At 37.4% G+C, this 63,634-nt stretch overlaps 1 protein-coding gene across 1 annotated transcript; it reads right to left on the bottom strand.

The window, feature by feature from the left end:
- Nucleotides 1-3,466: 3,466 nt before the first annotated feature.
- On the bottom strand, nucleotides 3,467-56,331 carry LOC100258402 (glutathione S-transferase DHAR3, chloroplastic). The gene is made up of 6 exons (XM_002266070.5): nucleotides 55,915-56,331; nucleotides 45,067-45,157; nucleotides 44,819-44,962; nucleotides 38,429-38,546; nucleotides 35,950-36,090; nucleotides 3,467-3,768 (listed from the first exon to the last, which is right to left on the bottom strand). The coding sequence occupies exons 1-6, from the start codon at nucleotides 56,123-56,125 to the stop codon at nucleotides 3,682-3,684; spliced, it is 792 nt and encodes a 263-aa protein (XP_002266106.1). The 5' UTR covers nucleotides 56,126-56,331; the 3' UTR covers nucleotides 3,467-3,681.
- Nucleotides 56,332-63,634: the final 7,303 nt, after the last annotated feature.

Below are 63,634 nucleotides of genomic sequence, written 5' to 3' on the forward strand. Positions count from 1 at the left end.
TTGTATGTCATAGCGACTTCTAAAGAGGCTTGGTTAGTGGAGTTGTGGGACTCATCGAGAGAGGAAGGGGTTTGGAGCCCTAGGTTCTCTAGGCCTTTCAATGATTGTGAGGTGGAGGAGTGGAGGAGGTGGAGAGGTTACTTGTGACAATACAAGGAAGGAGGCTTAATCCTAATTTGGAAGATAAGGTGCTGTGGAAAGAGACTAAGAACGAGATTTTTTCTGTCAAATCTCTTTATAGTGCTCTAGATTCAAGAAGTGGCATTTAGTTTCCAAAGAGCATCATTTGGAGCCCTTGTGTTCCTACTAAAGTGGATTTTTTTTGCTTGGGAAGCCTCTTGGGGTAAGGTGTTAACTTTGGATCAACTTAAAAAGAGGGGGTGGACTTTAGCTAATAGATGCTTCCTTTTTTGTGCGGAAGAAGAGTCTATTGATCATGTTCTAATTCATTACACCAAGGTAAGAGTTTTATGGGAGTTATTGTTTGCTCTTTTTGGCATAATGTGGTTCATTCCTTATTCGGTTAGAGATACCCTTGTTGGTTGGCGTGGTATCAACATGGGCAAGAAGTGTAGTAAGGTGTAGATGACAACCCTTTTATGTCTTTTTTGGGCTGTTTGGAAGGAAAGAAATAGAATTGCTTTTGAAAACGAGGAGTTTTTCATTCATAGGATAAAAAATTCTTATGTATGTAATTTTTGGTTTTGGACTAAGTTGATTGTAGATGAAGGACCTCTTTCTTTAATAAGCTTTTTTGTTTGGTTGGGTTTTAGATGAGGGCTAGTGATTTTTTGTATCCCCTTTTCTTTTTGTTCTTTCTTTTTAGCGTCTCTTGTATACCTTTGTATGCTGTGGGTCAATCTTAAGGCGCCTTTTATTTTAATATATTTTTTCTATGCATTTACTTATATATATATATAGCCCCTAAAGAGGTACAATTTGAACATATAGCCCTTGAAGAGGTAAATATTAAACAAATGAGTCTAAAAATGTATTAAGAAATTTGAACTTCATTATGGATGATTATTTTTAGATTTAGTGTGTTGGATTGCATATCAATTCAAGTATTTCATATTTAGAATAGTTTGTTTAAACCATTTTTCTCGACATTTTGAGCTAAAAAAATGAAGTTCTTCATAAAATCTTTTAAAAAATGAATTGATAAAGGTCTGAAGGAATATGTCAACTATTGCGGAACAAATGGTGAAACTACAAAAGCACATGTTAAATTAAAAAATAAAATAGTTTTCTCGTGGTTCAAAACATATTTAATATATACATATTCTTAAACTAACCAAATAGGATAAAATCATATTTCTCAATATTCTTTTCTTTTTTTAAAACTTTTGAAACCAAACATAGCCCAACATTATTTCTTCACTAGATTGTGTATTATTTGTTTGAAGCATAAAAATCTATTCAATTGAACTTAAACCTATTTTAAAAATTTTAAAACCATATGAAATATATTTTTAAATAAAAGTCGCTCTTAAATGTTGAAGCCTCGCATCACCGGGGCCACTGCAGTTGCCAGATGGACGCGCCTTTTCAACTGAAGATGATACCCACTTCAATCAACCTGCAAAAGACGTCTGGACAGGGGGTCCGGACACACCCTCCGATGGTTTTGTTAGCCTCCTCTTTGATATTTAGTCTATCCTCTTTATGAGTAAGAGAGCTTACCTTCTTTCATTGTATGAGGGCCTTTTATAGTGTCAAAAGTTCTGTCCCCTTTAATGGTGGGAAGACTTTTTGACTCATCATGATGGTGCTGAGGCGGTGGCAGAGCCATCATTGTCCTACAGGCGGCTGTCAGAAATTGTGGGAGGGATGACTCGCCGTCATCCTTGTCTTTTCGCTTTGCAGGCGGCGGGGTGTAGGCTGTGACAGGTTGCTTGAAGTGACTCAGGAGAGTTCCGTCGAGCATGCTTCTGGTAGCGTAGACAATGATGGCCTACGTTTCGCGGCCAAGGTTTTTGGTTAAGACGCTAGCACTGGGTCCGGACAAGACGTCCGGACAAGAGAGTGGACTTGTCCGGGTGATGAGTTTAGGGATGCCGTATGCCCCCCTGAGGTAGTCCGAATTGAGAGTTGTTGTGCCACGTGTCCCATGGAGGAATGCTCTGCGGTGTCGCCACGTGCGTGTTTGGGGGTGGTCCCTACATTAAAGACAATTCATGTTTGAAAGAGTTTGTTTAACTGATTGTTCCTAATAATTTTTAAGCTACAAAAATGAAGTTCTTCACAAGATCTTTAAAAATCGGATAAATAGATTGACTTCTAATTGAATCGATTGATGAATAGGTCATTTATCAAAGAATAGGTCATGAAACTACAAAAATATATGTTAGATTAAAAAAGTAGAGTTTTTTTGGTTCAACAAATCTTTTGTGAATATGAGTTTTTAAACAAAAATACCTCTTTCTAAAAAGACCAAAATACCTTTAAAATTCAATTCACATGTAGACCCTAAAATTTGTTCCATGGTCTTTTTATCTAAAGTGTCAGACTTAATTTCATTCATAGTTTTAAGTTCATTTGATTAGAAATTTTTGACCCTCTTACTAATTTTTAATTCTATTTATTTTATTGGCTGGGTAAAATTGGATTTTTCAAGGGATAAATCAGAATTTTTTTAAAAGAGAAAATCAGAAATTTTTTGAGGGGAAAATTAGGATTTTTTTTTAATGGAAAATTGGAATTTTTTTTGGAACACTAAATTAGAATCTTGAAGGCAAGAATCAGATTTTCTTTTTTTTTTTTAGAGGAAACAAGAATTTCCAAGGAAGGAGAAAAGAATATTGTTTTGTAAAAACAAAAGAGATCTTTTAAAAAGAGGTCTCTCTCTTTTCTTTCTTCTCCGTCCATATCCCACCTGAATCTCTACTGTCAACCCGCACCAGCATCAAATACGTCCTTATTTTAAGAGAAAAGGGATGTAGGTGAGTGAAAACCACTAATAAAAAGGACAAGAAAAATATTTGATAAAATTTCAATTCAATAGGGACTAGGCATATTTAACCAAAACCTCAACCAAGGAGAATAAAATTAACTCATAAAATATCCACAAACAAAGCCTAAGACCCAAAGCCCATAAAAAGCCCAAGTCGCATGAATTCAAATCCATTAGTAAATTGGGCCAAGGCCTTAGAATCCAAGTAGACCCATCAAGTAATTGAAATAGGAATAAGCCCATTGAATTAAAAAACCCAGGCCCAGACCTAAATCAATATACAAACCCAAAACTAAGCTTGAAATCGAAAGCCCAAAGTCCATTATTAAACCCAAAACAATGAAATTAACTTAAAAGGTCAAACCCAAATTAAAATCTAATTTATGTAGAAGTCCAAACCTCTACTTTCAAAAGATCAGTGACTGAATTTTATCATGAACTTCCTACATTTGAAGCAATCCCACTGTTCAATTTTTTATGTCCATTTCATACTTCTTCACATGGGGAGCATGGTTTCTTATTTTATCATGAAGAAAACAGATGGAATTGAGATATCAAGAACCATTGGAATCATCACACGCCCCGACACAAAGGCCTTGTGACCAGCAAAGCCATATTGGGAGACATTTGAGTTTAGATATGATCTGTAGGACTATCCTATTATGAAATCCATTTTTTGAAATAGTGAACAGAAGGGTAAGCAAGGAAAATGATAGCTCCAAACTGCTTTAACTCATCACCTTTGGACGCCATCCAGCAATAACATCCTCTGGAAGACCTCGGGTCTTGACAAAAGACTCCATGGAGAAGATATTCTGAATTAAAAAATGCAGCCGTATGAGACAAATACCAGTTGATACAAATGAAACCAGCTTTAGCTATTCATATAATTGAGAAATATTGGCCATAACGCCTCATATATATATATTGAAAGAATAATCAGGAGAGAGTCTCTAAGAAGAGATACATCAAGCTTCAAAACGCCAGTAGGTTTTGGTTATATAACTAGCAAAAGAAAGGTTCATAACATAACAAAGCAATGAAAATTTTCATATAACCACTACATAGTAGGATTAACTTATGACAAATGTTCCCAGGGATATAATTCTGTTAGAATTGCAATAGAATTCACTGACATCAGAGATGGAATGTAAGGTACAGAGACTACATCTGAGCTTTGATTATAGAAAAATTTAAGACAAAAGAGGAAAATGTTTAATTAGATGCAGATGAGACAAATATTGCTAAATCAAACTCATGAAATCAAAGTGGAAATTATGAGAAATCAAGGCAAGAAACTAGAAACTAGAACTTACTGAATCAAATTTATTTATGCCAGAGAAATATACTACTAAAGATCATCATCTGAAAGAAGTGATAGGAAGTTAACACAATGGAAAGTTCTCAATATACTTTGGTGGAAACCAAATCCTGAACAGGATTTTTAAATGCATGTTTTAAGATAGGGAAGGTACACTTTGATAAAGGAGATAGATGGGTTTAGAGTCAACATTTAGCACCCATTTTTAAAGCATAGGAAATCCCAGCTTGAATTACTTAACTGCCACAAAAGAGAATACACTTACCAACCTAGAAGCAAAGGACAACAAATTAAGAACAATGAGTCCAAGGTCAAAGGTCATGTCACAAAGTTGGGAAGTGTCAGGCATGAACCTCATGAAAATCAACTCAGCAATTGTTGGGCACTTGGACAAATGTGCTTACCAAACCAATATTGAGACAAAATTCATTAATGAAGTCAATCATGGTGTAAACACGTGGCAGAGCTCTCAGAGAACAAATCTCATCTGCAGAGGTGTGCTTACTACAGGGGGACTCAAATCAACATGATTTTAAGTTCAAAACTGGAACTGTCCACACCTTAAAAGGACTTATTAGATGCTCCAGCAGTCTAAAAGACACAGCAGCAGAAACTTTATAGATGACAGATTTATCTTTCTTACTAATTTGCAAATACTGGAGGCAAATTGACCAGAAGAAAAGACTGATCTTGTTCAAAACTAGGACAGACAAGCAAAATTGATGAAAAATGTTAAAACAACTGCAAATCAGAACAACCACCCATAGTATAGTTCAGGCCTTTTGATGTTAATTTATCCAAATCATAGTGGGCATCAGTCTCAGCAGATTTGAAAGGTATTCAGAAGGAAAAAAATGCATTTTGGTTAAAACATGGGGCCAAGTGAGTAGAAAAGGATGTGTGCACAACAAGATCAAATCTTTGATTTTCTATGATATTCGCATGATTACAACAATTAAGAGCATAAAAAGGCTAGAGGAGAAAATCACCTCTAAAAAGAATAGATAACTGTCCTTACAGAAAAAGGAATTATTGATGTCTTATTTTGCAAAGTCCCCTTGGACCAGTCATTGCATTCCTTGTGGCACAACCAATTACAAAGCACCATGTATCCTCGAATTTCGAGTCACATGCTCAAGACGTTCCTAAAAAACATGACCCCTGGTGCACCTTACCCTTACCTCTGATGCATGGATAGGTCCATGTTTTTCCTACATTGCTTCTATGCCACAGAGTTATGTCATTAGGACATGGATGCCTATCTCAAAATAGATCCGTGGGTCACCTAGATGTCCATGGAACATGGATGCACCCATATGGTGGTGAAGGTAACATTATATGTACCTGAAAAGGGTGATTGTTTCTCTCATGTTACAAGGACTGCATGTATTTTCTGTAATAGTTGTCTGGTTGATCTCATATGTCCCATCAAAGGTATTGTTCTTGATACAATGCCTTGATGCTAATAGACCCACTTGAGTTGGAAGTATTCCAAATGGAATTGACACATATTGGAGGTGGAGTTGACCTTCTTACTATTGAATACTTTTAGACTAATTTAAGGGTCTTGATTTAGTGGTTAAAGCTGGAGGCTAGCTAAGGGGGGATTGACACATATCAACTAAAATTGAGAGGGAGGGGGACTATTGTGCCTTTGTGAGACAACTCATTTCTAGATGCTTCCACATTATCCTTGAACAATTAACGTGGGTCACTATTTTGGAGCACTATATGAAGGCTCCATTCCTTTGACGAACAAAAGAAGAAATAAATTCTTGCTCCACTAGAATATTCTCTTAAATCATGCTATCACTTTCTCAAACCCCCTCTCGCCCCTCATTGTAACTCATTCTCCCCTCCAACCTTTGACAACTCGCTATCCTAAGTGGTAGGCCTCCTAGAGAATAAGATATTATTGATGTTTTATTTTAAAAAGTCCATGATCAAAGGCCAATCATTGCATTCCATGCATCTAACTAGCAAGACCAATTATAGGGCAACATGTACCTTGGAACTTAGTGTCACACGTTCAAGACACCTCTTTGCTAACACAACATTTGAGGCACTTTGCCCTTAAGCATTGATGCATGGAAAAGTCCATGTTTTCCCTACATATCTCCTATGTCACAGTGTTGTGTCTTTTGGATATGCATATTATCTCAAACTACATCCTTGAGGTCACTTAAATGCCTATGGAACATAAATGTTTGTATGTTTGTAAGTGGGTGTAGGTGTGCAACTCAAGCTGGTTAGGTTGGGATTGATAGTTAACCCAAGAATAAGTTACATTTGTCCAAAGTCCAACCCAACATCATTTGTAGCCCTATTTGCCCAATCCAAGCTTAAACTAAACTTTTTTTTTTTTCCCAAGATTAGGTTGAAATTGGGTTAGACTTTGGTTAGAGGAAAAATGTATGAGTTATGCTTGGGTTGGGCGAGTTACGTGGGTTAGTCAAGTCAAAACTCAGTTTAGGTTAGGTTGAGTTAAGTTAGGTTAGGTCACACTGAAGGAAAAAAAAAATGTATGATATATTAGTAGGCCAAAAGAAAGCTTGCTTTTATATTTCACAATGCGTAGGAATAAAACCGTAAATGTTAATTTCATCAACATCAAATCCATCAATCTAATGCAACAATTTTTTATTTTTTATTTTTTTTGTTATAGACAAAAATAACACATCTTCATTCATTTGAAAATGAGCACAAGGATGAGAAATCCTTAGAAGATGTACAAAAGTTGGTTAAAAGTAACCAAGAACCTGAATCCCTCACAGTAGAACTAATCACTTCCCATGAGGGTTAAAAATCATGTACACTTGATAAAAAAACAAGGTTAAAAGTAACTAAGAACCCAACTCCCCCATAATAGAACAAACCATTTCCCATGAGGGTTAAATATCATGTACATTGGATAAAAAAAACAATATACACATAAGGGGAAAGAAAATCCACAACAAAAGAGGCTAAGTGGATTAATTTTTTTTAGTACAAGGATAGTGATAATAAGTTTCCATCCAATAGGTAAGTAGTTTAATTTTAATAGATAAGAAGTTAATATATCTATTTTTATATAAGATAAAATATTAAAGTATTATTTAAATTCTTAAAGTTAATTACAATTTGAATATCACTACTTAAATAATATAGTATAAAATTCAATTATTTATGATATATATAAATTAAAATATAATTATCTAATTAAAATCATTAAATACTTAATTTAGGTTTAGGTAGCCTGACATCCCAACCTAAATTCAATTAGATTTTTTATTTTTCGAAAGCCTAACCCAAATTGCAAAAAGGGATAGGTTTTGGGTGGAGTTGTGTTGAGTCCCCCAAAAATTGCACCCCTAAGTGGATGGGTGAGTTGTAGGGGGTGGGCAAATGCCTTTCCTACTTTACCACCTTGTGAATGTGACATTATATGCCCTTGAAAGAGATAAGCACACTCATGTTACAAGAAGAAGAAATATACTTTTCCTTCATAATAGTTATGGGAGGATAATTTTCTATATGTTGAAATTGAGCTCCTAAAAGCAAGACATGATGTAATAAATTCAAACTTGACAATTCCCTTACCATCCTTTCATGCATTGATATTGATTTGATCATTCAACCCATATCTCTTACATTGTACATGACTTGGATGTATTAGGAGTTGCATAGAGAATACAAGTCATGGGTTCCTTATAAATAGATGAGTTATCCATAGTCAGTTTATAAATTTGGGCAATCTAATAGAGACTATAGTGCACCATCTCTTAATTGGAGGGATGACTTGTCTTGACGGTCGGGATGGGTTTGCCATGGTAAGTGTAGTAGTGTATGTGATACACACTGGATAGGATCTAAGGTGAATCATGACGTGAGGTTATCAGTTGTCATAATTCACCAAGCTACTATACTGTATGGATTCTCAACCTTGAGAGGATATTAAGCCTATGCTAAAATCAACAGAAGACTTTGACCTATAAGTGAAATCCTAAAGTGACCATATTTCCCTATGTATTGGGTCCCAGTTGATGGAGGCTGGTGGCAACGGGTATTTTCAATAAATGCACCATAATATCTCATGGGATTGAAATAGTGTGTCCCATTGAGTGATCCAAAACACATGTAATCGTGAAATTGATGGCCACAGTAATTCGTATAGTGGAGCTTGACATACTTAAGCTTGACATCTACTCCTTGAAGCTTAAGTATGTCAATTGATCACATAATAAGTGAAATTTGTAACTCCAGGATTTGAAAAGTAATTTTGATAGGTAATAACATTACCTTGTTAGATTTTAGATACCAATCCATTGGGGGTTTGCATGCAGTGGATAATAGGTGACGAATCCGAGCTTTCTCTCATTATTATTTACATAAGGTACTGGAGTGCAGTTGATTCTCTATAGTGGGATGTTGAATCAATTTCAAAATTGGATTATAAGGGAGCCAGTACTCTTATGGGTTCCAATGGTCCCCACTCTGAACTCATATATCATGATGACACGGTTTATGAGGGTTGGTTGACTCTTAGTTCACTTTTGTGCATAAGGACATTTTGATAATTACGCAAGGTTGCATAGGGGATAGTGAGTAAAGTTTTTGAATTGGGCGAATTGATTAATTAGATGACTTATGTGGTTAATTAATCAATTAAGACCGTTTTGGATTATATTAAGTGATCTAAGCCCATGTGGGCTTATGTCACTTAAGCCTAGTAGATGAACCTTATAAATGCCTCTTTATGGGGTTAGGGTCTGTTGTTTTCCAAATCCAAAGAGAGTGGGAGTCTAAGCATCCACCCTTCCAAAGTCCACTCTTTGGAGTGCCATGGACATGGTTCGAGTCATCAGGCGGAAGAGTTTGGGTGTATGAGACCTCCAAAGCTTTTTCAGGCATGTTCTTCATAAGATGGATTTCGATTTGGAAACATCCAAAACGTAGATATGAGTTTTAATCTCTAGATTTGTATTATTCTATGTTTGTGAAGCCATTTATTTATGCTTTGTTAGATCTAGAGATACCTAGGGGTAGATTCATGCACTCTATGAGATCTAGGGCATGGAACAGAGTAATTTGGGGTTCCCAACACTATATACCCTCAAAGGTGTTGTCCTTAACTTTAATGACCCGCTCCTAACCGGGTAGATATTATCAACTCTAAGCCTAAGGACCCTCACAACTTTAAAACTCATCCACAAGGTTAAGAGAAGCTCATACATATTTAATACTAGAAACTTTTTCCCCTATCTGATATAGGATATCACAACCGCCCCCATACGAACATGACGTTCTAGTCATGTTCCATAGGACTGTGGGGCTAAATAAACAAACATCTTTTGTGAGACCAAACAAACCCCCACATCGAGGTTGAGGTTTGACTTTGATACCATTAGTAACGATCTCCTTGCGATATTAACCGCTCTATGCCTAATGGACCCCATGGTTTTAAAACGTGTCCATAAGGTTAAGAGGAGCTTGTACATATAGTGTTAGGAAAATAACCCGCTTCCAACCGTGTAGATATTATACACTTTTGGCCCAATAAACCTTTACGACTTTAAAATACATCCAAAGATTAAGATGAACTCATACATATATAATGCCAAGAAAATTTTCACCTATTCAATGTATGATATCACAATCACTCTTTAAAACAAACATGTCCTTGTTGAGTCCCACAAAATTATAAGGTCAAACAAACAAGCACCCCTTGCAAGGACAAACAAACTCTCATACCAAGGTTGAGGTTTGACTCTCATATCATTCGTAACGACTAATTCTCAACCATGTAGATATTGTCAAATCTAAGAATGATTAACCCTTGTGCCTTTAGAACTTTTTCCCCTATTGGCTAGGAGGGGGTCATTACAAATAGTATTGAAGTCAATCCTCGACCTTGGTATAAGAGTTTGTTTAGCCTTATAAAAGGCGTTTATCAGATAAGCACGACAATCTTGTAGGATATGACGAGTACATCATGTCTGTATAAGGGAGGGAGATTGTAATATCTCACATTGGATAGGTGAAAAAATTCATGGCAATATATACATGTATGAACTCCTCTTAACCTTGTGGACATGTTTTAAAATTATAAGGGTCTATTGAGACTAAAACAAACAATATCTACATGATTGAGAGTAGATCATTACATTAACATAGTGCCATGATGTATCTCAATGGTAAAGTTGGGGTTTTTCCACCACTAAATACTTTGGCACTAATTTGAGGATCTTAGTTTAGTGGCTAAGGCAAGATGCTCATTGTGATTTTGACTAGAATTGGGTGGGAAGGACATTATGCCTTTATACACATGTTATCTGTAGAGGCTTCCAAATTATCCTTGAATAATTAAAATGTGATTTAATATTTTGGATCACTATAGAAAGTCTTAATTTCCCTCTAAAAAAAAGAAGAAAGAAATTTTTACTTTTCCAAATTTCTCTCCTTAAATATATTGCCACATGTCCAACCCTTTCTCACCCTCTCATTCTACTCTACTTTCCCCTCAAAACCTAAAATCCTCATCATCCCATGTGATTAGTGTTGGGATTGAGCCTTTGAAAGCAAGACATGATGTAACAAAGTTAGACTTAACTATCCCCTTGTTATCCCTTTGGTGTATTGACATTGATTTGAGCATTCAACTCATGTCTCATACATTGTACATGACTTGTGTGCATTAGGAGTTGCACAGAAAATACAAGTCATGGGTTCCTTGCAAGTAGATAAGTTGTCCATAGTCAGTTCATGGATTTGGGCAATCTAATAGAGATTGTAGTGCATCACCTCCTAATTGGAGGGATGACTTGTCTTGGCCATTAGGATGAGTTTCCATGGTGAGTGCACTCCCATGTACACTGGATAGGACCTACGATGAATCATGGTGCAAGGCTATCAATTGTCATGATTCACCAAGTTACTATACTGCATGAACTCTCAATCTTGAGAGGATATTGAGTCTGTGCCAAAATCAACAAAAAGACTTTGACTTATGGGTGAAACCTTAAAGTAGTCATATATACTAATGAATTGAGTCATTGTTGATGGAGGCTGGTGGCAACAGGTATTCTTAATAGAGGCACTATCATATCTCATGGAATTGAGACAGTGTATCCCCTTGGCTTATCGAAATGACATGTGATCATGAAATCTGTGGTCATAATAATTCCTTTAGTGGAATTTGACATATGCTCTTTGGAGCTAGAGTATGTCATTCGATTACATAATAAGTGAGATTTGTAACTCAAGGATTTGAGAAGTAATTTTGATAGGTGATAGCACTACCTTATTAGATTACGGACACCGGTTCATGAGGAGTCTGCTTGTAGTGGATAGTAGGTCACGAATCTGAATACATAATGTCTCGTTGTTATTCACATAGGATATTGGAGTTTACTTGATTCTCTGTAGTGAGATGTAGAATCAACTTTAGAATTAGATTATGAGGAAGCTAATACTCCTATGGGTCTCAATGGTGGTCCCCGTTCTGAGCTCATATACTTTATTGACACAAATTATAAAGGGCGAATTAGCTTTAGATTCAGTTTTGTGCATAAGGGCATTTTAGTAATTACGTAAGGTTACACAGGGGTAAATGAACAAGGTCTCTAGATTGGGCTAACTGATTAGTTAGTAGGCCTTTTGGTTAATTAATCAATTAGGATCCATTTTGGGTTAAATTAAGTGACCTAAGCCCATGTGGGCTCAAGTCACTTAAGCCTGTAGGGAATTTAAACCGAATTCCCAACCTATGAGAAACAAAAATAGAGAAAACACACGCCAAAGAAAAACAATCACATGCACAAGACAGTATTTACGTAATTCGGCAATTTGCCTACATCCATGGAGTTGCAGGGATATCACTATTATCAAGGAAGAATACAGAGTACAACCACAATGGTTATAATATTTTCTCTCTATATATAACACGACAACCACATCACACTAAAAAACCCTAATTACAAAAGGTGGTTCCACAATGGGCTAAACTGGTCCAACAAGCCTCAATAAATCTCTCATTAAAAAGTCATGCAATATTATTCGGGTCGGGTCGTCAAACCGAATCAAACAAAACTAGGCTCCACAAAGCCTAACAAATCTCCCACTTGGAGACTAGTCCAATCACCAACATCAAACCACTATCCTCCAAGAAACAATCCCTCATCCCTGCAACTCATCTTCATGTCCTCAAGCTAGAAGACCAATTGAAGCTGCGCACAGCTTCAACTTCTCAATAGTGACACCCTTTGTCAACATGTTTGCCGGGTTCTTAGATCCACAAATCTTCTCAAGTATTACCAGTTTATCTTCAACAAGATAACGGATAAAGTGGTATTTTGTTTGTATATGCTTCGACTTTGAATGAAAAGCCGAATTTTTGGCAAGAAGAATTGCACTCTGACTGTCACTGTGTAGAATGCCCATCTCCTGCTTCTTACCCAATTCATCTAAGAAATCATGTAGACAAATCATCTCCTTTCCAGCTTCAGTTGCTGCAACATACTCAGCTTCTGTAGTAGACAAAGTAACAATCTCCTGTAGATTTGAAACCCATGATATAGCTGTACCACCTAGAGTAAAAACAAACCCAGTAATACTCTTTCTACTATCAATATCACCAGCAAAATCAACATCTACATAACCCTACAGTTTCAAACTTGCACCTGTGAAACAAAGACATGTATCTAATGAACCTTTCAGATATCTTAGAATCCACTTTACTGTCTCCCAATGCTGCTTTCCAAGCCTACTCATGAATCTGCTCACAACTCCTACTGCATGTGCAATGTCTGGCCTTGTACACACCATAGCATACATCAAGCTGCCAATAGCTGAGGCATAGGGCACCTCCCTCATATGGTCCCTTTCTTCTTTTGTCTTCGGTGACTGTTCTTTGCTTAGTTTAAAATGACTACCCAAGGGTGTGCTCACTGGTTTAGCTTCATTCATGTTGAACCTACTGAGAACTTTCTTCACATACTTTAACTGTGAAAGCTTTAATGTACCATTAGCCTTGTCCCTAATGATTCTCATACCAAGGATTTGTTTTGCAACTCCCAAATCCTTCATTGCAAACTGTTTGGACAATTATTTCTTCAGATTATTAATCTTCTCAATGTCAGACCCTGCAATAAGCATATCATCCACATACAACAGTAATATGATGTAAGAATTGTCAAAAGACTTAACATAACAACAGTGATCAACTTCACATCTCTTGAACCCAATTCTATGCATAAACCTGTCAAACTTCTTGTACCACTGTCTAGGAGTTTGTTTAAGGCCATACAAGTTTTTTCTCAATTTGCAGACTAGATTCTCTTGTCCCTGAACAATGAACCCTTTTGGCTGAATCATGTAAAGGTCTTCCTTCCTCCAAGTCACCATGAAGGAATGTTATCTTCACATCTAACTGCTCAAGATGTACGTTTTCTACAGCCACCATTCCCAGTACAAGTCTGATTATTGACATTTTTACAATTGGAGAAAATATCTCTGTGTAGTCAATGCCCTCCTTTTGCTGGAACCCTTTAACAACTAATCTGGCCTTGTAATGTTTGCTACCATCATGCTCATTCTTTATTCTGTATACCCACTTGTTGTGCAAATCCTTCTTTCCTATTGGCAATTCAGTCAGTTCCCATGTCTGATTCCCTAACAAGGAATCCATCTCATCCTTCATGGCTAACTCCCACTTGCTTGAATTCTCATCTTGCAAGGCTTCATCATAACACTCTGGCTCACCACCATCAGTCAACAGGAGATAATTTAAAACAGGTGAATAACGTTGCGGAGGTCTAATGTTCCTGGAAGATCTGCGAACTTCAGCTACATGTGTACTCAGATCTACCTGTGAATTTACATTCTCCTTATCTTCTTCACCCCCCTTTTGGACAGTACTTTCAGTCAATTCATCTAAGTTGACAAACTCAGATTTCTTTTGATCTATCTTTATAACATTTGACACTACAATTGACCTGTCCTTGTACATAACCTGTTTATTAAATATCACATTTCTACTTCTGATGATTTTCCTGTTTTGTTCATCCCAAAACCTATAGCCAAATTTCTCATCACCATAGCCAATGAAAAAACATATTTTTGACTTTCCATCAAGTTTACTACGAGCATCAGAATCAATATGAACATAAAAAACACAACAAAAAACTTTTAAATGTGAAAACTTCACCTCTTTACCACTCCAAACCTCCTCAGGAAGTCTGAACTCCATGGGAACTGATGGTCCTCGGTTTATCAGGTAAGCTGCAGTGCTAACAACATCAGCCCAAAAAGTTTTTGGTAGTCCAGCATGCAACCTCATACTTCTAGCACGCTCATTGAGAGTTCTATTCATGCGCTCAGCCACACCATTCTGCTGTGGTGTCCCAGGAATAGTCATCTCCATTCTAATTCCCTGTGCAGCACAATACTCACTGAACCTTCCATCTATGTACTCTTCCATTATTTGACCTCAAACATTTTACTTTCAAACCTGTTTCTATCTCAACCATGGCCTTCCACTTCTTAAAAGTTTCAAATACACCAGATTTATTTTTTAGAAAATAAACTCATATCTTTCTGCTTGAGTCATCAATAAAAGTGATGTACTGCCTTGAACCTCCCAGGGATGCAACCGGAGAAGGCCCCCACAAATCAGTGTGTACTAGTTCCAAATTTTTAGCCTTCAGTGTCCTGCCAGTTTTAAAAAATCTCACATTTTTTTGCTTTCCTAATATGCAACTTTCACACATGTCAAAATCAATGGACTTCAATTCTGGTAGTTTTCCTTTTGACAACAACATCTTCATCCCTTTTTCACTCATGTGATCAAGTCTGCGGTGCCATAGACTTGTATCAGTACTTGCATCAGCAACTGCAATTGTGTCTCTTGGACTTGAGGTCATATACAGAGTACCAGTCTTCTTTCCACGAGCCAATACCCTAACTCCCTTTGTAACCTTCCAAGTACCACCAACAAATAGTATTGCATGTCCTTCATCATCAAGTTGTCCAATAGAAATCAGATTCCTCCTCACGTCAGGAATATGTCGAACCTTCTCCAGTAACCAAACAAACCCATTGGGCAATGATATCCGGACGTCTCCCAGACCCACAACATCCAAGGCTGAACCGTTAGCCAAATACACCTTACCAAAATCACCTACAACATAATTCTGCATGATTTCTCGATGTGGAGTGATATGAAACGAAGCTCTTGAATCCAAAACCCAATCATCAAGTGGACTGTCTACTGCAAGAAGTAATGCATCCTGTACCTCTTTTGTTACAGCATTAGCAGAATCATCTTCATTCTTCTTCTTAGAAATTTTACATTGCCTTTTAAAGTGACCTGTTTTCCCACAGTTCCAGTATTGTACTTGTTGGTTTGATCTAGATTTACTTCTGTTCCTATTAGAATTTCTGGATTTTGATATACCTTAGTTTGAATTTCTATCATTACCTCTGCCTTTTGTCTCAAGGTTTAGGGCAGAACCAGATCCTGAGGTTTCGCCTGCATCTCTTCAGCGAATCTCCTCAGCCAGAATTAAATCTCGTATATCATTATGCTTGAGCTTTTCCTTTCCTGTAGAATTGCTTACTGCCATCCTCATTGCCTCCCCACTGTTTGGCAAAGAAGCCAAGACGATCAAAGCACGAATCTCTTCATCAAAATCAATTTTTACAGACGACAATTGATTTGTGATTGTATTAAATTCATTCAGATGTTGTGCTACTGATGCATTCTCTGCCATCTTCAAATTGAACAATTTCTTCATTAGATGCACCTTATTGTTTGCGGACGACTTTTCATACATATCAGACAAAGCCTTCATCAGATCTGTTGTGGTCTTCTCCTTTACAACATTGTGTGCAACAGACCTAGACAGAGTTAACCTAATAACTCTTAGAATCTGTCTGTCAAGAAGCGCCCATTCCTCAGCCTTCATGCTCTCAGGTTTTGTCCTCAAAAGAGGCAGATGCAATTTCCTCCCATAGAGATAATCTTCAATCTGCATCCTCCAATACGCAAAGTCTGTGGCATCAAACTTTTCTATTCCAGACGCCTTTCCTCTTTCCTCTGCCATTGCTCCCACTCAAACCTAACCCTAGTGTCACGGACTTAGTCGTTCACTAAGCTCGTGCGGCACTTAGGCAAGTCAAGACGCTTGATCTTGCTAAGTCAGCCTTGATCCCCAATGCTTAGCTTGCTCGGCTAAGACACTCGCGACTCAAAAGCTTAAGAGCTTAGTAGGCAACTCCTTAAAGAATGGAAGCTTTATTATCTCAAGAAAGCCTTTATAAGTGCTTGGATGCTCACTTGCTTGGTGCCTTGGCCAAATGAGGCCCTCACCTATTTATAGGCACCAATGGAACTCTCTAGAACCTTGGAGGGTTCCTTACAATTCATGAATATTCTAGAATGTCCTACACTATTCTAGAATATTCAAGAGACTTCTAGATTTCTCTAGAAAGCTTTGGACCCTTCTCATGCCTTCTTCCATAGTGTAGAGTTGTGTGGACTTCTCTAGGCATTTCTAGAACCTTCCACACTCTTCCCACTAGTGGCTAAGTGTGGATGTCTCCAAGGGTCTCTAGAAGCTTCTCACCTCCTATATAAGCCATGGGGAGGGTCATTTGAAGCATCTTGTGACACTCTCCCCCACCTAAGCCGTCGACGTCCTCGTCGTTGCCTCATTCTGAAACTTCTCGATGTGTTTCCAGAATTTTCTCAAGGCATCCGCATGTTCCCAGCTTACCTGCCTCTTAGGTAGTCCTTTCCATTGGACTAGATATTCTATCACAGGAAGGACCCCTTGTCTCCTGGTGACCCGTTCAGCCAGGATATTCTTCACCTCCATCTCCTGTGAGGCTTCAGATGGATGCAGACCCGTGCGCTTCCAATGCTTAGAGTGCTGCTTCCTCTTACCCATTGAGTTCACCTTTCCCTTGGTGACCTCTTCCATGTGTGTGCGGGCTACCTCAGCTCGCTCCCCTTTTTCCTCCTTTACTTGCACCCCTGCTAGTAAGGAGGTCTCAGGCGTACTAGGCTTCGGGTTGAATTGGAGGGCACCTAGTAGCTGCATTGAGCCCATATGTGCTTCGTCCTCCTGCTCCCTCTCCTCGATCATGGCACTGAGCGCCTTCCTCTTTGGACAATCCCGTGCCCAATGTGGACCGTCACACAGGAAGCATTTGATTTTAGGCGTAAACTCCTTCCTTTCCGCCTTATCCCTTCCTTCTCGGACGTTAGACGTCTTGCCTGATCCCTTTTTAGGAGCATTGTGGTCCCTTGGAACCTCGTCTCCCCCACCCATGGCGTGGCTATCCTCCAAAGACGCAATCTTAGAGGAGTCTCCCCTCCTATAATCCGTTAAAGACTCGGCTACTGCCATAGCGGTGGCTAAGTCTTGAACGCCTCGGCGCCTTAATTCCTGCTCGGCCCACCCTTGCAGGTTATCCATGAAGTTGAATAGCAACTCCTCCTGAGTCATGTTAGGAATCTCAAGCATGAGCGAAGAGAATTCCTTGACATAGTTGCGTATTGAGCCTGTGTGCTTAAGACGCCGCATGTTTTTCCTAGCCAGGTAAGCCACGTCCTCGGGGTAGAACTGCCTTTTGATCTCCCTCTTGAAATCCTCCCACGTCTCTATGGTGCAAATGCCTTTCTCCATATCGGCAAACCTTCGACGCCACCATAGAGTAGCTGTGTCAGTAAGGTAGAGAGTTGCAGTTCTTACCTTAGCCGCCTCATCCGTCAATGCGATAGCCTCAAAGTATCGCTCCATATGCCATAAGAAGTTATCCAACTCCTTGGCATCCCGATTGCCACTAAACCTATGTGGCTTCGGCACCTCCACCCTAGATGTCTCCTGTGTGGCCATGACCCGAGCTGATACAGCGGTCTTATAGATGGCCAACTCTTGTCGAATCTCTTGGTCTCGGGCCTCCACTCGTGCAGTCAAGGCCTCCATCCTTGACTCCACACTAGCGAACATGCTCATGACCTTGTCTTGGAAGGACATGAACTCCTCGTGTGACACCGGCTGAACTCGTGAGACCAGCACCCCCTCGCGAAGGTCTTGGATCTGCTCCCTTAGATCCTCTAAGCCCTTCTCCATGCCTTGCTCGATCAAGTCCACCCCTTCCCGGGTGTCTGCCATGGCTAGCTCCACCTTGGCTAACCTTGCCTCCATGTTGGCAACAACATCACGAGATGTATCCTTCTTACCTCTGCCCCTGCCCCGTGCAGTAGGCTCGGTCTCCCTCCCACGGGTTTGCTCGCTAGTCTCCTCCACGTTGGAACCCGACATGCTTCCTTTGCTATGCCCACCTCGTAACCACGCTCTGATACCACTTGTCACGGACTTAGTCGTTCACTAAGCTCGTGCGGCACTTAGGCAAGTCAAGACGCTTGATCTTGCTAAGTCAGCCTTGATCCCCAATGCTTAGCTTGCTCGGCTAAGACACTCGCGACTCAAAAGCTTAAGAGCTTAGTAGGCAACTCCTTAAAGAATGGAAGCTTTATTATCTCAAGAAAGCCTTTACAAGTGCTTGGATGCTCACTTGCTTGGTGCCTTGGCCAAATGAGGCCCTCACCTATTTATAGGCACCAATGGAACTCTCTAGAACCTTGGAGGGTTCCTTACAATTCATGAATATTCTAGAATGTCCTACACTATTCTAGAATATTTAAGAGACTTCTAGAATGTCCTACACTATTCTAGAATATTCAAGAGACTTCTAGATTTCTCTAGAAAGCTTTGGACCCTTCTCATGCCTTCTTCCATAGTGTAGAGTTGTGTGGACTTCTCTAGGCATTTCTAGAACCTTCCACACTCTTCCCACTAGTGGCTAAGTGTGGATGTCTCCAAGGGTCTCGAGAAGCTTCCCACCTCCTATATAAGCCATGGGGAGGGTCATTTGAAGCATCTTGTGACACTAGGCTCTAATACCAGTTGTAGGGAATTTAAACCGAATTCCCAATCTATGAGAGACAAAAATAGAGAAAACACACGCTAAAGAAAAACAATAACACGCACAAGACAGTATTTACGCGGTTCGGCAATTTGCCTACATCCACGGAGTTGCAGGGATATCACTATTATCAGGGAAGAATACAGAGTACAACCATAGCGGTTATAATATTTTCTCTCTATATATAACACGACAGCCACACCACACTAAAAAACCCTAATTACAAAGGTGGTTCCACAATGGGCTAAACGAGCCCAACAGGCCTCAGTAAATCTCCCATTAAAAAATCATGCAATATTATTCGGGTCGGGTCATCAAACCGGATCAAACAAAACTAGGCTCCACAAAGCCCAACAAAGCCCAGTTAGGAACCCTATAAATACCCCTTGAGGTTAAGGTTTCCATAACTTTTGTCTTTCTTAAAGTTTGAGAACATCCAAACCTGAAGGTTAGTACTTTAATCCTAAAAAATTAATTTTTAAAAAATTGGTATTGCTTTCATTGTTTAGATCTAAAATGCCAACAACTAGCTTCTTAGAAAATAAAGTATTATTGATGTCTTATTTTACAAAGTCCACATAGACCAATCATTGTACATCATCTTTTTAGCTTGTAATGTGTGAGATCGATCATGGCATGACCAATTACAAAGTATCATAGTTCTTGGAACTTAGTATCACATATCTTAAGACAACTCTCCACTAATATGACACATGATGCACCTTGCCCTTGATTATCAATGCATCGAAAGATCCATGTTCTCTTCCTACATATCTCCTATCCACATTGCTACATCATTTAGACATGGATGTCCATCACAAATACATCCCTAAGTTGCTTGGATGCCTTCTTGTGGTAGATGGCTAAGGAGTTTTTCACAATATACCTCTTAGTGAAGGTGAAATTATATACATCTGAGAGCGATTATTATTTCACTCATGTTATGAGGAGTGCATGTTTCTTCAATCTATATATCTATCTAAAATGGACAAAGTCCATTTTAGACCCCCAAGCCTTATTCCCAACTTAGGTAAGGCTATTATCATCAAGGCATTATTATATATAAGATACAACGATCCCCACCAAGCACCCATGGCTGAATGGTTAAGGCGCCTAACTCCTAATTACCGAATTCGTAGGTCAATTCCTACCATAAGCATGCCAATGGAACCCTCCAATAAGTATACTTTTTATCCATGGAATCTCATCATCCATGCATAACAAATTGATGTGGTATATTAACATCATAACATATGAATAGTAAGAACTAGCATTCTTATTGAGATCGAAGCTCATAAAGAAGAAAATATAGATCATATATATATATATGAGTGTGTGTGTGTATGTGTGTGTGTGTGTGTGTGTGTGTGGGAAGTGTCACCCTTGACATAATGCCCTAATGATAACAACCTTGCCTTAGTCGGGAGCAAGGCTCAAGGGATTGGGTTGTTCTAAAAGGGACTTGGTCCATCTTGGTGATGGAATCGACCTTCTCACCAACAAACACTTTAGGACTTGTTTGAGGGTCTTGGTTTGGTGGGATTAACACATATCAAGCCTACTTTGGCTAGAATGAGAGGATGGGGGAAAATTGTATCTTTGTGATATGTGCCATCTCCAAAACCTTTCACATCATCCTTGAACAATGAATATCAAGTTACGATTTTGGAGCACTATTAAAAGGCTTCATTTACTACCAAACAAAAGGAAAAAGAGACTCCTATTCTCTTAGAATTCTCTCCTTGATCATACTGTTCAATCCCCTCTTGCCTCTCACTCTACTTCACTCTCCCCCAACCATGTGGTTAACCTCCTATTGATAAGAACCTACACAAACAATTATATAGCTCAATTGATTTCTTAAAAAAATTATTAAAAAAAGGGTTGACATACCAAGGACCCACAAACCCTCTACATACCACGTGATAGCAATAGAAGAGATCCTCTTTATAAGAGTTTGTTGAAATTCGACATTCAAAGTTAGGGTTTTAATTTAGGAAAGTATTTTAGGAATAAAAAAGGGGAGATCATTTAGGATATTTCCTTAGGATTCAGTTTCCTATTTTTTAGGAGAGAATCAAGCTAGATAGATATTTTCTTATTCAGTCATTTATGTATATACATGTGTATGGTGTGTACCGAATAAATCAATAAAGGAGTTCAAAAATTCTTCATGATATCAGAGCCAGTTTTCTGAAACCCTAATCCCTTCTGGCCGCCTCTTATTCAGGCCATCATTCATTCCAGCCAAACCTCTCTAGCCATCTCTCTCTCTGGCCATCTCTCATTCCGGCCATCAGTCCCTGTTTTCAAGCCGGTATCTCTGGTTTTCTTCTCTTCCCTATTTCCAGCAACCATATTCGACTGTCTCTCAGGCCGGTATCTCTGGTTTTCTCCTCTTCCCTATTTCCAGCAACCATATTCGGCTGTCTTCCTCATCTCCATGACAAAATATGGAATGGCATCATCACAAGTATCCAGCATCACGGCACCTGAATCAAGGGGCAGTTCTGAAATTCCAAACCTTGGTGGCAGTGATTCCTCTCCTATTCTCATCACAGGACACAAATTAAATGGCCATAACTATTTACAGTGGTCATAATCTGTGTTGCTGTTCATTTGCGGTAAAGGAAAGGATGAGTACCTCACTGGAGAAGCAGCCATGCTAGAAACTACAGAACCGGGTTTTAGGAAGTGGAAGATTGAAAACAGCATGATCATGTCATGGCTTATCAATTCCATGAACAATGACATAGGTGAAAATTTCTTGCTGTTTGGGACTGCAAAGGACATATGGGATGGAGCCAAAGAAACTTACTCAAGTTCTGAAAATACTTCAGAACTTTTTCAAGTTGAATCAGCCCTACATGACTTCCGCCAAGGAGAGCAGTCAGTTACTCAGTATTACAACACACTCACAAGGTATTGACAACAACTTGACTTATTCGAGACTCACTCATGGAAATGTTCGGATGATGCAGCAACATACAGGCAGATTGTGGAACAAAAGAGACTGTTCAAGTTTTTCCTAGGACTAAACAGGGAATTGGATGATGTTAGAGGCTGAATCATGGGCATTAAACCCCTACCAAGTCTCGGGGAGGCTTTTTCAGAGGTTAGGCGTGAAGAAAGTAGAAAGAAAGTGATGATGGGATCCAAAGAGCAACCTGCCCCAACATTGGATCCCTCTGCCCTTGCTGCTCGGTCATTTAATAGTAGTGGTGGAGATCGTCAGAAACGGGATAGGCCTTGGTGTGATTATTGTAAGAAACTAGGCCATTATAAGGAGGCTTGCTGGAAGCTTCATGGCAAACCGGCTGATTGGAAACCAAAGCCACGGTTTGATAGAGATGGCAGAGCACACGTGGCTGCCAACTCTGAGAGCACATCTGTTCCCGAGCCGAGTCCATTCAACAAAGAGCAGATGGAGATGCTACAGAAACTATTAAGCCAAGTTGGCAATGGCAGTACTACCAGGACAGCCTTCACTGCTAATCGAGGAGGAATGAAGCCGCGGATAGTGCACATAGGTGCTTCTGATCACATGACAGGAGATGCTGCCATTCTTCAAAATTACAAGCCAAGTAATGGTCATTCATCCGTCCATATTGCTGATGGTTCAAAGTCAAAAATTGTCGGGACAAGTTCCATAAAACTTACTGAAGAATTGTATCTTGACTCTGTCCTCCATGTTCCAAACTTGGATTGTAATTTTTTGTCCATTAGCAAATTGGCCCGTGATCTCCAATGTGTTACTAAATTTTATCCAAACTCGTGTGTTTTTCAGGACTTGAAATCGGGGAAGATGATTGGCAGTGCTGAACTGTGTTCCGGGCTCTACCTCCTCCCATGTGGCTGATTCTCAAACCAAGTCTCTCAAGCAAGTTGCGTACAATCTCAGAGTCTGTTAGAGTCTTTCAATTCTGTGTCAAATTCTAAGGTTAATAAAGATAGTGAGATTATAATGTTACACTATCACCTTGGTCATCCTAGCTTTGTTTACCTTGCAAAATTGTTTCCCAAATTATTTATCAATAAAAATCCAGCATCTTATCATTGTGAAATTTGTTAGTTTGCAAAGCATACTCGAACAGTATATCCTCAAATCCCATACAAACCTTCGACTGTTTTCTCTTTAGTACATAGTGATGTGTGGGGTCCCTCACGGATAAAAAATGTTTCTGGCACTCGATGGCTTGTGACATTCATTGATGATCATACACGAGTAACATGGGTTTTCCTTATGAAAGAAAAGTCAAAGGTCGGGCACATTTTTCAAACCTTCAATCTTATGGTTCAAAATCAATTCAATTCCAAAATTCAGGTCCTCAAGTCAAATAATGCAAAGGAATACTTTACTAGTAGTCTCAGTACCTATCTTCAAAATCACGGCATTATCCACATAAGTTCTTGCGTTGACACCCCACAACAAAATGGGGTGGCTAAACGCAAGAATAGACATCTTTTGGAGGTTGCCCGGTGCCTTATGTTTTCCTCTAATGTTCCAAACTATTTTTGGGGGGAAGCCATTCTCACAGCTACCTATTTGATTAACCGTATGCCATCCAGAGTGCTTACCTTTCAATCCCCATGTCAACTTCTCTTAAAAAAATTCCCTCACACCCGTGCAACCTCTTCTAATTTGCCACTCAAAGTATTTGGTTGCATGACATTCGTTCATGTGTATCCTCAAAATCGTAGCAAATTTGCTCCTCGAGCCAATAAGCGCATTTTCCTAGGGTATTCTCCAACCCAAAAAGGGTACAAATGCTATTCTCCAACCAGCAAAAGATTTTACACCACCATGGATGTCTCTTTCTTTGAACATGTCTTCTTCTATCCCAAATCTCATGTTCAGGGGGAGAGCATGAATGAACATCAAGTTTAGGAGTCTCTTCTTGAGGCTGTACCTTTTTCTCACTCAGAGTCACCAAATCCTTCCCAATCCGCGCCCACTGAGTTGTCCACACCCATGCCGTCATCAGTCCAGCCAGCCCAGCTCACAAATGTTCCTTCTCCCGTGACCATCCAGTCTCCCACGCCTATTCAACCTATAGCCCCACAACTTGCTAATGAGAACTTACAAGTATACATCAGGAGGAGGAAAAGACAGGAATTAGAGCACGGATCACAGCCAACATGTGGCCAATATATTGACTCCATTTCAAGTCTACCTGAAGAGAACATAGGTGAGGATAGGGTTGGAGAGGTGTCAATTCCCAGCATTGATGATTCTACTCTGTCGATTGCATTGAGGAAGGGTGTTAGGAGATGTACAGATCATCCAATTGGGAATTATGTTACGTATGAAGGGCTATCACCATCTTACAGAGCATTTGCTACTTCTCTTGATGATACTCAGGTTCCCAACACAATACAAGAGGCATTCAAAATTTCAGAATGGAAGAAGGCAGTACAAGATGAGATTGATGCACTTGAGAAGAATGGGACATGGAATATCACAGATTTTCCGGTTGGGAAGAGGCCCGTGGGGTGCAAGTGGATTTTCACCATAAAATACAAAGCAGATGGATCATTCGAGAGATTCAAGGCTCGTTTGGTAGCTAGAGGGTTTACACAATCCTATGGGATAGACTATCAGGAGACTTTTGCTCCTGTTGCAAAACTGAACACTATCAAGATTCTTCTCTCATTGGTTGTCAATCAAGATTGGTGCTTGCAACAACTGGACATAAAAAATGTGTTTCTAAATGGTGACCTAGAAGAGGAAGTCTACATGGAAATACCACCTGGTTTCGAAGAAAGTATGGCAAAGAATCAGGTTTGCAAACTCCAAAAATCCTTGTACGGCCTTAAACAATCTCCCCGGGCCTGGTTTGATAGATTCACAAAGGCAGTCTTGAAGCTGGGCTACAAACAAGGTCAGGCTGATCATACTCTATTTGTCAAGAAGTCTCATGCCGGGAAAATGGCCATATTGATAGTCTATGTTGATGATATTATTCTATCTGGGAATGATATGGAGGAATTACAGAATTTGAAGAAGTATTTGTCAGAAGAGTTTGAAGTTAAAGACCTTGGAAATTTGAAATATTTCCTTGGTATGGAAATGGCTAGATCAAGGAAGGGAACTGTAGTCTCTCAAAGAAAATACATAATCGACCTTTTTAAGGAGACCGGTATGCTTGGATGCAAACCAATTGATACTCCTATGGATAGTCAGAAGAAACTTGGTATCGAGAAAGAGAGTACACCGGTAGACAGGGGGAGATATCAGCGACTCGTCGGGCGCTTGATTTATCTCTCACACACTCGGCTAGATATTGGCTTTGCAGTGAGTGCTGTAAGTCAATTCATGCACAACCCCACTGAGGAACACATGGGAGCAGTCTACAGGATTCTTAGATATTTAAAAATGACACCAGGAAAAGGTCTATTCTTCAGAAAGACAGAGAATCGTGACACTGAAGTATACTCAGATGCGGATTGGGCAGGAAACATCATTGACAGGCGGTCGACTTCTGGATACTGTTCTTTTGTCTGGGGAAATCTTGTTACCTGGAGGAGTAAGAAGCAATCAGTTGTAACCAGAAGTAGTGCAGAAGCTGAGTATAGAGCTCTAGCACAGGGAATTTGTGAAGGGATTTGGATAAAAAGGGTTCTTAGTGAACTGGGACAAACGAGTTCATCTCCGATTCTGATGATGTGTGATAATCAGGCAGCTATAAGCATAGCAAAAAATCTTGTGCATCATGACAGGACCAAGCACGTTGAGATTGACAGACACTTCATCACAGAAAAGGTGACTAGTGAGACGGTTAAATTGAACTACATTCCTACCAAGCACCAAACCGCAGACATCCTCACCAAAGCTTTACCTAAGCCTAACTTCGAAGACTTAACTTGCAAGCTGGGATTATGTGATATATATTCTCCAGCTTGAGGGGGAGTGTTGAAATTCGACATTCAAAGTTAGGGTTTTAATTTAGGAAAATATTTTAGGAATAAAAAAGGAGAGATCATTTAGGATATTTCCTTAGGATTCAGTTTCCTATTTTTTAGGAGAGAATCAAGCTAGATAGATATTTTCTTATTCAGTCATTTGTGTATATATATGTGTATGGTGTGTACCGAATAAATCAATAAAGGAGTTCAGAAATTCTTCAGAGTTCAAAGGTCATTCTAGCTTAAGCTTCCTTCAAACAAATATTAGGGCTCTAAAACTCCTTTTTATCACCTTTTACAAAGGTCTTGAAAGAATAAGAATAGACCTTTCACCATGATTTTGAAAAAGGCAACATAATCAGGTTAGACTTCCAAAAAGTCAACCACTAAAGGTTAATTTAAAAAAGTTCAATGGATCAATGGAAGAAATCTCCATATTAGACAAGAAGATGAGACCACTTTCCAATATCTAAGGTGTGAGTGTATGAGATGTCTCCTAAGAGATTAGATAAGAATATCTATGTAAGCCTAATAAATCCACATGTTTAGAAGAATCTCTAAAAAGGCTACTTTTCCCTCCTCAAAAAATAAAACAAATGGTAGCTAAGATGGTGCCTCTCCAAGAATAGCCAGACAAGTTAGAGGTAGAAGTAGGGGCTAGTGGAGCCAACTACATCTAGATTGCCAACTGAAAGAGGAGCAAGGTAACTCAAATGCATGACAAAAAATAAAAGGATCAAAGAACTAACTCCAAAAATGACAATGATTCATACAGAATAAGTCATAATGACATCAAGGCAAACAAATAAAAAATAATAATAAATATCATACATACAAGATTAAACACATACTTAAGGTTTGCAATTCTAGAATTATGTCTATATTTTTGGAGCTCTAGGAAAAGAAGAGTTCAACAAAGGCAACACCGGTTGCATTCCACAATCAAATTCCAATAAAGCTATATAGGGAAGGAATATAGATGCTAATAATAAGTTTTGACTATACAAGGATGAATGAAAATGGTAGAAACCTTTCAACAGAAACTATTCATTGAACATCCAAGGATTGAATTTACTGTGTATGGCAATTACAAATGATTTTCTATGTTCTAGGGAAGTGGATCCTAAAAGACATTACATGAACTAGGAAAATATGTGGAAATCTACTACACTCAAGGGATGGGGTAGGTCTAGAAAAGGGAGACTCCAAAAAATACAACCCTTATTGGCAAATGGCTTAGGAGATTCCTGCAATGAGCACAATCTCTTTAATACTCTTATTAGCACAAGCTATGATGCTTGGATCCTTCAATTTTACACAATGTACCTGTTGACATGACATCGACGTGGGTATGGGATCCTTGTCGGACACTCCTATTTTATTTTAGGTTTGCCTGTTTGATTTTTTTCATTAATATCCTTTCATTCTTTTAACTTGTGGAGTAATAATTACACTATAGAATAAAAGAGTTTGCTGAGAAGTAAATTTTTGTAAGAATATTTAGGGATAAGAGGAAAAAAAAAGAGGATTAGAGGTAAAAGATGAGACCTTTTAACAAGGATACACCTCCAATTTATTTTTAATCGATTTTTACTTATTAGGCCATATCCCAGTGCCTGTGCCCAATTTTTGGATCCTTTTTAGCCAAGTGCCTAGATCCTAAAATTTGAGTTATAAAGGATCATACACCTAGGTGAAGGAGAAGTTGGATCAGAAACTTATTACATGCCAGCGGTACTGCTGTAGCGGGAGGCAAGGTCAACGGTAAGTGGACGAGAACCAATAGAGAATTCCACAACATCCACATTAGGAATGAAAAGACCTGGGCTGCAAGCGAGTGCAATGGGGAAAGTTTTCTCTATTCATAGTAGGTTCGACGACCCTCCCTTAATTCGAATACATAACGTGATCTCCTTCAACACGCTTTTCTATCTATGGCTGAGTCATAAACTATATCCATCATGGTGGAACTCTCAAAAAGCACTTTTATAAGAAATGAGACCTAGAGCCTTCTTTATCCGCATTCGACACTCATACCCGAACCCATGCAACATAGATCACAAGTTTGAAAAGCTATGGTTGAGATGCCGATATAATAAGGTTTATTTTTTATTTTTTATCATTTTCTCAGAAACCCACATCTCTAAAACTTTCATCATTTCACCTCCTTGTCAGATTTGCTGCTGATAACGTTCAAAAATTCATTTCTAGCACAATCTTTGGTAGGGGAGCAAACCCTCAACATTTCTTTGTTCAGTTAGAATGTTAAGTGGGAGAAATGCTCTTATTTCCACTGCTGTCTCAGATTCAAGTATTGTTCTTTTCTGGAATTCCAATTTTCATACAAATGTTCATTATAGGGAAATTGATGACCTATTTTCCATTGTCCATTCTTCAGAAATAGTTTATTTGACTCCCTATCCTAATTAGCATTGTTGGAAGAAGTTTCTTCTCTTTCTAGCTCTTTCTTTTTAACTTCTACAAGTGATAACACAACCACTTTCCATTCAGCTAAACTTCATTGAAAAACAAAGGTCCTCTCAAAAATTCAAATTTTGACAAGATAATGGTCCTCAAGATGGTAAATACCAATGGTCTGCTTCAAATCCATAAGTTTTATGAAGCTATTAGGTGATTTATCATCTATGGCTATTAGGGAACCAGCTCACCATATTTTTCTCTGTTGCCTTCTTGATTTTGTACTGTGGTAAAGGCTTCTCTCACCAGTTAGTATTCTTTGGATGTTAATCAGGATATTTGCAGTAGACTGATAATTTTGTATCAAGGGTTTTTGGAAGAGGAAAAATAAGTAAGGCCCTACAATGCTTGAGGGATTTAGGTTTTATGGCTGGAGAGGACCACAAGACTTTGTAAGAATAGGTTTAGTTGCACGGAGGCTATATAGGATGAAGTTTGATTTCTTGCATCTCGGAAGAGTCATCAAGAGGCTTCTCAATATTCCTTTGACATATATTTGGACAAGGCCATTGCTAGCATGGGTAACTGAAGATGAAAGGGAATTATATGCCATCAGTTCCTTATGCCAAATGAGGTAATTCATAGATTATAGAGGAAAGTGAACATTTTATCTAAAATTTCTGGTTCATGTTTCACCATTGATACTGAGTTTTTGGCTAATTGAAAAATGTTGAATATAATGTATTTATAGTATATTATCTTAACATGTATGGTAGTTAGGACTCCTAGCCTTGTATATATATATCTCTCAATTGTAAGTAGAAAACATATGAATGAGAATAAGGTTTTTCTCCTTTCTCTCTCTCTCTCTCAACATGGTATCAGAGCCAAAGGAGAAAACCTAATTTTTTTTCCGGTTTAGCCGTGTAATCAATTCCGGCGAACCGTCTAGTGACCGTGTTTCACTCCGGTCCCCTCATTTTCTTCCCGAACCACTCCGGACAACCTCATCGCCGTCGGATCTCCACCACGTCGGCAACCTTTTTCGGCGAACTTTCCGGCGAATTTTTCCGGCGACGTCTTTTTCCGACACCGACCACACCAAGAGGAGCGCCTGGAGGAGATCTCCCACTTCTTCAAAAGCATCGGAGCCAGAAAACCCTCCACGCGCCGGCCATGCGCACTTCTCCGACCGGCGACTGAATCTCATGTGCCGGCGCGTGAGGGCGCGTGAGACCTTTTCCGGTGACGCGCCTCCTCCTCCAGCCTCGCCTGACGCCGACCAGCATCCCTACCTACCTGGTTCTCCAATCCGAGCCCTGCACGTACCTCTTTTGGGGATTTTTGTCTCCGTCAGCCCTCCAAACAGCCTTTCCGGCGAAGTTCCGACTACTTTTTCTCCACCCCAATCCCTGCACGTGCCTTGGGAAGTGTTCTTCTACCCTTCTGGTGGTACCACGTCGCGATCTGAGGCCGTCTCCCTTTTTCGGTGGTGCCACGCCGCAATCTGAAGCCGTATTAGGGCTCTCTTCGATCCAAATACGTGAATATGACCACCAAAAATTAGATCTTTACCTCTGTTATCTCTGGATCTCCCATGATTACCTCAGAGAAATTGGTTGGCAGTGAGAATTATCGCTCCTGGTCTGCCTCTGTTGAACTTTGGTTTATGGGTCAAGGATATGAGGATCACTTGGTTACCCCGGAGGCAGATATCCCTGAGGTTGACCGCGTACAGTGGAGGAAGATAGATGCACAGTTATGTAGTGTATTATGGCAATCGGTTGATCCCAGGATTCTTCTTCATCTTCAGGCCTATAAAACTTGTTTTAAATTTTGGACTTAGGCCAAAGGATTATACACGAATGATATCCAGCGTCTTTATAAGGTGGCTTCTGCTATTGTCCATCTCAGCCAACAGGACTTGGATCTATCTACTTATATTGGTCAGATTGCCTCTCTTAAGGAGGAGTTCTTGACTGTGATGCCTCTTACTCCTGATGTTGGGGCTCAACAAACACAGCTTGACAAGTTCTTCATGGTCCTTACTCTTATTGGCCTCCGTCCGGATCTTGAGTCTATTCGTGATCAGATTCTTGGAAGTTCATCAGTTCCGTCCTTGGATGATGTGTTTGCTCGCCTCCTCCGTATCTCGTCCACTCAGACTTTGCTATCTGATAGCGCTTCAGATTCTTCTGTGTTAGTTTCTCAAACTACCTCTCGAGGAGGACGCAGTGGTACCCGAGGTAGAGGCCAACGTCCTCATTGCACTTATTGCAATAAACTTGGCCACACTCGCGATCGTTGCTATCAGTTACATGGAAGACCTCCTCGCACTGCCCATATGGCCCAGTCCTCTGATTCTCCGCTGCCTCAGCCTCCGAGCTCCTCCGCATCTCAGACATCTCAGGCTTCTATTGCCTCTGTTGCCCAGCCTGGTAATGTCTCTGCCTGCCTTACCCACACATCTTCTCTTGGACCCTGGATTCTAGATTCTGGAGCATCTGATCACCTATCTGGTAATAAGGATATTTTCTCCTCTATTACTACTACCTCTGATTTACCTACTGTTACCTTAGCTAATGGTTCTCAAACTATGGCTAAAGGTATTGGTTTGGCCCTTCCTCTGCCTTCTCTACCTCTCACTTCTGTCCTTTATACTTCTGAATGTCCTTTTAATCTTATTTCCATCAGCAAAATCACTCGTACTCTTAATTGCTCTATTACCTTTTCTGATAAATTTGTGACCTTGCAGGACCGGAGTACGGGGAAGACGATTGGCATAGGACGTGAGTCTCAAGGACTCTATCACCTCACCTCAGATTCATCTCCTGCAGTTTGCATTTCCACTGATGCTCCTCTCCTCATTCACAATCGTCTGGGCCACCCTAGTCTTTCCAAGTTCCAGAAGATGGTTCCTCGTTTTTCCACTTTGTCGTCGCTTCCGTGTGAGTCATGTCAGCTTGGGAAACATACTCATGTCTCGTTCCCAAAGCGTTTGAATAATCGGGCAAAGTCTCCTTTTGAGCTTGTCCACACTGATGTTTGGGGTCCTTGTCGGACTGCGTCTACTTTAGGATTTCAGTATTTTGTCACTTTCATTGATGACTATTCTCGATGTACTTGGTTATTTTTAATGAAAAATCGAGCTGAGTTATTCTCTATTTTCCAGAAATTTTATACTGAAATCCAAACCCAGTTCAATATTTCTATTCGTGTGTTACGCAGTGACAATGCCAGGGAATATTTTTCAGCCCAATTTACTTCGTTTATGTCTCATCATGGAATTCTTCATCAGTCTTCTTGTGCTCATACTCCTCAACAAAATGGGGTAGCTGAACGCAAGAATCGACATCTTGTTGAAACAGCTCGTACTCTCCTCCTCCATAGTCACGTTCCTTTTCGTTTTTGGGGGGACGCTGTTCTTACCGCTTGTTATTTGATTAATCGTATGCCCTCCTCTGTCTTACACGATCAGATTCCTCACTCCCTTCTCTTCCCTGACCAACCACTTTATTTCCTTCCTCCTCGTGTCTTTGGTTGTACTTGCTTTGTTCATATTCTCACTCCTGGACAGGACAAGCTTTCCGCCAAAGCCATGAAGTGCCTCTTCTTGGGATATGCCAGACTTCAGAAGGGTTATCGTTGTTATTCCCTTGAGACTCATAGATACTTTATCTCCGCTGATGTCACCTTCTTTGAGGACTCACCATTTTTTTCCACCACTTCTGAGTCTCTTCCTGTTTCTGAAGTTTTGCCCATTCCCATTGTCTCCCCACCTGATGCTATGCCCCCTCGACCACTTCAGGTTTATCATCGTCGCCCTCGTGTCGTTGCTCCTCTCCCTTTTCCTGAGGCACCTGCTGACTCACTTCCTATCCCTTCGGCTTCACCTGCCCCGGCTCTGCCTTCTCCTAATGACTTACCCATTGCTATTCGGAAAGGTACTCGCTCTACTCGTAATCCTCATCCTATTTACAATTTTTTGAGTTATCATCGCTTATCTTCACCCTATTCTGCTTTTGTTTCTGCTATATCCTCTGTTTCTCTTCCAAAGAGCACCCGTGAAACTCTTTCCCATCCAGGCTGGCGACAGGCAATGGTAGATGAAATGGCTGCTCTGCACTCTAATGGCACTTGGGATCTTGTTGTTTTACCCTCTGGTAAATCTACAGTTGGTTGTCGTTGGGTCTATGCCGTTAAGGTTGGTCTTGATGGTCAGGTTGATCGCCTTAAGGCCCGCTTAGTTGCTAAAGGCTATACTCAAGTTTATGGTTCTGATTATGGTGACATTTTCTCCCCTGTTGCCAAGATTGCTTCTGTCCGCTTGCTTCTCTCCATGGCTGCTATGTGTTCTTGGCCTCTTTATCAGTTGGATATTAAAAATGCATTCCTTCATGGTGATCTTGCCGAGGAAGTTTATATGGAGCAACCTCCTGGTTTTGTTGCTCAGGGGGAGTCTGGTTTAGTGTGCAGGCTACGCCGTTCTCTATATGGCTTGAAACAATCTCCTCGAGCATGGTTTAGCCGTTTTAGTTCTGTTGTTCAAGAGTTTGGCATGCTTTGCAGTACAGCAGACCATTCAGTTTTTTATCATCATAACTCCTTGGGGCAGTGTATTTATCTGGTTGTTTATGTGGACGACATCGTCATTACAGGCAGTGATCAGGATGGTATTCAGAAACTAAAGCAACATCTTTTTACCCACTTTCAGACGAAAGACTTGGGGAAACTCAAGTATTTCTTGGGAATTGAGATAGCTCAATCCAGTTCTGGTGTGGTCCTTTCCCAAAGGAAGTATGCTTTAGACATCCTGGAAGAAACCGGTATGTTAGACTGTAAACCGGTAGACACACCTATGGATCCGAATGTCAAACTTGTACCAGGACAGGGGGAGCCTTTAGGAGACCCTGGGAGATATCGACGGCTCGTAGGTAAATTGAACTATCTCACCATTACTCGTCCAGACATTTCTTTTCCTGTGAGTGTTATTAGTCAATTCCTACAGTCACCATGTGATAGCCATTGGGATGCCGTAATCCGTATTCTTCGATATATCAAAAGTACACCAGGCCAAGGTGTATTGTACGAGAACAGAGGTCATACTCAAGTTGTTGGTTACACAGATGCAGATTGGGCTGGCTCACCCACAGATAGACGTTCCACTTCAGGGTACTGTGTTTTTATTGGAGGTAATCTAATATCTTGGAAGAGTAAGAAACAAGATGTAGTGGCCAGATCTAGCGCTGAAGCCGAGTATCGAGCTATGGCTTTGGCAACATGTGAACTCATATGGTTGAGACATCTTCTTCAGGAGTTGAGATTTGGAAAGGATGAACAGATGAAACTCATCTGTGATAACTAGGCCGCATTACATATTGCATCCAATCCAGTCTTTCATGAAAGGACCAAACATATTGAAGTTGACTGTCATTTCATTAGAGAGAAGATCGCATCAGGATGTGTTGCTACAAGTTTTGTTAATTCAAATGATCAACTAGCAGATATCTTCACTAAATCTCTCAGAGGTCCTAGGATTAAATATATTTGTAACAAGCTTGGTGCATATGACGTATATGCTCCAGCTTGAGGGGGAGTGTTGAATATAATGTATTTATAGTATATTATCTTAACATGTATGGTAGTTAGGACTCCTAGCCTTGTATATATATATCTCTCAATTGTAAGTAGAAAACATATGAATGAGAATAAGGTTTTTCTCCTTTCTCTCTCTCTCTCTCAACAAAAAAGTTTGAAGCATGGCTGCTGACCTGGGTGTAGAGACCTTCAGGGCCTTCTTTGAGAGGCAGAGGTCTATAGTGGCCCATGCATTGGATGAGGAGGATTCTGCTCCTGTTCATGACATTGAATTTTCATTTATGCGTACACCTAGACCAGTCAATTATGTGGATGATGGGTTTACTAAGAGGTGAGCTGGGTCTTTGGAGATTTTTATTGAGGATATCTGCCCTCCTCGACTATTTTGGATCTTTAGACTGAAGTTTTATATATCAGCTATTATTATCTCTCTTTCTCTCTCTCTTGGCTGTATTCTGTTTTCTCATAGAAGGATATCTCATCCTTCACTGTTCTTTCTTCATATCTAAATAAAGTTTTCTTCCTTTAAAAAGGGGAAAAAAGAAGAGAGAAACTTCTGCAGCCATTTGTTGACTAAGACTGTTCTCTGAAACAATACTATCTACACCTATCTTCTTGCCAGTTTGGAACTAGAAACCACAGGCTGATGGACCAAATGATCCTTCAGCACCTCACCTGACCCTAGTAAAGGAAATTACATTGTAGATTAATTCATGGTAACTTCATCAGCATGTTAGAATTTCCTTTTTCATCAATCTAAACTAGAACAAAATGGACTATTCACAGGTCTACATTAACTTAGAGAAAATGTATTGGACTAGCTGAAGCAAACATGAGATAAGTTCATAACTAAGCACTTTAATTCAGATTAAGATGAATAGTTGATAAGGCCCACTCCAGGTTTCTAAAACCCATTGATATTTCCATAATTGAAAATATGCAATGCAATGGCCCCTCAATTAGCCCACTTTCTGGTTTGAGATAGAAAAAAATTAAAGTTACTTTCTATTTGTAGATTTTGTTGTTCAATTTAACATCTTTAATTGAAAATTATTTCCTTTCTCCAATACAATACAAATCTTAAACAGTCACCCTACTACCATGTAGGAATGAAAGATTTTGAATGCAATTTCTATTTCAAGCTTGCTTGTATGTGAAGTGGGATTTCATTCTCCTCTGACAATGCAACTCCACCAAGCCTTGTTCTGTGAATAGTACAAGTTTCCGATGAAGAAAACTGGTTCAAGTTCTACATCTTTTCATGAAATTTCCCCCCTTTGTTCAATTTGCCAAGCTGGTTAATTCCATATTTCTCCATTTCTGTTTTCTGCATGTTATGGTTCTATTCTTAAGTTTGGGTCCTTTAAGACAGGCCAAAATAATCTATATCAATTTCCTTTGAAGGCAAAAAGAATGCATTGGCCAACTGAATCATAGTACAAAGGATCTTCTACATCAATTTCCTACAGGGATATGGAGATAATCCTGTGTAGCACATGAGAGAGTAATGCTGGAGACTGATTCTGAAGGCACTGAAAAAATAAATTATGATCAACCTCCAAAAGTAGTAATACTCTGCTGAAGTAGTTGTTAGTACTTAGTAGTAATAATATGAGTAAACAGCATTCCCAGCATTGTTTGAGTAGTGCATTCAAACATGATTATGCATGGGAAAAGTGTTTATTTTCTATATTCAACACAGTTGAGATATTTTCCATATGCTGCTAAATATAGTACTCATACAGCAAGATGAACATCTAATATGTTTGGCTTGTAGACATACCTTCATGTAAGACTTCACAAAGGGAAGAGAATCTGGAACCGTCCACTTCTTGTAATGCCCCAAAGCAATCTCTAGATGGTATAGTTTTGGTCCAAGAGACAAGTCAACAGCAGATATGTCTTTCCCATTGATAAAAGGGCCCTTTAAGCACAAGAGAAAATCAAGTTTTCAAGAAGGTTGGAGAGAGATTATAAAACAAGCAAATGCAGTCTTTTTGTACACATGTCAACGAACAACTCAAATAAGAGCACATTGCATTAAAAAGGTTTGCACATTCACATGGTGAAATCATTTTATGGAAACAAAGCATTCCACTGTTATTGCGTAGTCTTTAAATTCATTTTAAGTTGTGGATTTATGCACATCAAATAGTGTGGAATGATATTCTTTCCATGATGTTCACGATTCAGAAACAATTTTTAATTTAAAAACATAATGCAATTGAAGAAGAGGAGGAGGAGGAGAAATCAGTAATGTCACCTATTGGACTGCCAATCCCCCACCCCCAAGCCATTTGGCGGGGGTTGTGAGGCAGTCTTGCCTATATAGAATTGCCAATCCCTACTCCCAAAGCCAGAGAGAGATCTGCAGGGAAGAGAGATAGAAAAAGAGAAAGGGAAGGAGGAGAAAGCAGTAATGTCCCCAATTGGACTGTGAAACCCCCACACGTAAGCCACAGAGAGAGAGAGAGAGAGAGAGATAAGAAAAAAGGATTTTTTTGATAATTGGAGTGATGTTGGATGGGTGTTTAGTAAGGGTAGTGTTAATGGTAATATAATTGATAGGAATGGTTGTAGTGGTCACAGAGATGGTAGGTCTGGTGGCAACATTATGGTCGATGTTTTGAAAATTAGACTGGACTGGCTGGTCCAACCAATCGAACCTCAAATTGGTCATCTCCTCAATTTGGTCCACTAATTGGTTTTTATGGAGTTAAACTAGCATTAAACCAGCTGAACCAATGGTCCAATCACCAAACCGACAAGCCAAACTGGTTCTGAGAGAATCAGATTGTGTTGTTTTAAACAAATACATCTTGGTGAGGCAGACTTGAACCCAAATAATGTGTTGTGGTGAGGCGGACTTGAACGTAGGTTGTTGGATATAAAAAGGAGGGTTCCAAACATTGGGTTAGGTTATTGTTTTTAATAATATTATGACTCATATTAACAAAATAAGTTTTTAAAAACTTTGAAACAAATATAAATATTTATCCATATTTATCTATAAGATAATAAATATATATTTTCTTAACCTTTAATTTTATTATTTAATAAAATTAGAAATATTAATATATTAACAAAATTTAAAATATCAATATCTTTATATCTTATCCTTATCCTGATTTAAAGATAAAAAATCAAATATCTTTTAAGTAATTTGGTTATATATAATTTATTACATTTATTTTTATTTTAATAATATATCACTTTTAAATATTTTATTTATATATAATTAATTATTTTTATTTTAATAATATATAAATTATATATTTATGATATCATGCTGATATCACAATTCGATTGCAGTTGAACCACTAGTTTGACCAATGAATCATGACTTGGGTAGGTTTTTTAGTGCAGTGACCGGTTTGATTCTATAAGCATCACCAATGGTTGTAATGCCGATGGTCTTAGAGGTGGGAGTATGTGGTGATGGTTTGATCATAGTGGTGGTTGTAGAGGAGGTATTGGTAGTGATTTTAGTGGCCAAGCTAGAACATTGTAAGGGAAGAATGGGGGTGGTGATGGTGATTTTGGCGGCAGGGCCACAACATATTGGTGGTTTTGGGACTAGCAACAATGGTGTTGTGATGGTGGGGATGGCAGCAAGTGTGAAAATGGTGACATTGATGTGGTGGCCTCCATGGTGGTGGTGGTGGTGGTGAGTAGGTGATAATTGGGTGGCAGTACTAGTCCCAACAAAATTTCAAGGATCTCATATGCACACATAGGTGAGCATCATTATCCACGTATTATTTCCCATATCCTTCCAAGCCACTGCAGTAAGAAAAAAACGTAAACAAGAACACACTCCACTCCAGATTTTCAGACCCAAAAAATGCAGAAATACACGACTTTGATAATATGTACAAATAGCAGTGACTCTAGGTACAATGTCTCCATTGAATAAGTAAACGTACTTATTTCCACAAAAAACATTGATTGAAACTTTGCCTACAAACTAAAAATAAAATATATGATTCCAATAAATTTAATTTGGTGAAGTCATGTTAACGAATTTTTAAGGCAAGTTAAAATGATATTCAAGAACATTCAGTCTAGTCTAAAACCCTGCAATATTAAACAACATGATTTTGAAAATGTCATTCCTCAAGTTTGACTTTCATTTTTCCAATATCATTGCTCAAATCATGGGAGGCTGAATAAGTTAAAAGCAACAACAATTATCATTATAAGTAATTGATAGCCTTATCTCACCATTGAAACTGAAAAAATAAATGAAGTAGAAGACTCACATTTTCTTTTATATAATCATCAAAAGAAGCTAGCTCGTTCAGTAATGTCTGCTCTGTCCCATCACTGGGGTCTTTGCTTTTAAGGAAACCAATAAATGCAGGGAAGATCTTAGACCCACTACAGGAAAAAGTTGAATATATAAGATAAAAATTGTAGTACATAAACTCAAACTACCACAAATTTGGAATTTAATTATAAAATTAGAAAATGGGATATGGAAAATTTACCATCGAGGAGATATTGAAAAAAATAATATCATTAGGAAAAAAGAAAAGAAAAGAGAGAGAGAGAGATGTTGAGGTAATAAATAAATAGATATATGAAAACACACTGGAAGGATGGAACCAAAGCACATGAGACTTATGCAAGTTACAGTCAACAAGGGTAAAAGAAATTTAAAAATGAAAAATAAATAAAAGATTAAAAAAATAAAAGAAACAAAAAACAAACACAAAAACAAAAACAAAAAACCAACAGTCAAAAAATGAGCATTAAGGCTCAAAGTGGTTTCCACCATCAATAAAATTTAAAAAACAAAAAATCCTTAGTAATCTAAATTTATAAGGGTACCAACATAACTCCTTTTCCTTCAGTTGTAGAGCCCATATCCAAATAGATACCAGCTGCAAAAATACTGTTTCTGCTTCCATTTTTAAATTTGATTCTGTTAGACTGCAAGATATACATTATGGGCTCAAATCCTACAAGTTTAAGCTTTTAAGAAAATTAGTTGTCTAACATGGTATCAAAGCCTTATTTGGCAAAAGGTCATGTCTTTGAATATATGTATATATTTTTTTTTTGATAGGAAACGACAAAGGGATATATTGATATAAAAAGAAGTACAAGAGAAGGATGAGGAATCCTTTTTTTTTTTTTTTTTTTGATAAGAAACGACAAAGGAATATATTGATAAAAAGGAAGTACAAGAGAAGGATGAGAAATCCTCCCACCATAGAAAAACAAGATTACAAGTAATCAAATATAAGAAAATAAAAAGAAAAAACAAGCAAACACTCTAGTTAGACCAACCCATTGGGATTACACACCGCTAACCAATCAAGTTGTAACACGTTAAGAGGTATCCCCTTAAAAACCTTAGAACAAAAACCCCAAAGAGAAGCTAAAAAACGAATAGAATCCCAAAGATACTCTGAATTCCTTACTTCATCCTAAAAAATCCTTGCATTTCTTTCCCGCCACACCACCCACATTAAAGCAATGCATGCGTCTTGCCATAAAACAATCCCTCTCTTAGAAGATCCAAAACCATTAAAATTAGTAGATAACATGTCAGAGATGCTCCTTGGGGGGACCCAATCCATCTTTGTTAATTGAAATAATCTTTGCCACAACCCCATAGTCAAAGAGCAATAGAGAAAAAGGTGATCTACTATTTCTCCACACTTCATGCACAACTTACAAATGTCGGGACAAAGTGCTTTGTAGGGTCTTCTCAACTATAGCAAGTCATTAGTATTAACCTTCTTGTGAGCCACCAACCAGACAAAGGACTTGACTTTTAAGGGGACTTGAGAATTCCAGACGAACTTAGTAGGGAAAACTGGAGGCGAATCAGAATATTGAGATAAAGTAAGAAAGAAATATTTGACTGTGAAAAGTCCTGAAGGAGATAAAGACCAGGATCTCATATATTTTTTTTTTGATAAAAACAAATTTTTTTTTTTGATAAGCAAACGAAATATATAAAAAGGCAAATAGCCTCAAGGCATACAGGAAGTATACGAGACTACCATCCCCTCAAACAAAAAACAACACGACCCAAACCCTATTTGGAGGCTAACCACTCCAAGAAACCTATTAGGGACTTCGACTCCATATCAATGTACACTTTAGCCCATCCCCAAAAAATGTATACAAGTGAAGTTTTTAAATTCTGATAAGCCAACACACCCCCCTTAAAAGCTAGTATGTTCCTCTCCTTCCATATAGTCCAGAAAATGAATAACAGGATGGACTTCCACACTTTTTTCCTTTTTCTCCCCACAAAAGAGCCTTTCCAACTACTAAGAACCTCCTTTACAGAATTTGGAAAGACCCACTGTACACCACACAACGCAAGAATGATGTTCCACAACCCTTTTGCCACTGTACAATGTATTAATATATGATTGATCATTTCCTCTTCGCACCCACACAAAAAACACCGATTAGGTAATTGCCACCCTCTTCTCTGCAGCCTATCCAAAGTGAGAACCTTCCCCCAAGTAGCTTCCCAAGCAAAAAAGGCAATTTTGGTTGGGACTTTGTCCACCCAAACATTGCTATGAGGAAAATCCAGTCCTTGAGAATTTACCAACACATTATACGATTTCTTGACTTTAAACAGCCCGTCCTCACCTTTCTTCCAAAAAACCGAATCGTCTTCCAAATTTACACTATAATCCCTCAACTCAACTAAGAGATTGCCCACCAAGCCCAACTCCCAATCATTCAAATCCCTTAACAGCCTTAAATTCCATCCTCCTTGACCCACATTCTGATCCCAACATTCCTCCACTGTGACATTCCTATGGACAACCATGGAGAAAAGGTTCGGGAAGCCTTGGGACAACACATTGTTACCACACCAAAGGTCAGTCCAAAACCTTATTCTGTTGCCTTTTCCCACCTTGAACCCCATATTTTCCCAACACCAAGTGGACTCCTTCAGAATCTCCTTCCAAACTCCAACTCCAAACGCCCCATTTGCCTTCCTTGTCCTCCACCCAAGCTCCTCTTTCCCATACTTAGCCTCAAGCACTTTTTTCCAAAGCTCCTCCTTAGCACGCGCAAATCTCCAAATCCATTTGCCTAGGAGAGCTTTGTTCAAGAGAGTAATTTTCCTTAGACCCAGCCCTCCCTTTTCTTTATCCGCGCACACCACCTCCCATCTGACAAGGTGAACCTTGTTCCCCCCATTGGCTCCACCCCACAAAAAGTCTCTTTGAAGCTTTTCAATTCTTCTTGCCACTGACTTAGGCATACGGAAAACCGACATTTGATACAAGGGGATGCTGGACAGCGTACTCTTTATAAGAGTAATTCTCCCTCCTTTGGATAAATATTGACGTTTCCAAAGGGCAAGCCTTCTCCTCATTCTCTCCTCCACCCCATCCCAAACGGAAGAGGCCCTATTTGGCGCCCCAAGGGGCAGCCCCAAATAGACAGTTGGCAGCTGCCCCACTCTGCACCCAATTTCAGCCGCCATTTCCAGCACCCCTTCCACCTCCCCTACCGGAATTACCATACTTTTGTCCAAGTTAATCTTTAAACCTGAAGCTGCTTCAAACCAAAAAAGAATCCAACCCAAATGTAATAAAGCCTCTTTCTTAGCTTCGCAAAAAACAATTGTGTCGTCCGCAAACAGAAGATGAGTAATATTAATAGCTTGCTCTCTTCCTCTCCATATCCTGCAGCCATGGATGAATCCCTCTTCAACGGCCCTTGTGATGAGCACACTTAGGACTTCCATACCCATGATAAATAAGTAGGGGGAAAGGGGGTCCCCTTGCCTTAACCCTTTTGTGCTTGAGAAAAACCCAGTTGGGACCCCGTTCACCAGCACTGAATATTTGACAGTGGAGATACAAATCCACATCCATCCTATCCATTTTGACCCAAAACCCATCTTTTGCATGACCTTTAGCAAGAATTGCCAATTGATGCTATCATACGCCTTCTCAATGTCCAATTTACAAACTATACCTTTCTCTCCCCTTTTTTGCCAAGAATCTATTACCTCATTTGCGATTAGGGAACCATCAAGAATCTGTTTCCCTTTGATGAAAGCATTCTGATCAGAAGATATGACATTTCCTATAACTTTTTTAAGCCTATTGGCCAGCACCTTAGCCAATAATTTATAAAGGCCCCCAAGCAAGCTGATTGGCCTGTAATCACCTAAGTCCTCCACCCCCCCTTTCTTCAGAATCAGCACCAAAAAGGTATGATTCAGGCTCTTAATGAAAGAGTTCTGTTCATGGAACTCCTTGAATAAATCCAAAATGTCCTCCTTGACAATCTCCCAACTATTTTGCCAAAAGGCCACTGTGAATCCGTCCGGGCCCGGGGCTTTGTCCCCATTCATCCCCATTAATGCTGCGTAGATTTCAGTCTCAGAGAAAGGAACCTCAATGCCATCCGCTTCTGAGGGACTGATCTGTTTCAATAAGAGACTCCCTATATCCGCCTTCCAGCCCGGATTTTCCGAAAGGAGCTGCTGATACGCATTTGCTATTCATTCCCTCATATCTTGTTCCTCTGTGAACCTCACCCCATTTATCTTAATTTTAGCCATGGCATTGACTCTCCTATGGGCATTGGCCATGCGGTGAAAAATCCCCGTGTTCCTATCCCCTTCCCTTAACCATAGTTCCCTAGAAAGTTGTCTCCAGTGCACTTCTTCCATCGACACCCACTTTGCATAACTCTCCTTAGCTTCCTTTTTTTGACCTAGCTCCTCCTCTGTTAAGTTCCTCTCTTCTTCCACTGAATCCCACCGCTCCACTTGCTGAAGGGCTTCAGCTTTGTTTTTCTCCAATCTTCCAAAAACCTCCTTATTCCATGTTTTTAAACTTTGTTTCAACCCCTTCAGCTTAGTCGCTAATTTGTAACTCGGTCTGCCTCTAACCACTATCCCTTGCCACCACCCCTCTATCAGCTCTTTGAACCCTTCAGCTTTGAGCCACATATTTTCAAATTTGAAAGGGGACGGGCCTCTCCTTATCCCTCCACCCTCTAGCAGAATTGGGAAATGATCCGATGTTGGACGAGGCAGTCTTCTTTGAAGAACCCTACTGTATTGATCTAGCCAACTAGGAGTCGCTAGAAATCTGTCCAACCTGGCCCGCGATTGATTATTAAGCCCCCCACTCCAAGTGAAGGAACCCCCTTGCAATGGAATATCCACTAGCCCTAATTCATCTATGATCTGGGCAAACCTCCTCATAGCTGAAGTAATTCTCCCAGTTCTATTTCTTTCAGCTTGGTATAGCGTTGTGTTGAAATCTCCTCCTAAGCACCACGGCTCCTCCCATAAGCACTCCCTATCTTCTCTGGAGAAAGGCCCATAAACCCCCGTGAAGACCCAGATTGCACCATCACCCTCATTCCTGAATCTACAGGAAATGGAAAACTGGCCCTCTTCCACCCCCAACATCTCCAAAGACCTTTTATCCCAACAAATCATGACACCTCAAGACCAGGATCTCATATTGAGATGAGGAATCCTCCCATCACAAAAAAACTAAACTACAAGGAAACAAACACAAGAAAATACAAAGTAAAAACAAGCAAACTCTCTAAGTTAGACCAACCCATTGGAATTACACACCGCTAACCAATCAAGTTGTAACACGTTAAGGGGAGTCCCCTTAAAAACCTTGGAACAAAAAGCCCAAAGAGAAGCAATTGACAAAAAATTTGAGGCCCATTAAAATATGTCAGCCAACTTTTCTTTTGCTCAGATGATAAAACCAGTTAACAAGGCCATTATGTGTAAATACCAAGATGAGGGAAATGATTGGGGGTTGTTATTCTTAGTTTCACTAAAAAACTGACTGGATGAAATCTAAGTTGTTCTTCTCACCATGATTATTTTTAGATTATTACATCTTTTTGTGGTCCCAATCCCAAAACTCAAAGGTGCCTGTGTTGATATGATAGAACACAGGTTCAGTATTAAACAAATGGACGAAAATGAATGAGGATGCTTCAATATAATGTTGAGGCTGTAGATAGGCACCAACATCTTATAAAAGAAGAAGAGTAAAAAAGATGTGATACATAGGCATAGGTTTCCCCAGGTTTTCATTTTTATAGATCGAGTATGAAGGTAGGAGGTGGGACAAGGGTGCGCATAAGGTTTGGATGGAATTGGGTTGGATGATAAACCAGAGAACATGAGTAGCAAAGGACAATTGACAGTCGAACTAAAAGCGGAAACTAATGTTGTGACATCAGAATCTATCATATAGGCCTATGTGCTTCAAACACAATATTGAACCAGAAGGAAGTCAGTATAGAAGTTCCATTAGAATGAAGTTGTGTTGACTTATGGATCATCATCATAATATAAAAACAATTAATAACTGAGAAAAAAGAGGTGGTGGTATGGAAAAGGAGAAGAAAACATATATAAAGGGAAAAAACGAAAAGAAAGTTGCATTATCAAGTCATCTTTGAACACCATATCTAACCAAGCTACCCATAGTTCTGACCAAATTTGAAATGAGTTAGATGCTCCAAGATAATTTGAAATGCTAAATCTTTTATTTCTTATAATAGGACAGGCCTGTAGGCACCCAACCTTTTTTATGTCCATCTATAAGTTGAAAACTTTCATGTCTAAAAAGATTTCATAGCAACAAGTAACTGAAAAGACATACACTGAAGCCTTCTCAGGTGGGGTTCCCAAAGGGGGATCTGGGTACTTTTCTTCCAAGGACTGAGCAATCACATCTGAGTCGGCTATCCATTTTTCATCAAGTTTCATAACAGGAACTGTACCGCCTGGACTGATTTTTAAGAACCTAGCTTATAAAAAAAAACAACAAGAAGAAAACCTTCATATGGTTAATAAGGTGATAATTGCATGTAAAAAACAAAAAAAAAAAAAAAGGAACACCATAATTACCATTCTGGCTTGTTAGTCAAATCTACCAACTTCATTTCATAAGGGAGATGTTTTTCCTCGAGAGTCAGCAGAATCCTTTGTGAGAAGGGACCTAAAAAGACATTCCAGAACAATCAACAGTTAATTTTTTTTATATAGGCTCTAACCTGAACCACTTTTTCACATAAATTCATCCTAACAAAAGTGAAGGGGCAGAGTGCAGCACATCAAGTAGAGATTTGGAGGCTGACTAAGAACTTGGACACTGGGCATGGTGCCAATTAATGACCCTGCAAGGCTCAAGTTGGTTTTATAAGAAAAATGCAAAGAGCAAAGAGCAAAGGGAATAGGGATACCACCTCCTTTTGGAAGAAATTTTTTCTTTTCTTTTCTTTCTTTCTTTCTTTCTTTCTTCCTTCCTTTTTTTTTTTTTCCTTTTTTTCCTGTAGGTCTTCTTTGGAGGGATTTCCCTTTTGTTCTTTGCCTCAGACTTGGTGAGGGTAATTAGAAGGTTACTGAGCCAGTCAGGATTTAATGATTGTTTGAAACACGTAGATTTTCCTGAGAAAGGTCCAGACCTTGCAACAGGCCCAGCTTTTCTTGTACTGCCATGGAGGTTTATGACTGATACTATCTAGTTTTCTAGAGTTTAGGGATTGTAAAGTTCTCCAACTGTACTTCAAGAATCTATGTAGTGAGCACTGCCAGGCATTTCAGCTGCAGAACTTTAGGTGTTCTAGGCATTGGTCAGAGGGAAAAATTTTGGGAGCTCTTCATAGTGGTTGGAAGTGCATTTAAAGGGGATGTGACTTCGATAAGGTGGTCAAGACTCTTAGTGGTTATTTCAACAAGAGAATCAAGCTCTCCAGAACGTTAATGTTCTTGAACTAGTCTGATTTCCTGTGTCAAACCCTAAGAGTTGAGTTCATCATCCATATGCTGCAATATTGACAACATTTTTTGCTCTATTTTCACTTCTTATACGAGACTGAGTTTTTTACCTCTTCATATCACCAAAACATCTTATGCAAATATTCTCCTTTACAGTGCTACTCATTGTTCACCTGGACAAATGCAGCAACTTTATTTTCATTTCCATATTCACAACAGGACTTCCATACCCATCATTTTTAATCTTCTTAAAGAAGCCAAAAAAAAAGTTTCCAATTTAAAGACAACAAAGTGAAATCTAAACTAGTGTTGAAACCTCCAAATTTGATGGTAAACTCAGCACGCATCCAAACTCATCATTTTTAATTATATCCTTTTAGAACTTATGTATTTATTCTTATATATATATATAACAATGACATTCAAAAATTAGTATAGACAACCTACTTTCCTAAAATGTATATCATGCTAAAATCCTCCTTCATGTGTGGGATCCACAAGAGACTCAAACTAGGGACCTCTAACCTTGATGCCATGTTAAATTACCAAGGTAAGGTACAAGCCAATCTGAGACTTCACATTCAAGCATAGAAGCAAACTTAGAGATCAAATCCTAACTAGTGTTATTACCAAAGAGAGTACTCTTGTCTAAATTGATTTTAAGCCCTAATAAGAATCAATCATCTCCAATGAATTGCCTTTTCATTTGAATAAGTTTCTTTTATATCTCTTTTCTTTCTAATAAGTTCCCTTGGTTTTTCTATATTGTTCTAAACTACTATTTTTTGTACTTTTAATTCCAAACAAGAAAGAATGATGAGTGAACCTTCAAGGAAAAAGAATAGAGCAGATTGTGGATGAAGTGAAAATAGTAAGCAACAAAAGACAATGAATATTAAAAAAAAAAATGGGTAAGCGACAGAAGCCAAGATTATTGAACAAAGGACCCCAAAAAGAGTTACATAGAGAGGCATAAAATCCCCTACAAAAGCCTCTAACAATTAGGCACATCACCTAGCCAACCAATCTGTTGTCTACTAAGCCAATCAAGGAATCCAAGTTCAAGAACAGCCCCATGCTCTTTATAGACCAAAAACTTTGCTCAACCAACCATCTAAACAGACTGCACTACTTGAAATTTGAAACTTTTCTTGCTGTTTTATTTTTAAATAAAAACGTTCCAAACTTCCTTTTTTCTTATATATCTCTCATAGGCACAGTATATATTATATGCAGAATGAGATAATTACTTGTATCAAAAGAATAGTAAAACAAATCCTAGTAAAATCTAGGGGAACTTTGACAGGTACCCTATTCAACAAGTGACTCAAATTAGGCTAGAGTGAAGGTGGCTCTTATGCATTTAGGCAGGTGTGCAAGGAAATTCTATAATGTTGCACCTCAAAGATCTGAAGGAAGCCTTCTGTATAAACCTCACTAATGTCATTTGGGAGGATGATTCACCCTTTATTATTAGGTGGTTTGTATCAAAATGGAGATATACTCATTTTTAGAGAGATGGAAAATCTTTTAGTCTAGTTAGGGTGAATTTCAGTTAGATTCTTAAGCCAACTCATGGGAAGGTGGCTTTTTCCAAAAGATGAGCTAGATCCCTAAGGCATTACAAGGGCCTTGAGCTTTTGAAAATTTTTTGGTAGAACTTAATACAAAAGGGGTTTCAAAAATATAGTTGGATTTATTTATACAGAAAAAATTCATGACGATAAAAAAAATAAAAAAATAAAAAAAATTTGAACCATTCTCTTGATTCATAGGACTCTCACACTCAGTTACTTAAAGTACTTGCAGGGAATACTCATAACGTTTTTGTTGAAATTCTGTCATAGGAAATCTCACTAGTCTTTGGAAATCTCATTCTCTATAATTTTGTACCTTTCCTTGTATGCATTCTATTCCTAAACGGCAGTGATCTTGTAAATATATAGGTTGTCATTGACCTGAATTATGTCTAGGGGAAACATGGAGACAAGGACAAGCTTTGGTGTGACTACTGTAACAAGCCTCTACATACAAGGGAAATGTGTTGGAAATTCCATTGGCCAACCACAACTTGGAACCAAATCTAGTCAACAAGGAACTGGAAACAAAATTAGGAAAAGGTACAAGGATGCTATGCTTGGAACCATGGAAAGAGGTTATGAAAGAAGATATGAGAGCATTAGAGAAAAACAAGACTTGGGAGATAGTGGATTGACCAAAAGGATGCAAGACCAGGGGGTACAATGGATTTATACCATTAAGTATAAAGTCGATAGCTTAAAAGGTACAAGGCAAGACTTGTGGCAAAATGGTACAAACAAACTTAAGGTGTTGATTATCAAGACACTTTTAATCTTGTAGCTAAGATGAATACCATCTGGATTTTGTTGTCGCTAGCAGCAAATCTAAATTAGCCATTGCAACAATTTAACGTGAAGAACACATTCCTCCATAGAGTCTTGTAAGAGGAGGTACATATGGATGTTCCACCTAGTTTTTCTCATAGAAATTGGGATAACAAAGTGTGCAGGTGAAGAAATCTCCATGTGGGCTTAAACAATCCCCAAGGGTCTGATCTAGAATGTTTACAAAATTCATGGTAAGGAAAGGCTATAAGCAAAGCCAAGGTGACCGCACATTATTTATCAAACATTCTACTCATGGAAAGGTAGACTTAATTGTGTATGTAGATGATATTGTGGTTACTGGAGATGATTTAAGTGAGATTGGAAAAATTGAAGTAGTATTGGCAGCTGAATTGAAATTAAAGTTCCAAGAAGTCTTAGATAATTCCTGGGAATTGAGGTAGCAAGATTAAACTAGTGTATTATTATATCCCAACAAAAATATGAGCTGGATTTACTCAAAGAAACAGAATTATTAGAGTGCAAGGTAGTAGAAACGTGAATTGAGGCCAACCCCCTATTGATAGAGGAAGTTATCAAATGATGGTGAGGAAGCTCATTCATCTCTCACACACTAGACCTGATATTGCATATGTGATTAGTGTTGTGAGTCAACTCATGCATTCTCCACTAAAAGCTCACTTGGAAGCTATGTATAGAATTCTCAAGCATCTCAAGTCTTCTCCGAGGAAGGGAATTTTGTACCAGAATAATGGAAATCTCTGGTTAGAGGCCTAAACCAATGTGGGCTAGGTAGGATCCCTAAATAATAAGAGATCTACTACAGGGTATTGCACTCTACTTAGAGGTAATCTTGTCACATGGAGAAATAAACAACAATTAGTGGGGGCTAGGTCTAGTACAGAGATTGAATTTAGGGCAATGTCCCAAAGGATTTGTGAGTTACTTTGGATTAAGATAGTGGTTACATATCTTGAAGTCAAGACTCTAAATGCTTATGATGGTCTATTGTGACAACAAAACCACTGTAAACATAGAACATAATCCAATGCATCATGACAAAACTAAACACCAAGCAATCAATCGACACTTCATCAAGGAAAAAATGGACAATGGGCAAATTTATACTCCTTATGTTGCTTCAACTAAGCAATTGACCGACTTTCTCACTAAGGATCTATCAAGCACAATATTTCATCAATTCTTGGACAAGCTTGGCATGCAAAATATATTAGCATCCGCTTGAGAGGGAGTATTGAAATTTCTGCCATAAAAAATCTCCCTAATCTTAGGAAATCTCATTCTCTACGATTTTGTATCTTTTCTTGTATGCATTCTATCCTAAATGGTAGCGATCTTGTAAATATATAAGTTATCATTGACCCTAGAATTATGCCTAGATAGAATAAATAGGTTCCTTGAATATACTCCCAACTTTGTATATACCCCTATGTAATTTTAATTATTCATTATCAATGAAAATCAATTTTCTCCACATTTTTGTTTTGAATGTAACAACTTTATGCTCTCTTCTCTTTTCATATTCCTGGCAAAAAAAGAAAAAACGTGAATCACTGATTAGCTTTTTCCTTTCCAAACCCTTGTTCTTCTCCTATAATTTCACTTTGTCCACGAAATGGATTTTTGCTTTCTTTTTTCATTTTTTATTTTAGAAAAAAGATAACCAATAATCAATTAATGGAAAATCAGTGGTGGAATAAAGAGGTTCAAACAACAATTACCACAAAGAAAATCGGATTACATGGTTTGCCTTACATATAGGTTATCACAAAATGTGTTAGAGATATATATCAGCAGAAAAGGAAGCTTAGAAGATAGGAGTTAAGATGGGAGTTAAGGAAGCTTTAAGACTAAAGATATTTTTTGACTTGTTTGTTTCTAAGCTTATCACTTTTTTTAAGATAATTTTGTCTTAATAGAAAGTAATTAACTTTTATTTTAATGGAAAAAGTCACTTTTTCTCTTTTCAACATTGAACTTTGTCATGATACTTCAACTCAATTTCTCACATAAAATAAAACCAAATTTTTTTTTGAAAATTTTGCATAAGTCTTGTCTTAAAAACAAAGTAAACAACCTCAATCTCAATTTTATGTAATTTCGACAAGAAATGAATTTGTTATAAATTAGCAAAGTTGTTATCAAGGAAAAACCAAATATGACTAAATAACTTTTGTTTTTTTGTCTATTTTCTCTCTTGTTCCTCAAGAATAAATTTTCTTATAAATTCTTACTCAAAAATGAAACTAACAATGCCAAAATCACTTTATTTGAATAAAAAAAATTAAAATAAATTCACAAAATTCCAAAACCAAAACTAAAATTCTACCACATGTAATCAGTATTTTTGCCTCAAAATTCATCCAATTTTTAATGAAATTAAATTCCATAATTTTCCAAAACCAAAATTAAAATTCTACTACAAACAATCATACTTTGTACCTAACTAAGTTCCATAAATTTATGTAGATTCCTTGTTCAAAAATGAAAAATAACAACATAAAAATCATACAATTTTTATTACAAATGAATTCACTACAAGTTTTCAAAATTCAACCTCTTACGATACAATAAAACCTAAGTAAACTAACTATCATCAATTCCAATGAAATTTGTTTAATTAGAATTCTAAAACATAATTCATACTCATTTAAATATCCAACAGAATCAACAATTTCAATTAATTTTGAAAAATAAAAAGTTAGAATTTGATACTCTTTCTCAAATTAAAAATCTAAAAATGATTTCAAACATATTTCAATCACAAATCCATAAATCCAAGATAAACCACATAAAAACAAATATTGAGTTAAAAAATTCATAACATTTTCTTAGCAACTAAACATTACTAGAAATCCTAATTATTATTCAATTTACCAATTTCCTATGTAGTTACATAATTAATCATTATAAAATTAATGATTAATTTTATAGGTATTTTTAATATGCAACAATAAATAGATGTAACACTTAAAAATATTTCGACATTAATAAAAACAAACAACTTTCCACTTAACAACATTCAGACACCCATAAAAAATAAATAACTTACACAATTAATAACTTTCAACCCTATTTAGATTTAAGTCAAATTTAGGCTTATGCATATTTCATACAAAAAATAAACACCCCCCAACTTCAATATGTAGGGCAATTGAAATTTTCTGAAGAAACTTGAGAACAAAGTTTAAAAAGGATTTGCTCCATCCTCTCCTAAGTTAAGCTTCATAGTGTTTATAGAATAGTTACATTAGATAGCTTAAGAAAATAACTAATTGATTTAACAAAACTTCTAACAATTTCCTTAATTTTTAGGAAGCTAACAATAACAATTATGATTGTTATTAAGATTGGCTATGTGACACCTAAGGTGGAAACATGTTGTCTATCACCCCCTTTCCCCGCAAGCTCATAGGTCTTGGGAAAATGGAAAGCTTCGTGCAAAAGCCTAAGAATTAGGAGTTTGGCCAAATGTTTAGTGAAGATATTGACAATTTGGTTAGTAGATGAAATATAGTGAATAACCAGATCTTTCATTAAAACTTTATCTTAGATGAAGTGAAGATCAAGCTCAATATGTTTCAATTGAGCATGAAACACAAGATTAGTTAATGGGAAGCACTTTGATTATCACACAAGACCAAGGGAGGAGAATACTAAGGAATGCAAAGCTCCTTGCGAACTAATTGAATTCACACAATCTCAACTATAATGGAGCCTAACCCATGATACTCTAATTCAAAACCACTCCTAAGAGACCATACATTATTTAGTAGATGACCAAGAAACTAAGTTAAAGTCGAGAAACACATAGTAACCATTGGTGCTCTTACAATCATCACGGAAGGAAGGCTAATTAGCATCAGTATAGCCTTACAGATCAAGAGAGAAAGATGATTGTAAGTCGAGTAATGGTCACGTACTAGAGTGCACCAATTATGTTGTGACATAAGATTGTATCCAAGAGAGGCTTTCCATCATACTAGGAAAATGTCTTGTCTAAAGCTTCAGGGGTGTTAGTAAATGTAGATTCAAGCATCTTGGTGCAAGTCAAGAGGACCTGTATATACTTCTACTAATTTAAATGCAATGTATTGGCATAGTGAGTAATCTTCACACCAAGAAAGTAGCTAATCTAGCTAAGATCTCAAAAGGCAAAAGCAACGTTGAGAGAAGCAATGAGTGAGGAAACCTAAGAGGAATTATTGCCTGTAACCAATATATCATCAATGTAGATTAAGAGAATCAAAACATTAATGGCAGTATAATGAGTAAACATCGAATTATTGACTTAAGAATACTGAAATCCCCACTCACTTAGTGTTAGGCTAAGCTTTATAAACATGAAAAGGGAATTGTTTGCCAACAAAACCAGAAGGTCGGCTTATAAACACTTGTTCTTCAAGATCACCATTTAAGAAGGCATTTTGAATATCAAGTTGTTGAATTGACCATCAAAAAGAAAGAACAAATGTAAGGACTATTAGAATGGTTAAAGCTTTGACAACATGATTGAATGTTTCAAAATAATCAATACCTTGAGTTTGGTTGAATGCTTTGCAACCAGGCAAGCTTTGTATTGATCAAAACTCCCATCAAGCTTGTACTCAAGCTTATAAACGTATTTATGCCATTCAAAGAAGGAACAAGTTGCCATGTATTGTTCTTCATTATTGCATTGTACTTTGTCTCCACAACAAGTTACTAGTTTGGATCCTCTAATCTTGCTTAAAGGTATGAGGTGTAACAATCTTTTGAACAAAGAACACCTTTTTCTTAATGCCTACCTTTGCACAAGTTAGCATTGGATGTCAACCAGTGTTTTGATAACATGAAACATCAGTTGCAATTGTAGAATCAACAAGGGGAATTGGAATGATTACTAGTATACAAGGTGCTGATGAAGAAGGTTGATTTAGAGTGTGTTCCAATTCCAAAGAGGAAAAAGCGAACCATGAGAATGGGCAAAATCCACAAAAGGAGTAGCACCCTTTGACTGTTTAGTGATAACAGGATGAGGAACTGGTAGAAGAGCTGGAGTATGAACAAGATTAAAAGAAGAATGAGATGGTATAGGTAGAGAAGAAACAGATTTTCACAAAAAAATGACATAACTAGAGTTACATAGGTTCTATCAAAGGTGTGAACTAGGCATAAGTAACCTTTGTGAAAGGTGTTATAACAAATGAAGATTCATTGAACTGGTCAATCTAGAAGTTTGTGTTTATTATAGGGGTGAATATAGGGATTACATAGACATCCAAAAATTTTGAAATGATGATAATTTGTTGTTTTCCCAAAGAGGATTTGAAAGGGTGACTAAAATTGAAGTACTTTAGTTGGCATGTGATTAATAAGAAATATGGCAACTCGAAAAGCATAAATCCAAAACTTGAATGGTAAAAAAGCAGTGGCTAAGAGTGCCAAGCCAATTTCTACTATGTGTTTCATCTTGTGTTCAAACTTGCCATTTTGTTTAGGAGTTGGGACAAGAAGATAGATTTTCAATACCATGTTTAGCAAGAAATGAACCAAATGCTTTGAATTCACCTCCATTATAAGATTGAAAACATTTAGAGTAGAATTGAACTGATTTTCTACTACAGATTTGAACTTAATTAAGGAAACTAAAACTTGATCTTTCATGTATGAAAGATAAAGCTTAGAAAATTGAGAGAAATCATCAACAAATAATAAAAATATTTGGCACCAACTGTAGAAGCAGCAAGGGCAGGACCCCACAAATCAATATAAACTAAGGCAAGAGGGTAAGAAGCTCTAGGTTCAGATAAAGGAACAGGTGATCAATGGCTTTTTGCACATTGACAAGCTCAACAAATGTATTTTTATGACTATTGCAAGAGTTATTACCAAATTAAAGGACCTACTTCAAACTATTAGGAGTAGGGTGACCAAGGTGTAAATGCTAAAAATCAAACACATTATTAAAGTTCCTAGCAGTAGAGCATTTTGATTGGAAGTGAAGAAGGTCGAGTGTGTGTTAGTTTGAACAAATTGATGTTGGTGTTATTAGTTGAAGTAGTATTGTTGGCATTGGTTAAAGCATGAGAACCTTGAAATTGATGTCAAAACAATGATAGCAAGTAAGGTCAGTATGCCCAAATTTCCCACAGAGTTAGCGTTGTGGTCAATTGTGATTGTTGTTGCTCCTTGATTGTTGTAGTTCTTTTTGTTGTTGTAGATTCACTTTTGTGAGATAGCTACATTAGTAGATATGTTAATATCTTCCGCAATAGTGTTTTGAAGGTGTAGACGTTGTTCACAAGTAAGAAGCATGCTATGTATCAAATGAAGAGAAATATCATCTTCATGAGTTGTAAGGGAAGCAACTATGGAGTTATAATTTGCTCCAAGACCTCCAAGAAGTTGCAAGATTTGATCTCTTTCTGTTCTAGGTTCTCTTATTGCAGCAAGACTATCGACAAGACTCTTCATCAAGATTCGAGAGCCCTTTTTGTGTTATCTAATTGTAGTTGAAGTTGCATCACTCGTGTTTCTACCAAGATAGAGAAGATCTTCTCTAAGACAAACCATGTTGCATGAGAGGTTTGATAAACATGAGAACAAAGTTTAGAAAAGATTAGCTTAGTCCTTTTCTAAGCTGAGCGTCATCGTATTTATAGAACAATTACATAAGATAGCTTAACAAAATGACTAATAGATTTAACAGAACTCCCAACAATTTCCCTAATTTTTAGGAAGCTAACAATAATAGTTGACTGGCTATGTGACACCTGAGGTGGAAACCTATTGTCTATCAATAATTTGAATAATGGTCGATGGAAGAATTTACAATGGGGCAAATTGAGAGAACAATTGACTCTTACTAATAATCCCTTGAAAGATTATAACATTTATATTTGTTGAATTGGGGTGAGGGTCAAAAGAATATTTTTTAAAAATCCATAATAAATATTACACAATAGACTTTTGAGTGCTTGAGGGACCATAGTCCCATGTCACAATCACAATCCACCATCCCAACAATGAAAATCCAGTATTCTGAATGGTAAATTAGGTACAAAGAAGGGTAGTCTGAAAAATAGATTATGTACAAAGAAGGGGGATAGAGAAATCATAGTTGCTAGGAAACAGGAAGAAAAAAGCAGGGACTTGGATCATTTGAGTCACATCAGAAGTGAGGATCCCATAGTTTTGCTCGGTGAAGGAGACAGAAATTAAGGGAGTGTATTCAAATTATTTCCACAAATTAGTTGACGAAAACCACAAGTTAAGGAAAAATTAACACCCCTACTGAGATCAGGAATTGATACTAAGCACAACAGTAGCCACTATGATGAGACATTAGATGAAGCTTTTGAACAGCTAGATTGAGCAAATATTGAGGCATGAAATGAGATGATTTTGGGACTGTATGAGTGTAACCAAGTAGTTGAACTTAAAAGGCTTTGCTAATTTAGAAACACCAAATTCAACATCCCTAAAATACAACAATTTTTAGTTGCCATCATCACATTCACAAACCACAAAATGAAAAACCAGAGCGTCCAAGTTGAAGGAAGTGGAAATGAAAGGAAACCAGAGACGGAAATAAAAAAAGAAGCCTTACAGTCACCGAGCTTGTTGGGGATTATGACGGAAGCCTTGACGCAGACTTCGAGAGGAGAAGACATTGTAATACTGTACTTTCTTCTCTCTCCTCCTACTCTTTTTACTCCTTTTGCTCCTCCATGGCTTGTGAAAAATCTGGGATTGTAACCCAGGTGTTTGATGGTGGACGAAACAGCCGAAGCTGTGGGAGGTATTCTCACGCTGGACATTGCCCTTTGCTCTCCTCTGCTTTTGCTTGCGGTGAGAGCTCCCTGTATTGCTTAAAAACCAATGCTCCGACTCCCCACAACAGATAGCGGAAGTTATCTTCGCTGGCGGATTCTTGCATCGCCACGCACACCCCCTTTAGGTGCCTTGTACTTTGACAGCTCGCGTAACAACACTCTTAACAAAAAAATAGAGACAAGGTTTAAAGTGTATTATTTTGTTACTATACTTACATCCTCGATTTCACTCTATCTTATGGTCATGTATGGTGAGAGCAAGCTTTTATATTATTTAATTATTATACACAAAAAAATATAAAATAATATTTGTTAAGAAGATTATCATAATGATTTTTTTTTTCAATAATCAATTTAATAAATTTTGGGAATAAAACAATTAAATTTTATTTTTAATATTTTATTTTTTTTTCATAGATATAAAATTAAAGTATATGTTTAGGAGATAGAAATCACACTCTTATATCTGTTATGCATTTATGTTTGTGAGGCCAAAATTGACCTCATAGTGGAGCCTCCTTGCACCTTGGAATCTAGTGTTCGAATCCACTCCTTCCCATTTTCAATTTTCAAGTGTTTTGGTGATAAAATCACCAAAATATCAATTATATTAGCGATAAATTTCCAACTACACTCACCGAAACCCAAAATATCAAATGAAATTTCAACAATTTACTTCAAAATTTTGTTCATTGACAGTAATTGAATATGGTATTTTTAGCTATTCTAACTCATTTATTGTATTTGTGTGATAAGCATGCTAAGAACTTAGGATATTTCACAATAGCATGATGTTAAATTTCTAATATAACATTCATTGAAGCTTATTCTCTTTGGTTGATGTCACAATCCAACATTTCAAAACTATCAAAACTGCTCTAATGTATCAACCACCAAGGATGAAAATATCTGTAATTACGGATATATCGGTACTTTCATTTTGCGGATATATCGGTGGATATTTCAATACAAAATATTGATGAACATAAAATTGATCAAAAATTATAAAAATGTAAGAAAAAAACTTTTGAAAATAAAATTAGAAGTATAATAAATATTTTAAAGTTATTTTATTCAAGAAATTGATATATGTATAATATAATTTATCGTATTTGATAATAATATTGTATGTGCTAATAAAAAAAATATGAATTTTACAAGTATACATTTATTATTAAATTATATTAAATATTATTTGATAATAATATTGTGATATTTGATTATAATATGTCTAATTTAAAAATATACTTAATATTAAAATTATAATTCATTTAATTCAACTGTATTAAATGATATAAAATAAATGATAATATATGTATAATTTTTAATACTTGACTAATATATTAATGATATTAAAAACACTATAAAGAAAATTATTATGATAATTTTTATATTTTTTATATTCAAAAATAGATGAAATTTTTTCATTTAATTATAAAATAATTATAATTAATTTTTTCTTTAAAACATTTTTTTAAAATTATATTTATATGATAAATTTGAGTATATATATATATATATAACAAGGGGCGAGCTTGCCTTTTTGGTTGGCTCAACATAGGTTAAACTTTTTAGCTAGGGTTCAAGCCCCGTAGAGACGGAAAATTTAAGTCATTTTTAAAGTTTGACCAGATTGCATTGACCGCCCAAAATATCGCGAGATATTGATGAAAAATCGGTAAAATGCAAAAAAAAATGGTGAAATTCACAATAAGTTGCCAAATATTGAGGTATATATATTTCTTTCCTACATATCGTGTCGAGATCCACCGATACTCAATATTTCGGCGATATATAATATCGGGATATTTTAATCACTGCCAACCACCAAGTGTATTTTCATTATGTAGAAAAACTTTCTTTTTATTGCTTTTATTGTAAGTGATGTAAAGAGCTTTTCGTTGATGTAAAGAGTTCTTCATAAATAGAAAGTGTCTAAGGGACAATGAGATTTCAAAACCTTAGAAACAATAAAGTGGATTAAGAAGAGAACACCGGGTGGAGCAAGAGAGTGGCAATGGTCCTAAAGTAGAGTTGGAGTATTAAGGAGCATTTATGAGAGAATCCTTGGACATGAACATTCTTGAGTGCTCTTAATAAAAGTCTAGTCCTAAGGAGATAATAGTTTTCTTCTTGTTATTCTTGTTTTTGTTGTTCTTGTTCAAATGAACCTTTCAACCATTTATATAAAGGTCTAACATCAAACCTCATTGGTTGGTGGGACCAAGCCAATGGGAGGCTTCCAAAACTTGTATAGATCAACTATTGTATAGCCATCCCTATGCTTGCAATGACAAGTGGCCTTGCAATTCTAGTGGTATCTTAAATTGGGTTTGATGCATGCATAGTCTTTCCCACCTCGATGAGACTCTAACTTCATCTATCAAACAAAAAGCCTCGAAGGAGCATGGAAATCTATGAAACCTAAGCGTTAATTCTAATGCGAGTGTTCATCTTAAGAATTGGATGGTAGGAAGGAAAAGTCTATGATTAAGGTACACTAAATTCATCTATGGCACATAAGTATTAATCCTAACAAGGGTAGGTGCAATAACATCAAGCTATCACACCCTAAGTAAGCATCGAAATCAAGTGGAGAAATCATAAAGTAATACAAACTTAGGCAATTGGATGAAGTGTCCCCCTATGAAATAAGGATAAATATGTGTTGACATCATCCAAGAGAGGTTGGGTTAATGTTAACCCTTTAAAGGGAACAAGATCAATGACACTGCTATAAGGGAATCTAACTAGACAGTAACTTGATAGAGGGGTTGGTTTGAGGTCACCCTTGCAAAAGGGGTAGAGTCATGCCTTGTAATGTGCTTGAAAATATTAATGAAAATTAATATTTTAAAATTTAGACTGGACCAGCCAATCCAAATGGTCCATATGTCGACGGATGACCTTTCCGAACTGGTCCACTCTTTTAAGTCAGCTACTTATTGAACCGACTTCAAACAGTCAAAACCAATGGTCAAACCAATGAATCGAGTGAACTTGCTGATTCGTAATGAATAGAACAGTTCAAGACATGTCATTTTTTTTTTTCCATGAGAGAGATCTAGTGAGATGGGGAGGATCAGACAATTGTTGGCCAGTGACCAATTGTCATGGGAGGTGCTACTGGTGGTGAGGTGGTCAATTGTTAGCGTAGGCTCAAATATGGTAAGAGAGAGAAGGAAAGAAAGAAAAGTAAAGGAAGAAGAGAAGACGAAAAAAAATGGAGAATAAACAAAAATGGAAAAGAATAAGAGAAAAATGAAAAAGGGAAAGTGAGGCTACCGATGGGAAGAATTGAGTTTTAGGGTTTATTTTTTAATGAATGTTGGAGATTAAGTATGAAAATGGAAAATCCAAATGGGTTCTCTAACAAAGGGGTATAAATGGGCCAAAAATTGGGCTTTCTCAAAATATATTTATATTTATCATTATCATTTAATATATAAAATATAAAAATGAAATATTGTTAAATTTTGTAATTATATAGATCTATATATAAATATAATTTCTTATAAATATTTTTAATTTTAAAAATATTTAAATTATATATTTATGACATCATTGGTTCGACCGTGGTTTAACCAATTGTCCGATCAGTGAACCGTGAACATATAATTTTTTAGTTTAATGATTGATCTGATTTTGAAAACGTTGAGAGAGTAAATGAGAAATTTTGATAAAACGTGATTAATTATAATAAATAGGCATTGAATAAATTTAGCTAATATGATTACTTAAACTAGTGATTTTCAATTTGAAATAGTTAATTTCAATTTTATTTAAAGTAGCAAAAAATATTTTAGCTAAGAAATGTGAAGACACTTTAAAATTAGTAACTAGGCTATCTATGTATTAACAAAGCAAATCCTTTAATTTAACTAAAATGGTTTTAAAAAAAGAAATTGTTGGGAATACCTAAATTACTCAATTCCCAGCCTTAGATCAATAGGGTGTATGCAAAAGCTTACTAAGGCTCTCTATGTTAGGAACCTTGGATTTCTCCATTCCCTGTCTTTGGATCTTGTAGGGTGCATATATCTATTCTTAGGCATCTCTAAATCTATCGTAGTGAAATAAAATGACAATAAAAACCATTAACAACTATTGATCTAGAGATATAATACTCATACCTAGATTTGGATGTTCCTATATCAATTCCTAGCGGTGAAAAACACATCTGAAGTTCTCATACACCCAAAATCTTCTACTCGATGACTCGAACCACGATCTTGGCAGTTCAAAGTGTGGGTTTTAGAAGGAAGGAAGATTTGGTTGTTTCTCTTTAAATGTGAAAGACGACTAAATAAAGCCATTAGAAAACCCTAACCACATAAAAGAGTATTTATAGGGTTCCTCTATTGGGGTTAAGTGATTTAAGTTCGCATAGGTTTGAGTCAATTAATCTAGCCTAAAATAGGTCCTAATTGATTAATTAACCACACAAGGTCATCTAATATAATCAATTAAGTCAATCTAGAGAACTTGTTTACCATCCCCTATACAACCTTATGTAATTACCAAAACACTCTTATGCACAAAAATGAATCAAGAGTTAATCCAACCTACATAAATCGTGTCATTATGGTACATGAGCTTAAAGTGGGTATATGAGTCAATCTACCCCTCATAAACCAACAGAGGATTTATTGACTTTTAGTTACCATACTCAACGGTGTATATATCCTACATACTGGGGCATATTTCCTCACTTCGAGATCACTAAATTCACATTAGCATTCAAAGCCATTATTTTTGGTTTGGCGCTCAAAACCATTATTTTTAGTTTGACGTTTAGAGCCATTATTTTCAGTTTGGCGTTTAGAGCCATTATTTTTGTCTTGGTGTTTAGAGCCATTGTTTTCAATTTTAGCGGTCGAAGCCATATGTTTTCTTAGTTTTGGCGTTCAAAGCCATTATTTTCAATTTGACGTTCATTGCCATTGTTTTTAGTTTGGCATTCATAGCCATAAGTTTTCTTAGTTTTGCCATTCAAAGCCATTATTTTCTCATTCTTGGCATTCAGAGCCATTTTCTTAGTGTTGGCATATAGAGCCATTTTCTTAGTTTTGGCGTTTAGAGCCCTTTTCTTTGTGTTGGTGTTCAGAAATTTTTTTCTTAGTTTTAGCGTTCATATCCCTTTTTTTTGTTTAGGCGTTCAAAGCCTTTTTCTTAATGTTGGCATTCAAAGCCCTTTTCTTTGTTTTGACATTCAGAACATTTTTTTTTTTTTAGTTTTGGCATTCAGAACCTTTTTCTTAGTATTGTTGTTTAAAACCCTTTTCCTAGTTTTAGTGTTTAAAGCCATTGTTTTTAGTTTGATGTTCAAAGTCGTTTTTTTCCCCCATACTCATCATTCAGATCATAGTTTCCTAGTATTTAGAGATGATAGTTTTCTACTCCTTGTTCATATCATTTCATTATGTTCATTATTTTTGTCCTTTCATCACATGGACTTTCTTGTATTTCCTTTATCCAAAGTACTTCTTCCTCTTTGTTTGGTTTATCTTGGAACTTATTGCATCATATGCTAGGACAAAATTTCTAGTCCTTCTTAGTTATTTGGTATAGTTCACTTCATTCCACTCATTACTCACATTTCCACTTGTATTCTTTATACTCATGATCTTTACCGAAGAGGGGCTTATTTGTAAACCCTCCATTTTGTCCTAGCTAGTAGCACATGTTATTCTATGTGTTTTCTTTCACTTCTTGTTGCCTTATAGTCGTCCTATGGTGGTCCATTATCACTCATTTTGGTACTTTTTTTAGCCACCTTTGGAGATTCATTGTTGAGAGATTATTTTTATGGATCCTATTGTGACCTTAGTGGCACCTTAACTTAGTTCATTTAGTTGCATTTTAGGTTTAACTCACTTAATTGCACTTTAACTTAACTCACTTAGTTGCACTTTAACTTAGCTCACTTAGTGGCACCTTAACTCGATCATTTTCTGCCTCCATATCGCATAATTTTAGCTTCATATTGTAGTAACAAAAAACGAATTGCTCTAGTTGGGGGTAAGTGATTGGAGCCAAAATATGTGCTCTAATGGCATATATTCGATATGATTTGTACACCAAAGGACATTCAAATCACCCAACTTGACCTAAATCAATGCTGAGGCCTTATCCATGAGTTTAATTTGTACTTTGGAGACTTATCTTAGGTTCAAGGGAAGAAAAGGGTGCAAGTTGAACCACTTTATATTTTGAAAGATCAAGAAAGGGTTAAATGAGGAAATAAGTAAGTCAGGACTCATGAACTATGAGGAAAGGTAAGACGAGGATATCATGAGTTTGGAAGATGAGAAATGACTATTATAGAGTAAGAAAGAAGGCAAAAAAACATGGGAAAGGAGGCATGAAGCAAGATTCAGCTACATGGAAATTTAGAACTCAAAAATCTTATGGTAATGTATGCTTTGACTTTGAGGACAAATTTGGAGCACTTTTCAGAGTCCATTTTATACATACCATATATCATTTTGAATCAACGAAAGTTAAGAGTCCAACGCTTCAGACAATGTGCAAATCGGAGCTGAAATAAAGAAGTTATGACCATTTGAAAACAACTGCACAAAGTTGAAGGGTCATTTCAAAATGATTTCGAAATTCAACTTATGAAGTCAAAATCCACTTCGAAATGACACCAATTTCGAATTCACCCACTACCACTTTGATGTTTTGCCTTCTCTGCCTTGGGAATTGCATCTATGGCACTCCATCCACCCTAAGTGAACCCCACACGACTAGAAATCACCATATTATTATTATTTTTTAATTATTTTTGTAATAAGTGGCCAATGAGAGTGTACTGGTTAGACAATTGATGATATTATATAAACTCTCTTAGTTATAGGTTTTAGGGATCTTGGATTTTTTTGTGGAGAGTTTGACATTGAAGGTGGAAGAAGTCAAGAACTTTGGTTTGTTTTCTTTTTCTTTTTTATTAAATATATTATTTTAGGTTCTTTTAATTCAAATCATGGATTTTTAACCTATTATGGAGTGTGAATGTGACATCATCCCCATGAGAGGTTAAGAGCCAACTTGGGGCTTGAAGCATGAAAACCTAAGGGTTAGGAAACCTATAGGGATAATGGGTAAATTATTATAACAATGAGATTAATTATTGGTTGGGTGACAATTTATCTTTTGTTTTTTATCCTATCCTTGTGAGTTAGTTTAGGGAATGATACGGTAGGTTATTACCCGATACTAGTGATTCTTGGTAATTCTTGATCATCAGTTATCCTTATCTTATCTATTGTTATTTGCCCCAAAACAAAGATATAAGGAGTAGGAAGGGTTAAAAAGTCAAATCATAAATTGGTAATCAATCTCATTCATTTGATGGTTTTAGGAATCTGTTTTAAAAAGGAAAAATTAGGTTTAAGATGCAATTTTGAGTTATAGAACTCAACTTGATCGTGAGTGGCCAAGGATCCCAAAACCCTAAGATCTTATTACTTAAAATACCTTTTTTTTTCT

The sequence above is a fragment of the Vitis vinifera genome, chromosome 14 (assembly GCF_030704535.1).
Source record: "Vitis vinifera cultivar Pinot Noir 40024 chromosome 14, ASM3070453v1".
Lineage (NCBI taxonomy): Eukaryota > Viridiplantae > Streptophyta > Magnoliopsida > Vitales > Vitaceae > Vitis > Vitis vinifera.

Excerpts from the sequence above, each read along its gene's own strand:
- LOC100258402 (XM_002266070.5), bottom strand. The coding sequence starts at position 56,125 with ATGTCCAGCGTGAGAATACCTCCCACAGCTTCGGCTGTTTCGTCCACC. Across the intron at positions 38,547-44,818 it reads CCACCTGAGAAGGCTTCAGT|TGGGTCTAAGATCTTCCCTG; the intron begins GTATGTCTTTTC and ends TTTTTCCTGTAG. Across the intron at positions 3,769-35,949 it reads TTGTGAAGTCTTACATGAAG|AATATCTTCTCCATGGAGTC; the intron begins GTATGTCTACAA and ends TTTTTAATTCAG.